This window comes from Meles meles, chromosome 10 (assembly GCF_922984935.1).
Source record: "Meles meles chromosome 10, mMelMel3.1 paternal haplotype, whole genome shotgun sequence".
Lineage (NCBI taxonomy): Eukaryota > Metazoa > Chordata > Mammalia > Carnivora > Mustelidae > Meles > Meles meles.
In genome coordinates this window covers 94,852,578-94,923,717 of record NC_060075.1, presented here as the reverse complement: position 1 = coordinate 94,923,717, position 71,140 = coordinate 94,852,578, and the positions used below count along the sequence as shown (strand labels likewise).

The 71,140-nt window shown below is 49.1% G+C and overlaps 1 protein-coding gene across 1 annotated transcript; it reads right to left on the bottom strand.

Annotated features, from left to right (window-relative positions):
- Window positions 1-36,984: 36,984 nt before the first annotated feature.
- Window positions 36,985-42,617, bottom strand: LOC123951394 (spermatogenesis-associated protein 31A6-like). The gene is made up of 4 exons (XM_046020071.1): window positions 42,432-42,617; window positions 42,003-42,060; window positions 41,384-41,444; window positions 36,985-41,134 (listed from the first exon to the last, which is right to left on the bottom strand). The coding sequence occupies exons 1-4, from the start codon at window positions 42,615-42,617 to the stop codon at window positions 36,985-36,987; spliced, it is 4,455 nt and encodes a 1,484-aa protein (XP_045876027.1).
- Window positions 42,618-71,140: the final 28,523 nt, after the last annotated feature.

Sequence of the window (71,140 nt, the reverse complement as noted above, 5' to 3'; positions counted from 1 at the left end):
AACTTGGGAGTCCTCCCAGATGAAGTATGTGCTATGAAGGTGGCTTCCTTCTGAGATCACTGTGCATCCACATAGCGTGGCCCTTCCTGTGGCACAGAAAACATGCTACTGTGTTGTATTCTCTTTGCACACTGTGGCTAACAAAGAGGAAACACAAGCTCACCCTTACACGTTCACACTTACATCTCCATTTCTGAGCATCACTACCATGAAATTGACAGTGAATTCCTGTTGGGCTGCAGATCTGTAACCATGCCATTCAAGATTTAAATAGAGGAGGATAGAGATGGAGTTCTGGCTAAAAGGATGGCAGTCCTTGCCTCTGGTTGTGAAGAAATTAGAGTTGACCCAGAAAGTGCTACATTCTACTTAAAGAAGGGATGTGATCCTAGGATCTTTGAGACCAGGGATTGGAATAGACTTTTCTGCAATGTATTCTGTAAAGATTTTCTGTTAGGAGTTGCAGTCCATGTGTTGTTTCTGATAGTGACACTCTTATATTGTAGCTTGATGGCAGCCAGAGACTGTCCATAACTCATGTTCCAGACACCCTTGATTGAGAGAATATGAGGGGAGGTCCCATTTTGCCCATGGGTAGTAGTTTCCTACACCACAAATCTGCAACATGATGGATGATGGGGGAGAGGGCTCTTCCTTTCCAGTGGCAGAGTGGGAAGACTCTGGGATCCATCCGCCTGACCCCAGATCCTGCACTTGAAAGGAAAAAAAGATGATAGTGAGATTGGCAACAACTCAGGCCTCAGGAATTCCCCCTCCATTTCTCTGTAGGCCTCAAGTTTCCCCCAACACATTTGTCTGAGGTTAAATTACATGTAGGTATCTTTGGCTGGGCAAGGCCCCATTACCAGGTGGGTATATCTTGTGGGTTATATACCACATAGACGGTCTTCTTGTTCAGGCCAAGACCACGAGCACATTTATGGTTCTCCTGAGGTAGCAGAGGATCTAGAATGTGTGGGCTTCAGAACGAGTATGATTCAGCCCTGAGCAATATTACGGGGCACCTGGCTTCCTGGACCCTCTGTGGCACTGGCATAGGCTTGGCCCAGGATACTTGCATAGTCATGTTGGAAAAGCTTAGATTTTTCCATCTTCCTCTGCCCTCTGTCAGCATGTGGGTTTCCCACCAACCATGTCTTTGCAGACAAATTGTGAGGTAGCCTGTGGCTTGGGACTCCATTGACATCCCAGCATCTCATTATAACCAGTGTCAAAGGTTTCTGTGGCCCTTACATTACCTCTGTTCCCAGAATATGCCCCATGAAGAGTCCCATGAGAGTCTGGGAGTACAAGAACGATTTCTGGGTGCTAAAGTGGGATTGCTGTGGGGCTGAGTGGAGGACAGAGTTGAAATGGGGCATCAGGTTCTGGGTTTGTGGCTGGGGGGCCTCCAAAGTTGGTGGTGGCCTCAGGGGGGCTACAATTTCTCCCGTTCTGAGCATTCTGCACAGCTCCAAATGGCACGGTTTCCTCCTGGGGGGCAGGTGGTCTCCTGGGGTGTGGCCCAGGGGTCCCTGATATGGGGGGCTTCAGGGCCAAGACTCTGTGGATGGAAGATGGGAACCCAACCAAGGGCTGGGGTTCGGGCCTAGGGGCCTGGCAGGGCCCACCTGCCACCGCTGAAGCCGGCTCCCTGGGGGGCTGAGTAGAGGGTGGGGTTGGCCAGCCTTCAGAGGTGATTTGGGCTGGGTCTGCACCTGGCGTTTAGAGGGCTTTGTCGCAGGTATCAGGTCATGACCACGCGAGACCCCAGGCCAGGCCCAGGTAGCTCCCCTGGAGGGGCGCTGGAAGCAAGTTCGCTGGGGGTTTCCAGCCAGTTCTCACGAGCATGTCGATTTCGGCAGAAAGCTCATGAGAACTGGCCAGCATTGGTCAGCGATTCTGTTCACTTGCTGGCCCCATGCTGGGAGCACTTTCTTGCTAGGTGCATGTTTGGGCTATTCGGGAATGAGCCAGGCTCACGCGGCTCCCATAGGACCCCCACAGAGGCGAGTTCCCCAGGGGCATAGTTGAGGGAGGGGGTGAGAGTGAGTGTCAGGCTTAGGGGTTTTGGCCCGAAGGGGGTGCTGAAAATGTGGGTGACTAGAGGGGGGCATGCAGGTCCGAGGGTTTTGCCCAGTTCCCAAGGGCACAGTTTGCTCCTGGGTGGCAGGCAGAGTCCTGGGTGGGGATCAGGGTCCCCTATCTGGAGGGCTTGGCATGGCCAGGCTTCCGGGGATGGAAGCCCAAACCCAACCCAGAGCTAGTATTAGGGCCTAGGGGCATGGCAGGTCCAGTATGTTGGCGCTGAGGTGGTATTAGGAGGGCTGAGTGGAGGGCAGCCATCAGACAGGGTGTCAGCCTCCACGTTAGTGGCCAGGGGGCCTGCCGATGGTGGTGGTTGTCTCAGGAGAATGCAGTTTCTCCTGTTCTGAGGGTTCTGCACAGCTCCAAAGGGCACGTTTTCCTCCTGGGTGGCAGGCGGACTCCTGAGGTGTGGCTCAGGGGTCCCCAATCTGGAGGGCTTGAGGGCTGGGCCTCTGGCAAAGGAAGCCTGGGAACCCAACCCAGTGTTGGGGATCAGGCCTACTGGCATGGCAAGCCTCACCTGCCATGCTGTATCAGTCTCCCGGGGTGCTGAATAATGGGCGGTGCTGGCTGGCGTTCAGAAGCGATCCCAGCTGCAGGTGCACCCAGTGTTTATAACGCTTTATCGCAGGCTTCGGGTGACGCCACACGGGACCCTGGGCCAGGCCCAGGCAGCTCCCCTGGTGGCCCCCACCCCAGAAGCAAGTTTTCCAGGGTTTTCTTACCAATTCTCATGAAATTTCTGCCCAAATCGACATGGGCAGAAAGCTCATGAAAACTGGCTGGCGCTGGGTGGTGATACTGGCTGCGCACCAGTACTGTACTGGGACCGCTTTCTTGCTAGGTGCGTGTTGGGGCCTGGTAGCTGGGCCCACGGGGCTCCCTGACGGCCCCACGGAACAAGCGCCTTGGGAGCAGATTTAAGGGAGGGGGTGAGACTGAGCATTAGCCTCCATGTTTTTTGCCAAATGGGGCAGCAAACACAAGGGTAGCCTGAAGGGGGCATGCAGGTTTCTCCAGCTCTAGTGTTTCACGCAGCTCCCAAGGGCACGGTTTCCTCCATAGTGGTAGGCAGAGTCCTGCAGAATGGCTAAGGGGTCCCCAATCTGGAGGGCTTGGGTGGCTAGGTCTCTGGGGATGGAAGTCCAAAATTCCAAACTAGAGCCAGGGTTTAGTCCTAGGGGCCTGGCAAGCCTGATCTACTGGCACTGAAGCAGGATCGCCAGGGGGCTGAGTGGAGGGCGGGCATCAGACAGGGTGTATGGCTGTGGGTTTGTGGCTGGGGGGGCTGCTGAAGGCCGCGGTGCCTCGGGTCATGCAGGATTTTCCGGCTCTGAAGGTGCTGCACAGCTCCAAAGTGCACAGTTTCCTCCTGGGTGGCAGGCGGACTCCTGGGGCGTGACTCAGGAGTCCATAATCTGGAGGGCTAGGAGGCCAGGCCTCTGGGGACTGAAGCCTGAGAACTCAACCCGGGTTAAGGTGAGGGTCTAGGGGTATGACAGGGCCCACCTGCCACCCTTGAAGTGAGCTCCCCTGGGGAGCTGGGTAGAGGGTGGGGTTGGCTGGCATTCCGAGTCTATCAGGACTGGGCTGCACATGGCATTTAGAGTGCTTTCTCCCAGGCATCGGGCTGCAACCATGCAGGACTCCAGGCCAGGCCCAGTTGCCTCCCCTGAAGGCCCCCAGCACCAGAAGCGAGTTGACTGGAGGTTTTTGGCCAATTCTTATGAGCTTTCTGCCCAAATCCACATCGATTTGGTGCGTGATGTAGCTGGGTGAGACCGTGAGCCTGGCCCATGCAGCTCCCTGTGGGCCCCATGGACTGAGCTTTCATGGGACAGAGTTGAGTTAGGGTGTGAACCTGAGCCTCAGGCCTTCACCTTTTTTTGGAAGATGGGGCTGCTGAAGGTGAGGGTGGTCTGAGGTGGGCATGCAGGTTTGTCCCACTCTGAGGGTTTCCTGCAGCTCAATGGCACAGCTTTCTCCTGGGCAGCAGGCAGAGATCTGCGGTATGGCTCAGGGGTCCTCAATCTGGAGGGCTTGAGAGCCAGGGCTATGGGGACAGAAGTCAGAACTGAACCCAGGGTTAGGTTTCAGGCCTAGCGGCATGGCAGGTCCCTCCTTCCCATGCTGAGGCGGCTCCCCAGGGGGCTGAGTAGAGGGCGGATTTGGCCGGCATCCGAGGTGATGGGGGCCACGCATGCACCTGCCCTTCAGAGCGTTGCCCGTAGGCTTCGGGAGATGGTATGTAGGACCCTGGAGCAATCCCAGGTGGCAGCCCCGAAGGCCCCTACCGACAGAAGCGAGTTCGCCGGGGTTTCAGGCCAATTCTCACGGGCCAATTCTCATCTCTTGATGTCAATTTGGGCAGAAAGCCCGTGAGAATTGGCCAGCGTTGGCTGGCCATTCAGGCTGTGCGCCAGCCCTGTGCTGAGAGCGCTTTCTCTCCAGGTGCATGTTGCAGCGGAGCGAGACAGCAAGCCTGGCCCACGTGGCTCCCATAGGCCCCATGCAGAGGCGAGCTCCCCGGGGGCAGAGTTGAGTTAGGGTGTGAGCCTGAGCCTCAGGCTCCAGCTTTTTTTTGCAGAAGGGGTGAGGGTGGTCTGAGGGGGGCATGCAGGTTTCTCCTGCTCTGTTTCCCGCAGCTCCCAAGGGCATGGTTTCCTTCTGGGCTGCAGAGGGAGATATGTGGTATGGTTCAGGGGTCCCCAGCATGAGGGCTTGAGGGCCAGGCCTCTGGGGATGGAGCATGAGAACCCAGGGTTATGTTTCGGGGCTAGGGGCATGGCAGGCCCCACCTGCTGGTGCTGAGGCGGGCTCCCTGGGGGGCTGAGTATGGGGTGGGTTTGGCTGGCATTCGGAGGTGCCCTGGGCAATGCATGCACGTGCCCTTTAGAGCGCTTTCCATAGGCAAAGGGCGACAGCAAGTGGGACACTGGGCTGGGCCCAGGTGGCTCCCCTGAAGGCCCCAACAGCCGGAGGTAACTTTGCCATGGATTTTGGCCAGTTCTCAGGAACTCTCTGCCCAAATTGATATCTATTTGGGCAGAGAGCTCCTGAGAACTGGCCGGCATTGGGCAGTGATTCGAACAGCACTGTCACCCGTGGACTAGAGCAGTTTTTCACTCGGGGCATGTCACGGCCATCTGGAAAATGGGCTGAGATTATGCGGCCCATCCAGAGGCCCCTGCACAGGGGAGCTTTCCCAGAGCAGAGTTGAGGGAGGGGTTTGTGGCTGGGCATCTGCCTCTGACTTTTTGGCCTGGTGTGGTGCTGAAAGTTGGGGAAAGTTGTGGCCTTAGTGGGGGCATGAAGTTTTCTCTTGCTCTGAGGGTTTTCCGCAGTTCTGAAAGCCATGGTTTCCTACTTGGTGGCAGGTAGACTCATGAGGTGTGACTCAGGGTTCCCCAATATGAGGGCTAGAGGTACAGGGCCTTGTGGAAAGACAACTGAAAACCCAACCGAGGCTTAGGTCCAGTGCCTAGGGTCATAGCAGCCCCAATCTGCTAGCGCTGAGGTGGGCTCCCCTCAGGGCTGAGTTGAGGGCATTTTTCCAGCACTGAGGCAGAATCCGGCTTATGGCCTGGGGCCACTGATGTTTGGGGTGGTCTTAGGGGGGGCATGCATGTTTCTCATGCTCTGAGGGTTTCACACAGCCCTTATGGGCACAGTTTCCTCCTGGGTGCAGGTGCCTCAGGTATCCCCACTTTGGAAGGCTTGGGGGCCAGTTCTCTGGGGAAGGAAACCTGAAAAGCCAATGTAGGGTTAGGGTTAGGGCCTAGGGGCATGGCAGACCCAATCTGCCAGTACTGAGGTGGGTTCTGTAATGGGCTGAGTTGAGAATGGGGGTCAAGTGGCACATCGGGCACTGGGATTCGTTGTCATGTGGGCCGTCTGCGGTGAGGGCAGCCTCAGGAATGCATGTGGGTCTCTAGCAGTCTGAGGGTTCTTGGCAGCTCTGAACGGAAGGGTTTCCTCCTGGCAGGTGGAGTCCTTAGGTGTGGCTCAGGGTTTCCCAGTCTGGAGGGGTTTTTGGCCAGTTCTCTGGGCACAGAAGTCTGAAAACACAAACTAGGGTTAGGGTTAGGCTTAGGGCCTTTGGGGCATTACGGGCCTGATCTGCCGGCGCTGAGGTGGGCTCCCCTTAGGTCTTAGTTGAGGGCATTCGTCCTGCACCTCAGCAGTATCCGGCTTTATGGCTGGCGGGCTGCTGATGGTTGGGGTTGCTTTAAGGGGTCATGCAGGTTTCTCCCCCTCTGAGGGTTGAGCACAGCTCCAAATGGCATGGGTTCCTACCACGTGGCAGGCAGAGTCTTCAGGTGTAGGTCATGGATCCTTAATACTCATGGCTTAGTGACCAGGCCCCTCAGAATGGAAGCCTGAAAACTCCAACTAGGGTTATAGTTAGGGCCTAGGAGCATGGCACAATGGATCTGAGACAGGGTCCCCTCAGGGCTGAGTTGAGGACATGCGTCCCCTGGCGTGGCAGAGTCTGGCTTTATGGCCAGGGGAGATATTATAGGGGCATGTCAGAGGCATCCCCCTCTGACAGTTCGGTGCAGCTCCAAACTGTAAGGTTTCCTCCTGTGTTGTGGATGGAGTCATGGCATGTCACTCAGGGTTCCTTAATCTGAGGGGCTTGAGGGCCAGGCCTCTTAGGATGGAAGCCTGAAAACCCAAACTAGGATTAGGGTTAGGGCCTAGGGGCATGGTAGGCCCAATCTGCTGGTGCTGGGGTGGGCCCCCCTCATGGCTGAAATGAGGGCATGCATCCGGTGCCACGGCAGAATCCGGCTCAGTGGACAGGGGCCGCCGATGATGGGGTTGGCTTTAGGGGGGCATGAAGGTTTCTCCCTCTCTGTGGGTTCAGCATAGGTCCAAACAGTACAGTTTCCTACCCCGTGGCTTGGAGTGTTGCTTAGGGGTCCTTTATCCATGGGCCTTGTGAGCCAGGTCCCTTGGAATGGAAGCCTGAAAACACAATCTAGGGGTAGGGTTAGGGCCTAGGGGCATTACAGGCCCGATCTCCTGGCGCTGAGCCAGGATCCCATCAGGGCTGAGTTGAGGTCATTTGTCCAGCACCGCCGCAGAATTTGGCTTTATAGTCGGCAGGCTGCTGATGGACTGGCTTTAGGGGGAAACCGTTTTCTCCCTGTTTGAGGGTTTGGCGCATCTCTGAACAGCACAGTTTCCTACTGCATGGCTGGCAAAGTCCTGGAGTGTCACTCAGGGGTCCTGTATCCTGGGGGCTTGGGAGCCAGGCCTCTCAGAATGGAAGCCTGAAAACCCAAACTAGAGTTAGAGTTAGGGCTTAGGGGCATGGCAGGCCTGATCTCCCGGCGCTGAGGCGGCCTTCCCTCAGGACTGAGTGGAGGGCATCTGTCCAGCACTGTGGCAGAATTCAGCTTTATGGCAGGGAGCCGCTGATGGTTAGGGTGGCATTAGGGGGGCATGCATGTTTCTCCTGCTCTGAGGGTTTTGCGCAGCTCTGATGGGCACGGTTTCCTCCTGGGTGGCAGCCAGAGACCTGGGGTGTGGCTCAGGTGTCCCCAATCTGGAGGGCTTGGGGCCAGTTCTCTGGGGATGGAAGCCGGAAAAGCCAATGTATGGTTAGGGCCTAAGGGCATGGCAAACCGAACCTGCTGGTGCTGAGGCAGGTTCCCTGATGGGCTGAGTCGAGAATGGGGGTCAAGTGGCATGTCAGGCTCTGGGTTTTGTTGTCATGTGGGCCGTCTGTGGTGAGGGTGGCCTCAGGAATGCATGCGGGTCTCTCGCGGTCTGAGGGTTCTGGGCAGCTCTGAATGGAAGGGTTTCCTCCTGGATGGCAGGTGGAGTCCTTAGGTGTGGCTCAGGGTTTCCCAGTCTGGAGGGGTTTTTGGCCAGTTCTCTGGGCACAGAAGCCTGAAAACACAAACTAGGGTTTGGGTTAGGGCTTAGGGGTATCCAGGCCCGATCTGCTGGCGCTGAGGTGAGAACCCTGGGGGCTGAGTTGAGCACAGTGGTCAGGAAGCACGTCAGTCTGTGAGTTTGTGACTGGGGGGGGGGTATTGAGGTTTGGGGTGTCTTCAGGGAGGCATGTGGGTTGTTCCATTCCTAGGGTTCTGCATAGCTTCAAATGGCACGGTTTCCTCCTGGGGGGCAGGCGGACTCGTGGGGTGTGGCCTAGACGTCCCAATCTGGAGGGACAGTGCCAGTGTGGCTTTAGACCTGGAGAGGGTTTGGGAGCTGCATTTAGAGTCTGTGGAAGGCTCGGCAGTGCCGATTCACGCCATTGGAGGGCGTGGTGAGCTGTGGTGCCCGAGAGCATGGTAGGGGTGCAATGCTGGTTGCCACCACTGGGGGCAGCGACAAGCTGCCATGGCAGACACACCAGAAGAGGAGCCTGTGCAGCCTGCTGGCTCTGAGGGCAGTGGGGAGGTGCTGGGTGAGACCCTGAAACGTGAGGCACTGCAGCTCGTTTTTACAGGACGGAGTGTTGAGCTGAAGGCTCTGTTTCCCCAGACTCAAGAGTGGTGGTAACAACCGCTGGAGCCAGGTCCCCCTCAGTCAGCACTGTGCCCCGTTGCCCCAGGTTGGATGGGAATGTGCTGTCACGATGGTTCAGGAGGGTCCTCCCAGTGGGGGTCTGGAGCCGGGGGAACCAAACTTGACCCATGGTGCCTTTGGAACCGAGGAGTTGAGTGTCTGTTTGGAAGAGTCTATTTGCTTCTCCGAAAAGGACAAGGGCATTGGCCGGCTTAAGAAGGAAGTGAATGACCACTGAAGAAACAAGCATGTGTCTCTCCTTCTCCCAGGAATCAGAGCAGGTGTGTAGACTTTAGGTGGGAGGCGCCTACATATCCACACCTGACAACCCTTCTTAGCTCTGGCTCCACAAGACCTGAAGTTTGGAAATCAGCATCAGAGTCAGTCATGCAGCTTGTCCCAGGATGACAGCATTCAGAGAAAACAGCAGGCCCATGGGGCACAGTGGCACATCCACGCCAGCATGGGAGGTAAAACTTCTCTTTCACCCCAAACATCCTGGGTGTTCTCTCATCTCCAGTGGAGCCAAAAAGTCACACGAATGCAGCTGTCAGCCATGGAGAGTGGGTGTTAGGATTCCTGAGTTTCCTTGCAGGGAGCACCTGGCAGAGGATCTCCTTTTCTTCTCTGCTCATTTCTGGATCCCAGAGGTATTTGGAATATCTCTTTCCTAGGCAATCCCTTGGATTCGAAAAGGAAGATGAGATGGACTCGGTGTGTGTTTGGGACCTAGAAATGCGTTCCTTCATCTAACAGTGTTGATTCCATGGGTCTTAGGCTGTGGTGGAATGGCCGGCATCTAGACTGAGGTGGCGGTTTGTGGTCAGAGAGAGGCTTGGAGGATGGCTTCTCCTTTGTCCAAGGCGATGTATCCTAATGGACTTGTCTTTTTTACCCAAAGAGTTCCAATGAGGGCAGAGGGAAAATTCAAAAGGATTCCAAGGAGCCTTGGATGATTGAAAAGGGAAGTTTGGGACACCTGGGTGGCTCAGTGGGTTAAAGCCTCTGCCTTCGGCTCAGGTCGTGATCTCAGGGTCCTGGGATCGAGCCCCATTTATTTATTTATAAATAAATAAATAAAATCTTAAAAAAAAGGGAAGCTTGACTTTCTAGTTTCACTCAGTGGACCATCTAGAGAGTTGGACATGCCATCCTTTCTCTGCACTTTCATGGGTGGTGAAGTCAGGAGTCCTTGGGAATTCCCTTGGATAGAGGCAATCTGATGGCTTCCCGGGGCATGGCATCAGGAACCCTGGGGTGAATTTCTGGGGCTGCTTGCCAGATTCTGGGTGAGTCATGTTATCACCCAGGTTTTCTCTTTCCTCATTAGGAAATTGTTGGCAGGGAATGTTCTGCTTAAAGTGGAACCCTCATGCACTGTCGGTGGGCATGCGGGTTGTTGCAGCCACTCTGGAAAAGAGCATGGTGGTTCCTCTGAAAGCTAAGAACTGAACAACCCTAGGATCCAGCAGTTGCCATCCTAGGTATTTCCCTAAAGGGCACAAAAATGCACATTCAATGGGGTACAAGCACTGTGATATGGACACCAGCATTATCAACCATAGCAAAACGATGGAGGGAGTCCCAATGTCCATTCACTGATAATATATATATGAATGTGATATATAATTTCCCACGTCTTTTTATTGGAACAGGAGCCAGGTTCAGAAAGAATGAAATCTTACCATTTGCAAGGATGTGGATGGCTCTAGAGTGGATTTAGCTAAGCAAAATCAGTAAGAAAAGACCAATAGCCTATAATTCGACTACTATGGAATTTCAGAAAGAAAACATGAACATAGTGAGGGGAGAAAGGTAGGTCAATGAGGAAAGAGACTCAAACTTAGAGCACCAACTGAGGGGGGCTAGAGAGCAGGGATGTGGAGGGGAAGGGTTCCATGGGTGATGGCTATTAGGGAGGGCACTCATTGTGATGAGCTCTGGGTGTTCTGTGCAGGCGAGGAATCATGAAATCCTACTCCTAAAGCAAAGGAATGAACACTGCATGGAAACAAATTGGAATGGAAATCAAGGAAGGAAAGAAGAAGACCATGTTCTACTTCATGAGGAGTGAGGTAAAAATGGAGTGATTTTCGCTTTCTTTTTCTCTCTCTTTTTTTAAAGATTTTATTTATTTATTTGACAGAGAGCAATCACAAGTAGGCAGAGAGGCAGGCAGAGAGAGTGAGAGGGAAGCAGGCTCCCTGCCAAGCAGAGAGCCTGATGCAGGACTCGATCCCAGGACCCTGAGATCATGACCTGAGCCAAAGGCAGCAGCTTAAACCTCAGCCACCCAGGCGCCCTCGCTTTCTTTTTCTCTTGATGATCATTTCAAATGCACTGTGGTACGATACACTAGATTCTGTTGGCATAAGAAGCCCTCAGAAGGCTACCAGGAAGATTCAGATGTCAGAGCATGTCCGTGTTCCATGGATATGTTCCTTCCGGTTTGCGCAGGTACAAAGGTAAGTGGAGAAAAATAGGGCAGAGGAGGAAAGGAGATGTGCACATTCAGGACGTCGCCTTCCCCCTTTCTCATGAAAGCCTCGGGCCAGTGTCAACCGAGAAGAAGGAGAGGGGGATCCTGGAGCTTTGCGGCAGACAGGGGAGTTCCAGGTCTGCCTAGAGGCTGACAGGGGTCCCTGAGGAGAACTGAGGTAGGGGTGTGGTAGGCTCGAACTGCTGCTGCGGAGGAGGTGGGTTCCCTGAGGAGCCGAGTTGAGGATGGTGGTCAGGCGGTGCATCAGGCTCCAGGGGGCTGCAGAATGTGGGGGAGTACTCATGGGGACACACAGATTCCTCCGGCTCTGATGGCCTCATGCGGGTCCAAACGGACTGGTTTCCTGCTGTGTGGCAGGCGGACTCCTATGGTGTGACTCCAGGGTTCCCAACCCAGAGAGCTTGCGGGACAGGCCCCTGTAGAAGGAAGCCTGAAAACACAACTTAGGGTTAGGGTTATGGCCTTGGGGAATGGCAGCTCTGACCTGTGGGTGCTGATGCGGGCTCCTCTTGGGGTTGAGTTAGGGAATGTGTCCTGCAGTGCGGCAGAATTGGGGTTTCTAGCCAGGGGGACCGCTGAGGGTGGGGGTGGTTTAGAAGGGTGCACTGGTTTCTTCCTCTCTGAGGGCACTGCAGAGCCCCAAATGGCATGGTTTCCCCCCAACATGGCAGTCAGATTCTTGGGTTGTCACAGAGGGGTCCTTAATCTGGGGAGTTTGGGGACCAGGCCTCTTGGGATGGGAGCCTGGAAAGAAACTAGAGTTATGGTAAGGGCCTCCAGGCATGGCAGGCTTGATCTGCTGGTACTGAGGTGGGCTCTCAGTGGGAGGGCATGGACATCAGGGTGGGCATCAGGCAGCACGTCAGACTCCGAATTTGTGTCCAGGGAGGCTACAGAAGCTGGGGGTGTCCTCAGAGTGGTGTGCAGGTTTCTCCCAGTCTGAGGGTTCTGTAGAGCTCCAAAGGGCATGGATTTCTCATGCGTGTGGGACACAGTCCTGGAGTGTCACTGAGGCGCTCTTAATCTATGCCGGTGTGAGTCTCAGAGGTGCCCATCAGCGTGCTTGGGGAACAGGCCTCTGGGCATGGAAGCCTGAGTACCCCACCTAGGGTTGGTGTTAGGGCCTAAGGGCATGGCAGGCCCAATGTGCCAGCGCTGATGCGGGCTGAGTCCAGGGCATGTGTCCGGAGGCATAGCAGATTCCGGTTTTATGGCCCCGGGGCTTCTCATGGTGGGGGTGGCTTTGGGGGGCTTGCAGGTTTCTCCCCATCTGAGGGTTCGGTGCAGCTCCAAACCACAAGATGTCCTCCCACGTGGTGGGTGGAGTCCTGTGGTGTCTCTCAGTAGTCCTTAATCTGGGGGACGTGGGGACCAAGTCTCTTTGGATGGAAGCCTGAAAACCCAAACTAGGATTATGGTAAGGGCCTAGGGGCATGGCAGGCCTGATTTGCAGTGCTGAGGCGGGCTCCCTGGTGGGCTGAGTTGAGGGCAAGCACCAGGCTGGGGGTTGGATTCTGGATTTGAGTCCAGGGGTCACAGATGCTGGGGGTGGCCTCAGGGGACATGCAGGTTTCCCCGCTCTGAGGAATCTGCCCAGCTCCCAATGGCACCACTTTGCCCTAGGAGGCTGGGGTGTGCCCGTGTGAGTCTCAGGTATCCCTAATCTGATGGGTGTGGGGGCCAGGCCTCAGGGTATGGAAGCCTGTATACCCCACCTAGTGTTTGGGTTAGGGTCTAGGGACATGGCAGGCCCAATATGACAGCACTGAAGTTGGCTCCCCTCAGGACTGAGTTTAGGACATCCATCTGGCCACCCTGAAGAATCACAGTTTGTGCCCAGGTGGCCACTGATGATGGGGTGGCTTTAGGGGGACATGCAGTTTTCTCCACCTCTGAGGGTTCAGCGCAGCTCCAAATGGCATGGTTTCCATCTGTGCAGAGGGCGGATGCCTGGGGTGTGGCTCAGGGGTCTTTAATCTGGGGGGTCTGGGGGCCAGGCCCCTCAGAATGGAAGCCTGAAAACCCAAAGTAGGGTTAGGAATAGGGCCTTGGGTCATTGCAGGCCAAATCTGCCAGCTCTGAGGCAGACTGCCATCAAGGCTGAATTGGGAGCATACCTCTGGCGTCACAAGTATATGGCTTTATAGCCAAGGGGGGCTGAGATGGTCAGGATAGCTTTATGGGTGCATGTAGGTCTCACCCCCTTTGAGGGCTCGACATAGCTCCCATCGGCATGAATTCCTACCACTGGCATGTGGAGTCATGGGGTGTCACTCAGACCTCCTATATGCGCAGGGCTTTGGGGCCTGGAGCCTAGGAATGGAAGCCTGAAAACCCAAACTAGGGATTAGTTAGAGCTTAGGGGCATGGTAGGCCAGATCTGCTGGGACCAAGGCAGTCACCCAGGGGCTGAGTAGCTGGAGGTGATGGACGCACATCACCTGGCTCGTAGAGGGCTTTCTCACAGAGTTCTAGCCACAACCACTCAGGACCCGACTCTAGATACAAGTAGTGTCAATGCAGACATGTGCCGCAGGGAGCGCGTTTGCCGGGGGATTTCCTACCAATACTCACCAGCTTTCTGCCCAAATCCATATTGTGAGAATTGCTTGGCGTTGGTGGCGATTTGGACCCCTCTGTCCCCTGTGGGCTACAATGATTTCTCCCTCGGTGCATGTCGCGGCCATACAGAAAATGGACCGAGAACACGCTGCCACCCGGGGGCCCCGGGGCAGGGGAGCTTTTCCAGAGCAGAGTTGAGGGAGGGGTTGTGGCAGGGCGTCCGCCTCTGGCTTTTTGGGCCACTGGGGCGCCGAAGGTTGGGGCTGGCCTCAGTGGGAGCACGAAGGTTTCTCTGGCTCTGAGGCTTTTCCGCAGCTCTGAAAAGCACCGTTTCTGCCTGGGTGGCAGGTGGACTTGTGGCGTGGGACTCAGGGTTCCCCAGTTGGAGGCCCCAAGGGACAGGACCCTGGAAACGGAAGGCTGAAGAAGCAGGCAAGGGTTCAGGCCCGGGCCTAGGGGCAGGGCAGGCCCCATCTGCCAGCGCCAGGGAGGGGACCCCCAGAGGTTGAGGAGCAGGAGGCCTTGGCTTCACCTGCGCCTGACTCACGGAGGGTTTTGTGGCAGCGTTCGAGCCGCAACCACTCGGGATCCCGGACCAGGCCCAGGGGGCAGCCCTGCAGACCTGAGATGCGCGAAACACATTCGCCAGGCATTTTCTAGCCAGTTCTCATGAGCTCTCTGCTCCACGCTCATTGGGGGGTATGCTTGAGATTCTCTCTCCTTCTCCTTCTGCTCTCCCCTCTTCCCTGTTCCCACGCACTCTGTCTCATGAATAAATAAATCTTAAAAAAATACACTTTAGGGGCGCCTGAGTGGCTCAGTGGGTTAAAGCCTCTGCCTTCAGCTCCGGTCATGATCCCAGGGTCCTGGGATCGAGCCCCGCATTGGGCTCTCTGCTCAGCAGGGAGCCTGCTTCCTCCTCTCTCTCTCTGTCTACTTGAAATCTCTGTCTGTCAAATAAATAAATAAAATATTAAAAAAAATACACTTTAGATGGTTGCCAGGGGCTAGGGGAAGGGAGGAATGGAGAATTACTGTTTAATGGGGAAAGCTTCAGTTTAGAAGATGAGAAAGTTCTGGGGATGCATGACGGTGATGGTTGCCCAGCCGTGTGATTGTCAGTGGTACACAACACCACGCTTACAAGTGGCCAAAGTGGTGAATTTTTTATTAGGACAATTTACCCACAATCAAAAATATACAGTTTAGGTTCCATTTAATTTAGGTAAGGATATTTAGGTAAGTCTTAAAAAATTGTCTTGTCATGGTAAGAGGGGAAGTATCAGTGAAAAAGCCGTTACTTGTTAGCTGGTAGCTCATTAGCTTATCTGTAATGCTAACAAGCAACAAAATGATAATACTCGTTGGGTAACAAATTGGCCTCACTTGAACTCCCTTAGAACTCTGTTACTTAGTATAACCTTATAAATTATGGCCTATTTGATTTTTTATCTCTGGACCTCTTTCTAGTTCAATAGATGTTGATTAAATTGAATTAGGAAGAACTAGTCAGTTGTCTAACACTGGGTAAAAGAACAAAATAGGTGAGAATTTGTGTTTAGGGGACCAGCGGACTTTAATACCCCAAACAAGCAGTTGCCAAGTGTGTGACCTGAAGTACATCTTGACATTGAGCTGATTCTAGGAACGACTGGTCTAAACCAGGGTTAAGATCAACATTAATTAAGAACGAATAAAGTTAAAAGTTAAGGAAGCATTTATCTATATAGAGAGCTTTTGTTCCAAATTAAATCTTGCTTTTCGAAATCAGATAATGGATTGCTAATGTGTGCTTATTCTTGGTTGTATTAACCAAAGTTCATATTTTTATCCCCATCCCACCCCAATACATGGATGCGACATTGTGGCCATTCCTGTTTTTCAGCTAAGCGGTTTTGGGGGGACCAAACCCAAGCATCACCATGTGGCACCTTGTTTCAAGGAGCCCAGGGGAGTAAGGGCCAAGGATAGTGGTGTTACTGACCCTAGGCCACGCAGGTGAGGACGGATGCTTGGACTCCTTGGTCCCACTAGCCATCTCATGTCACGACTAGTGTGATGGCCTCCCTCCCACACCCGGGGAGCTCGCTCACAGAGACCTGCCTTGGTAAATGTTTGCTGGATGAGTGCATGGGTGGAATATACATTCCCTTGCGGTAGGACGCTTCTCCTGAGCTCCCTGCTCTGCCCCCCTTTGAGGCCCTCGTCTCGGCTCAGGGCTTCTTGAAGCTCCTCCAGAGCAGGAATTCCTTCTGCATTTCCGTCTCCTCTAGGAAAGGCACTCCTCCTTGCACATCCTTCAGCCATCCCCACAGTGCAAGTGGTGCTGTCTCCGCCCCAGACTGCATACACGTCTGGCTCTGGCCACAGTAAGTCCCACGAGCTGATAATTAAGAGATTCTACCCACAGTCTCTTGAAGACAATCAGGCAGATTTGACTGCTTTCTGGCCCCTCTCACACAGAGGACCTGCTCTTAACCCTAAAGCACGTACCTTCCCGGAGGCCCTTTCCACTCTTCAGGTGCTGGTTTTTAATCTATGATTCGATGCCATTAATTTGAGAGTGAATTTAAGATTCCAAAAACTTTCCTTGAGATATTTGCCCTCTTTATTAGCTGAAGGGATACTGTCGTTTTCCTGGTTTTGTGCCACTCCTGTAAAAAGCAACCAGGCGCTTTATGAGACAGAGCCGTTAGGTCACAGTTTCTGTAGGTCTGAAGTCTGGTGCACCTGGCTGGGTCCTCTGGGTAAGCTGTTGGCCGAGTTGCACTTTTTCCCCTCCTGGGTGTCTGGAGATCCCTGGGATCCTCCTCAGGTCCTGTGATTCACTGGGGGGACTCACAGGACTGATGCGTAGTCATAAAACTATGATGTATCCAGGGTACAAAGTGAAAGGAGTAAAGGAAAAAGGTAGATGGGATGAAGTCCACAGGAAACCAGGCATGAACCTCCAGGAGTCTTCTCCAAGCGGAGACATATGGAACGTGCTAAGTTCCCTCCAGAACAAGTGAGAGCTGTCCTCGCCAAGTGTTGTCAACCACGGAAGCTCATTAGAGACTCAGCAGCCTGGGTATTTATCGGAGGCTGGTCACACAGGCTCCCTCCTTGCAAGACCCCAACCAGGATGAGGGGTACTGAGTATAAATGAGCTGTTCGCACAAACATTAGGCACAGTGAGCCGCTCGCATTATTAGGGTCTTGGGACTGCACCAGCCTTGAGATTTGAATCGGTCTAGGTGATTTAGGAGTCTGACCACTGTGAAGAGGAAGATTCAGGTGGTCTCGGGCTCAGCTGTACCCAAGAGGGAGGTCTGCCCCCCGCCTTCCCTGGGTCAGCAACTGGCATGTTTTTCCCAGCACAGATGGATGGGTTTAGAAGCCCAGGGAAGCGCTCAGACTTGTCTGGCTCCGGTGGAGGGGCCATCTGAGAACTCCCATCTGTGGTTGTTGGAAGAGTCCTTGCCACCGGGTGGTCCCACCTGCCCCACACTAGGCACTGAGGGTCCTGGGCTATGGGCAGAGCCATGTAAGGACCTTGCAGCCACCCTAATGGGCTGCCGTGGACTAAGAAGGGAGGAATGCTGGAGGGCCATATTTTCAAATCTCCTAGTCTTCATCTGTCTTTATGATCCTGTGCTTTCTTTTATATTTATCTGCTTTACTCTGCCTATACATTGCGTCTTTCTACTCCTGTCCTCCCCTTCTCTGCAAGAGAGAGGACCTGGATGACCACAGGCCTTACAACTCAACAGGAGGCCCACCGTCCATCAGTATCACCTGGGATCCTGACAGAGATAATGGAGTTTCAACCAGATCCTGGCCTCCTGGATCCCAGATCTGCATTTTAAAAAAAATTATTTATTTATTTATTTGACAGACAGAGATTGCAAGTAGGCAGAGAGGCAGAAAGACAGAGAGGGGCAAGCATGGTCCTCTCTGAGTAGAGACCCCGATGCAGGGCTTGATCCCAGGACCCTGAGATCACGACCTAAGCTGAAGGCTGAGGCTTAACCCAGTGTGCCACCCAGGTGTCCCGCAGATCTGCATTTTAACAAGATTCCCAGAGGATCCCAGAAGCGCCAACTGAAAGACCCATGCCCCATCGGCAGGAGAAGTGGTTCTGCTCCTTTAGTGACCTTACCTGCCTGGATCTCAGATTACAGCCTGCCGGCAGACACAGCTTATCCCGGAACCTGTTACCCTGAGCACGTGATCCTCCCTTTAATGAGAACTTAGGACCCTCACTCCATTGTCTGTTGGATGAAGGGCACTCTCTTTCTCCCCAGTAGTCACCAGCCTAGTGGAACAAAGCCCAGAGTGTCTTCTCATTGCTTCTATCAATAATGACCAAGTGCTTAAAGTTAGTACCATCTTTGGGAACTAGATTATTTCCTGAACCTGTACATTTTGCATTAATTAGGGTTTTATTCTTAACTCCTGAAACTCAAGTTCAAAGATTATGTATCTCTTAGGAATTCAAGATTGGGTTGTTACCTGGAACATACTGACAACTTAGAATTTAAGTGGCATTTTCTTCCTCTGCAGAATGTTTGCACGAGAAAGGCATAGTCTAAGGATAGACTAGTAAATGGATTTGGAGAAAGAAAAACAACAAAAGAAATTATTTGAAATAAACATAGGATCTAGTATAATAATTCTATTGAATAGATTTCTTTTGCCTTGAGAAAATGTGTATCAGTTGGTCCTTGAGTGAAAATAAAAAAGAAATAGCAAAGAATTTGGAAGGCAGCTATGCTCACTGCTATACAACCAATGCGAAATAGCAAAGAATTTGAAACTTTGTTCTACTTTGGATAATTTAGAACCTGAACCAAGCAGAAAGTGTTGACTGATTAGCGTGGCTAAGTAACATCACATGGAAAGACAGGACAACATTGTAGTGGCTCTACAAGAGTGACAGAGGTAACTCAAAAGGTTTAGGGTAGAAGAAATGACAGGAAAATGCTGGGAGCAATGCAGATGGGATGGGGCTGTCAGTTACTTCTGCGATGGTTCGTGTGTTTGAGGGAAGGGGCTGGTGCACCTACAGGAAAATAATTTCTTGTGAAATCCAGATCACAGGCACATGTGTGTTTGTTGTTCAGGATATGTTTGAAACACAGCATCCCCAGAAAAAAAAAAACCCAAAATATTGAATTCAGATTTAAATGAACCATGGTTACTTGGTGTAAGTAGAAAAATCACGAGATCCGTACGTGATTTCAGAATAAAGAGGGATAAGAACCATGTGAAATCATAATAAGAACAACTTGAATCAGAAATAAGGAAGCGTGTGTGCAAGGAAGTAGGGACTCTGCTAAATAGGCAGCTTGGCCAGGAGCTGAAGGGAAACTCACGTGACACAGACCCTGTGAGTTCAGTCGCTAAGTCCGTTCTGCTTTATTTCAGGTCTGGGTGCACACGTTTCCTATTCAGTTGATGACCTGACAGAACCAAGCCCCACCTTGCGCAGGCAGTTGCAAAAAGGGTGTGCAGGGTCTGCAAGGTCAGACTGGGGTCTGGGTCAATGCCAGGCTCACCAGGTCCAAGTGTGGCCCTGAGACCAGTCGGTTTATAGCAGAATGGGAGCAGCACTTGATGATTCCATTATCGGTCACTTCTGTGTACTCAGCCTTGCAGGGACATGAGTATCTCCTGCTTAACCTTCCCGCTCCTCATGTACAGCAAATCAATCACCACGGCAGCCCCCCTCTACTCTTCTTTGTGGATGGTGACTGTTGTGGATGGCAATTGGATTTTCTACATGTCTTCCCTTCCTGGGCTCTGAGGGCCATTAGGTCAGGAACTGATCTCCAGGGAGGCCCAGGCCTATTATAGTTTCTTGATAAAGGGCTGTTGGGTTGAATTAAGGTAAAGTTGCTGTTCTCAAATAGGCCTCAGCCAGATGGGTATTTAATGATATGGAACGATATGGAAACCTTAGCCACCCATGGGATGCGGCTTATGCAGTGGGAGGCTTTTGGTGCCAAATATGAGAGTGAGAATTTAACACTGCTTCCCCATAAAAGGATGATGTCTGTTGAGTCTAAGGTGGTCTCCTGTGTGCCCTTAACTGCAGGTCTCAGTGACAGCAGATAAATGCTGGATTCCATCCTGGAAAAGTGTCCTCCTCCCTCCATCCTTCCCTCCCTCCCTTTCTATCTTCCTTCCTTCCTTCCCTGTCAATGACAATCCTCCCCAACCCGAAACCTTCACTCTGTACTGAAATTGCTAGGACACTCCCTGCTCGCTCATGTCTCGCACGCTACTCTCTTGTGTCTCGCTCACTACTCTCATCTCTCGCTCACTACTCTCTTTCACTCCACTCATTCATCTCATGACTATTTCATATCGGCTCTGGAGTCCGGGTCTCTGGCTTGTTTCTCTGTCTATCCTTTGTACCTACTTCATTAAAAGTAGAATTTTTTTTTAAATTCCTTGAAAGAGCACAAAATAAAAATAAAAAGATCCTTTTTCTGTTAAGCAGAAAAAATGAACAATTGAGAAATTAAGTTCTTACAGAAAAGTTTCTGCAGCAGCACAGTCATGGAAAGGAAATGTCATTGAGCTGAGTCTTGGGGAGGCGGAAGGCAGGGAAGCTCAGGGAATCTCCAGCAGAGTCTCCTGGAGAGTCTTCCTAGCCCCTAGCTTGAGCATCAGAGGATGTTGTACCAACAGTTGGTCTCAGATGGAGTGACCATCAACTCTACACTTTCTACAACTTGCAGATACTGTAAATATACAGAATGCACAAGTGTGGTGTGTACTTATACATTCTGTATATGTACAGTATCTCTGCAAGTTGGAGAAATTGTGCCCACCTACAGTTAGAACAGTTTTCCGCCTTTGATGCAGGGCACATTTTGTAAATTTGTATAGACAAAGGCAGCAATGAAATAAATTATAGTATTTTGCAGAAGAGGAAGACAGGTTTTCAGTATTTAAAAAATGTTAATGTAGCTAGTCTTAAAACTCCAAGATGATGAGAATTTCTGATTAGCAATCCTCAAATTTCCAGACAGTACTGTTGGGGCATCAGTTGAGAAGCTGGAGGTCCTCTAAATACATTCAGATTTCTCACGCTGAGAGGACTGCTGGTGTGTTCCAGGGCTCTGCTAGCTTGTTCTGTAAAGGGGCAGATGACAAATGTTTCAGTGTTGTAGACCATACAGTCTCTGTTGTAGCTCCTCCGTTGTGTGAAAGCAGCCACAGGCATTGTGTAAGTGAACGAGTGTGGCTGTGTTCTAATAAAACTTTATTTATGAGAACATGCACTGGCTGCATTTAGCTCTGGGCTACATGTTGCTTGATCCCTGGTTTAGTCCATTTTGTATCTGTCTAAGGCGTGAGGAAGGGATCCATGCTCATGGATTTTTCCAGATGGCTGCCTAGTTGTGATGGTATCATTTACTGAGCAGTGTTACGCAGGAAACAGGATTAACATGGATGTAAAACAGACACCTCCTCGGCAATCTGAAGGAGACCAGTGTTTTTCACATTTCTGTCATGAGGTCTTATGGGTAACTTGTCTTCATAATGGGTCGTCTTACTTAGGTAAAAAGTAGTCTTTCCCTTTATTGTTTGTTCTTCTCCAGATTCAGTTTTAAACTTCTATTTCTGCCTTATTTCAGAACCTGTCTCAGAGACAATCAATCTGGGATTTCCTTTACTTTTGAGAATTTGGAGGGTTTTTTAAAAGCACTTATCCCACCTGACCTTAAAAGATGAATGTGATGGGGCGCCTGGGTGGCTCAGTGGATTAAAGCCTCTGCCTTTGGCTCGGGTCTGGTCCTAGGATCCAGCCCTGCATCGGGCTCCCTGCTGGGCAGGGAGCCTGCTTTCCTTCCTCTCTCTCTGCCTGCCTCTCTGCCTAATTGTGATCTCCACCTGTCAAATAAATAAAATCTTAAAAAAAAAAAAGATGAATGTGTTAAGGCCAACTTTCCAAGCCTCTAAACTTACATTTTCAAGTTATGAAGTGCCTTAAGATAGAGGGGGAAATAGTACAAGAGGCATAAAAATTAGAAATGAAGATAAATTATCATTATATGTTCTTGGAGAACTGTAGAAAATCTCCTGGGAAATAATTTAAAAAAATAAAATAACTCAGTGATGTATCTCCTCATGAAAGTAATTTCTAAAATTAATTAATTTCTCTTTGTACCTATAAGTAATCAGTTGGACTTCATTTATAATACAATCACAAACAATAAAATTGACAAGAAATGCTCCCCAAAATACTTAAGACACCATTAAGGGGCATCAAAGAAAAGTGAGATTAATCCTTGTCCTTGGGTATCAAGACTTGGTAGTGTAATGATGTATGATGTATGCTCATCCTTAACTAACCCTGAAATAAAATAAAATGAAGTCTTTCTTTCCTTCTCTTTCTTCCTTTCTTTCTCTATTTCTTTCAATTTTATTTATTTGACACAGAGAGAGAGAGAGAGAGAGAGAGAGAGTGACAGACAGTGATAGAGGGAACACAAGCAGGGGGATTGGGAGAGGGAGAAGCAGGCTTCCCATTGAGCAGGTAGCCTGATGCAGGCCTCCATCCCAGGACCCTGGGATCCTGACTTGAGCTGAGCTGAAGGCAGACGCTTAACCACTGAGCCACCCAGGCACCCCTAAAATGAGGTCTTTCTAACTTTCATTTTAAAATGTTTGCATGTGGGCGCCTGGGTGGCTCAGTGGGTTAAAGCCTCTGCCTTCGGCTCAGGTCATGATCCCAGGGTCCTGGGATCGAGCCCTGCATTGGACTCTCTGCTCAGCAGGTAGCCTGCTTCCTCCTCTCTCTCTCTGCCTGCCTCTCTGCCTACTTGTGATCTCTGTCTGTCAAATAAATAAAATCTTTAAAAAAAAATAAAATGTTTGCATGCAGAAGTAGCCACAGCAATTGGTAAAAAGAATAGTATTAAAGGGAATTATTCCTATTAAGTTAGTAAAATGCCTTACAAAGCTTAAATGTAGCGGTTTGAAACTACTTAATATTGTTTATATTAGCATATTAATGCACAGATTAGTGAAGAAAGAGAATAGGGTTCATTAATAAATATATTTACAGAATTAGCATAAAATAAATGTGGCATTTCAAATTAGTGACAAAAAATGGATTATTCAGTAAATGATACTGGGACAAGCTGGAAAAAAAATAAAGTTGGATCCATATTTTATACCTTAAATAGATAAAATTTAAAATAAATCAGCCACAGAGAAAGGGCTAGATGCAATTAGAAAATGTTTTGTATGGATTATTGGAAAAAGCATGCTAAGGAACATGGGAAACCCAGATGCTACAAAAAAAAAGATTGATAAATCAGATTAATTTAAAAATGATGTGTGGAAAAAAATTGCTGTGAGAGGACACCAAACATAAATTGGGGAAAATTTAAATATATATGACAAAGAGCAAGTTTTCTTCATTTATAAAGCATTCTTGTAAATAAATGGGTATGATTTAAAAAATCATTTAAAAATGGGTAAAGATAGGGATGCCTGGGTGGCTCAGTTGGTTAAGCGTCTTCCTTCAGTTCAGGTTATGACCCCAGGGTCCTGGGATCGAGTCAAACACCGGGCTCCTTGTTCTGCAGGGAGACTGCTTCTCCCTTTGCCTGCTCTGCCTGTTCTGCCTGCTGCTCTCTGTTCTTCGACTCACTCTCTGACAAATAAATAAATAAACAATCTTGAAAAAAATTGGGTAAAGATAGAAATAGGCAGTAAACAAAATGAAACAGAAGGTTTTATAAATGCATGAAAAGTTGTTCACTCTCACAAAACCTTGGAGGGCAATTTCCATAAAATTAAGTAAAGGGGGTCCCAAAAGCCTGCCGCATAGCTCTGAAGATGACAGTCCAGAAGGATCAGCACCTTGAGTCCCCTCAGTGCACCGTCTACACCGAGTCGAAACTCCACTCCTGGGAACGAATCCCACAGGGACACGTGAGCGGCACAGAATATGCCTGTGAGGACAGTGTCACTTCCTCACAGTCACGGTCCAGTTCTCTGCCGCTGGTGAGCGCACAGATAAAGCATGCTACAGTGCAGTATTGCATAGAGTGCCTTCCTTTGAAAAGAGGGAGGTGAATCTATTTATTGATAACGAGCTTTAGGAAACGCTATTTTAAAGCGAAGAAAAGTGATGTGCACACTGTGCCCCCATCCGACATCCCCGAGATGAGCGTGCACATATGCATGCATGTGCGCACACGCAGTGATTCTGGAAAGACACACAACAAATTAGTAATAGCATTTCTCACTCTGCGGGAGGGGCTGGGGGCTAAAAATACACACAATTGTTATTGTTAAACTACATGTATATATTGCTATTCAATTAAACACTGGGTTTGAAAGGATTTAAAAAACAAAGAAAATACAAAATGGTTAATTTTTATTGTGGTAAAAGCACATAACATTAAATTTACTATCTTAATGGGTTTTAGGTGTTTAGTTAAGTATAATTACTGAAACTAATTATATTAATATATTAAGTATATTCATGTTGTCGAGCAACACATCTCTAGAAGGTTCTCATCTTGTAAAATGGAAGGAGGTCTGAACACACTGAACACCACATTCCCCTTCCTCCTCCCCCCAGCCCTCGGAAACCACATTTTATTAACTGTGTCTGGGACTTTAACTGCTTCAGGTGCTTCATGTAAGTGGAATCCTGTAGCATGAGTCTAGCTGTGGCTGGCTTACTTCTCTCAGCATAAGGTCTTTGAGGTTCATCCATGTTGTAACGAGGGACAGGACTTCTTTCCTTGTAATGGCTGCATAATATCCCATTGTCTTGATACACCATCTTTTCTTTATCTGTTGCGATGATCTGAATGTTTGTGTCCCAACTGAAGTCACTGCTCTAACCCAAACCCCCAACGGTGATTATGGTATTAGCAGGTGGGACCTTTGGGAGCTGCTTAGGTCATGGGAGTGGAAGCCTCTAGAAAAGGCTCAAGAAAAGGCAAAGAGGCTCAGACACACGCCTACCCCCTTCTGCCCAATGAGGACACAGTGAAAGTGTGTGTCCCAGAGGAGCATCCTCACTGGTCACATTGGCACACTAGCCCCAGACTTCCGGCTTCCGGAACTGTGAGTGGTAAGTTTCTGTCATTTAGAAGGCACTCAGTCTACGGTGTTTTGTTCTACCAGCCTGAATGGACTGAGATATCCCTTCATCCATTAATGGCCCCTTGAGTAACTTCTACCTCTTGGCTAATGTGAATAATAATGCATTGAACATGGGTGTGCACCTGTCTCTTGGAGATCCTGCTTCGAAGTTTTTTTGACGTATCCCCAGAAGTGTAATTGCTGGATATGGTGATTCTATTTTAAGTTTTTGAGGAAGCTCCAAACTCCTTTCCTCAGGGACTGCACCATTTTGCATTCCCACCAACAGTGCACAAGGGTTCTAATTTCTCGTCTACACAGTGTGTTTCTGTGGCTCTCTTACCCTTGAGCTTTGTAAGGACAGTCAATCCCCATGGACCCTGAGCGGCCCCACATGTCCTTGCTGGGTATGCCAGGATCGCAAGACCCTGGCTGTGGTTAATGGAGGCCATTCTCAGGGTGTATCAGAATAGCAAACCTGAGAGCTGAGGGGCTGCCTCCCCCAGACCCAGTCCAGGTTTTCTGTTCACCCTACGTGGATCCCCCAAGCTCTGTGCTCTTGTCCTCTAAAGCGGTAGGACCCTTTGCATCTCTGTGGTTCTCAAGAAGGCATGATGCACTGACCCCATATTCACAAAGCCACGTCTTCTCTGTTGGGCGAATGGCTTCCAAAATGGTATCATTCCTGGCTATTTTCCTGGATGACTGTGACTTCCATGAAGCCAGTCTCTCCCTGATGGCATTTGGAAACTTCCAGTTACTGACTTCTCTCTTTCATGGTGCTCTGTGTTGGCCTTTCTCCCCAGATTACACCCTTGACATAAATTGTGTAGATTCTAAGATCTACAGGCTAATGGCTACAAGGCATATCATTCATGCTGTTTTTATTACACATAAAAAATAGAAATATGCTCACTATTTATTTGAGATTGTCAGCTGAAATGAGGATTTAGGCTTGAGTGTCCTTCATATAAATAGAATCTTAAGTGATCTCCACTGTGACTATATTCCTAATATAGACTTTTTGATGATACAGATAAGAATAAATACTATTCCAAATGAAGGAAAATTTCTTTAGGTGACTTTAATCTTGCATATAAAAGGGCAAGCTGCCTCTGGAATTATGGTACAGAGGCCTGTGTATATGGAGATGAGTGTGTTTGTCTGTCCCGTTCCTGTCCACCAGCTGAGCTCCACACCCGAGACACCAGATCTCCTGCCAGTCATAGTCCCTGTGACGCTGTGCTGTGCTCAGAACTCTTCTTACTTTCTTATTGGCATAATCTTTTTTCTCATGCCCTTGAGGAGAAATCAGTTAAAACTATCAAAAAGAGCCCAGTTTTGAAAAAGAGTCCAAGGTCAGACCCCTTTTCCAGGAGGAGCGGTGAGCAAGAAAGGAGAAGGGCAGGAAATGTCCCAGAACTTTGCCTCACGTCACGTCTGTGACCAAAAGAGAGAAGTTTAAAATCCTCCCATTTGATGTGCATTATGCAAAGGTACTTTATTTGGATTTGATTCCATCTTCTATTGTATATTTTTTAATGGTCTTAATCATTCAAACCCAAGTGACTTATCTTCCTTTCAGAGCTTTGATCACTGTAACGATTCAATAACCTTCTTTCTTAAAAGAAGAAGAGAAAATTTTCAGGACCATGGAAAGAGACCCCCGGGGCGCTCAGTGCCTTCTGCAGCAAGAGCTTTATTAGTGGAAATTCCCACTGAGGGAAGAGTCAGACCCAGCACAAGCTCCTATTTCTTGGGAGAAAACTTGAAGTTTAGCAGAAAAGTGTCTTAAAATGGAAGGCGAAGTTATTGTGGTAGTGCCTTTTTCTGTATGCCCCCAAATAATACCAAGTGAAATGCTCAATGCCTTCATCACCTTGTCGAAGATTTTCTACCCTTAAATTAAATACATCCGCTAATCGATTAGTAAGGAGGCACACAGTGATCTCCTGGCTCTCTTGGAAAACCTGCCTCTCAGACACTCCTGGGCACCTTGAGGTGGGAAGGAATTAAGTCTATCCCTGAAAGATTTTCCTAGGTACTCTTACTAAGTACCTCGGGCTCAGCACAACAGAAATTTATTCTTGCATGACCTTGGAGGCTAGAAGTACAAACTCAATTTGTTGTCAGGGCCCTGCTCCCCCCGAGGGTCTAGGGGAGAACCTTCCGTGTCCTTCTAATACTTTTATGTTGTTGGTGATTCCTGAGGCCCCTGGCTTATAGATGGATCACTGCGATGTCTGCATCAGTCATCACGTGGCATCTTCCCTGTGTCTTCTTGTTGTCTCCCCTCTGCTCTCGTCTCTTATAAACCGCCCAGTGGTACTGGATTAGGACCCATCCCAGTGACCTAATCTTAGCTTGACTCTTGCAAAGACCAGACAACAAACAAGGTCACATTCACAGGTCCCAGAGCTGGGATTCCAATACATCCCAACATGACAATGGCCAGGAAGGACAAAGGCTGCTGTAGTCAAGTGATAGTTATTGGACAGGAGGAGAGAGACTTTCTCATTTTGTCTCTTGTGAGCATTTTTTATAAGGGAGGAAGAACATAATCTGGAATTGATAGAGAACTGAAAAAAATGCTTTTGGAAAACGTGGGAAGATGAGCAAACAGCACCCCAAGTGCAACGTGCAGTGGGTTCCAGAGAGGGAAGCGGGTGTGTGATCGTAGGTGATGCCAGGGGGCTGGCATCTGACATTTAGTGAGCGTTTACTATGAGCCAGGCGTGGTTTCAAGCATTCCATGTGCTTTATGTCATTTTGTCTTGTTCAGCCGGTGTCTTCATGTTGCAGAATGAGAAACTGAAGCTCCGAGGTACACAATGGTCAGTTTCAGGTCTACCCTGGAATAAGGTTAGATATGGTCAGCATCGTCCTTTATTTTCCTTTTTGTCCTTGTTCTTGTTACCTGCTTTGAGATTGCTTCCTGGCACATGCAGAAGAAACCCTTACAGAACAGGGAGGAAGGAGGCACAAGAGGATGGCTGTGCCCTTGGTGAGTTGAGGCAGATCTGGGTCCCCCAAGGCTTGGGTTTTGCAGGTGAAGGTGCACCCAAGGACAGTGGTTGGGAGATGTCTGGGGACTTGGTGCCCTCGGGATCCTCTGTGGCATTCCAGAATAATGTGGTTTGACTGCCGTCCTAGCCCCTCCTGGGCTCAGTTCCTAGAACTCTGCCATCTTGTTCAGAGTACCCCCGTGGTGCCTCTGCTGATGGCTTCTCTCTGGTGGGGGTGAGATGCAGAGCAGGCATGGCGGTTCCCTCCAGGTTTGGGCGCCAGCAAAGAGAGCTGGTCAGCGTTGGGAAAACACATCGCCTGCCTCATCCCAAGCTGCGGACTTGCTCAGCATCTCAGGGAAACTTGGTTCAGGGAAATGCAAGACAGTGAAGATGGCCATCCTAGAAGTCTTTGGTTTTTTGTGGTCCTTGTCTAGACACAGTGTCTCTGAGCTCACTTCTCTCTCTGCCCTTCTAGCTTTCATATCCTTTCTATCTGAAGCCGCTGTCATAGGAGATCCTCCTCTCCAACCCTTATACCTCTTGTTCTCTGGATCACTCCAAACTTGGAACCTGGTCTGAGGAATGACTGTGGGCTACACCTGAATCAGAAGAATCAAGAGATTAGGAAAGGGGATGCAGGGGAGAGGCAGCTGGAAGTTCCCAGCTCCATCACTACATGCAGAGCCTCAGACGCCTGCCACTTGACTGCCAGCCTCCTCCTAGCTCTCCGGGTGGGGGACTGGACAGCACCCCAGAGCCAAGGCTCTCCATTCAGCAATTCTGTGTCATTTTCAACTCTCATTTTAAGTTTCTCCTTCACACTTTGTTGCTGAATGTGCTTCGGACTTGCTTTCTGCTTCTTACTCCTGATTTTAGCACTGTGACTTCAAAGTTATGCTTTTTTTTAATTAGACATTTTATGTTGTTTGCTGAAGGTGGATTTTATTACCTCAGTCCTGTGTAGCCTATCGGGCAGCCTCTGGAGATGATCCCACTTCTGCTTTGCAGTCCCCAAGAACCCCAGTGGGGACAGGCTCACAGACAACCTTCTGGGAGAGGTTGCTACCCATTCTCAGGGTGGGGGCCAGTTTCAGTCAGACCTGGCTGCTCAGCTGTATGCTCTGCCCCTGTGCAAGTCATAAGGTGGTGGGAGGGGGAGCCTCTGCTTTTATCCCAATGAAGTCATGGATTGTAACATCCTGCATTTCACTGCTGTATGTGGATTAATGAGTCAGAGTTCATTACCCTGTAGATAAATGTGATTGTGCTGGCTACAGCTAGGTTAAGAGACTGGGCATTCTGAGTGCCTGGGGGGCACAGGCAGTGAAGTGTCTGCCTTCAGCTCAGGTCATCATCCCGGGGTCCTGGGATCGAAGTCAGTCTCAGGCTTCCTGCTCAGTGGGGAGGCTGCTTCTCACTCTCTCCTGTCCCTGCTCATGTTCTCACTCTCAGTGTATGCACATGCATTCTCTCTCAAGTAAATAATGGTGGGTATATTCCCATTGTGTGAGGACAGGTGAGAAATTGTGCCAAGCATCCTGCCACTCTGTGACTCCAAACGAGACATGATGGCAGGTGGGTCCCATGCCACTGCCGTGATGTTGGGGGTGGGCACGGTGGCTGACACACAGGGTGACCAGGAGATCGGCACTGGGGGCGGGGTTGGGTGGGGTTCCCCATCACCCCAGGGAGTTTATGTGAAGGATTTGGGTTTCTCACTGGATCACAAATCTGGCTGGATCTCATTCACGTTAATGAAAGTGCACTTTTTGTTTAAATATTTATTGTGGTAAAACAGACACAACATAGAAGTTAACTTTGTAACTATTTTCAAGCAGACGGGTCAATTCCATTAGAATGTTCACACTGTGATCTCTCCAGAATCCTTGCTGTCTTCCCGAACTGAAACTCAGTGCCCTCTAGATACTAATTCCCCATCCCTGTCTTTCTCCAGACCCAGGCAACTGCCGTTCCACTTTCTGTCTCCATGAATTTGACTCATCCGGGCACTCATCTAGGTGTCGTTGTACCATTTTTGTCCTTCCGTGATGGGCAGATCTCACATAGCATAATGTCCTCCACGTCCATCCATGCTGGGGTGTGTGTCGAATTCTGAAGAGTGTTCTACGGCATGTATATGCCAGTTCTGCTCGTCCTGTGAAGGATCCATGGACTTTTCCACCTTTTGGCTGTAGGGGATAAAGTTGCTGTGAATTTGGGTGAACAAATATCTCTTTGAGACCTTGCTTTCAGTTCTTTTGGGTATATACCAACAAGCGCAATTCCTGGATTCTGTGGTAATTCTGTTTTTGAGTTTTTGAAGTGCTGTCTGCTTTGCTGCATTACATTCCCACCAGGGCACCACGGCTCCAACTCACTCTCATCAACACATCTTAGTTCCCATTGGAAACATAGCCAAAGGGTGTGACTGGTGTCTCACTGTAGTTTTGATTTGCGTTTCCCTGATGACTTCTGATGTTGAGCATCTTTTCATATGCTCATTGGGCATTTATTTGTATGTTTTCTTTGGATAAATGTGTATTGAAGAACTTTGTGCATTTTAAAATCAAGGTGTTTGATTTTTTTTGTTGTTGGGATGTACAAAGTTCTTTATATATTCCGGATATGAACCCCTAATCAGATAGACGATTTGCAGATATTTTCTGTCATTAATGGGTTTTCATTTCGCCCTGCTGATGGCATTCTTTCATGCACAACAATTTTAAATTTTGATGTATTTGAATTTATCTATTTTACCTTATGTTGTCTGTGCTTTTAGTGTCCTATCCAAGAAATCATCACCAAATTTAACATGATAAAGCTTTGTCCTGTTTTTCTTCCCTAAGAGTTTTTATAGCCCTAGGTCTTATGCTGAGGACTTTGATTCATTTTGAGTTAATTTTTGTATACAGTATAAGGTGAAGGTCCATTTTCATTCCTTTGCATACTATTATCCAATTTTCCTAGACTCCATTGTTGGAAAACTGTCCTTTCCTTGTTTAGTAATCCTGGCACCCATGTTGAAAACTATTTGTAGATCCCTTTGCAAAGCATTAACATCTTAAAAATAACAAGTTTTCCCAAACATGAACATGGAGTAGCCTTCCAGTCAAAAGTGTATTCTTTCATTTCTTTTCAGCAGCATTTCATAGTTTCCAGTGTACAACTCTATGACCTCTTGGCTAAGATTATCCCATAATAAAAGTGTTGCTGTTTTCCTGGAATCTTTAGGATTTTCTACGTATAAGAACATGCTATCTGCAAACAGAAATATTTTTACTTATTTCTTTCCAATTTGGATCCCTTTCATGCCTTTTGGTTCTGGCTTGTACTTCCAGTATTATGTTTAGTAGAAGTGAGAAAATCTGGCATCCCCGAATTATTCCTGATCTTAGAGGAAGAGCTTGTAACCTTTCCCTGTGGGGTATGATGCTCACTGTGGGTTTCTCATATACTGCTCTTATTATGTTGACATAGTTTTTTCTATTCCTAGTCTGTTGAGTGATTTTATCATGAAAACGTGCTGAATGTGGTCAAGTGCTTTTTCTGCATCAGTTGAGATGATCATGTGACTGACCCTTCCTTTTGTAATGTGACCTATGACACTGATTGTTTCTTGTATATTGAATCATTCTTGCATTCCAGGAATTAATCCCACTTGGTAATGGTGCATACTCCTTTTCATATGCTACCAAATTCAGTTTGCTAGTATTTTGTTGACGATTCTTGCACTGGTCTTAATCAGGGATGTTAGTCAGTAGTTGTCTTTTCTTGTAGTTTCTCTGGATTATGGAGTAATGCTGGTTTCATTGAATGAGTCAGGGATTTCTCTCTCTTCTTATTTCTGGAAATGTTTAAGAGGATTGGTGTTGGTTCTTCTTTAAATATTTGGTAGAAATCACCAGTGAGGCCATCAAGTCCAGTGTTTTTCTTTTTAAGGAGATCTGATGACTCATTCAGTAGCCTTACTCGTTATGGATCTGTTCATATTTTCTATTTCTTTCTGGGTTAGTCTTGGTTAAATTTCATATTTCTAGAAATCCATTTCATCTCAGTTATTCAGTTTGTTACTATACAGTGTTCACAGTATTCTCTTATAATCCTTCCCCATCTATAAAATCTGTAGTAATGACCAACTTTCATTGTTGCCTTTAGCTGTTCGAGTATTCTCTTTTTTGACTTAGTCAGTGTTGGTAATGGCTTGTCAATTTTTGATTTTTGAAGACTCAACTCTTCGTTTTGTGTATTTTGTTTCTATTCTCTATTTTGCTTATCTTGTTTTATCTTATTTTTATTCTCTATTTTGCTGTCTCCATTTTGCTAATCTGTATTATTTTCTTCCTTCTGCTAGCTTTTGACTTAATTTTTACTTCTTTTTTTTTCTCGTTCCTTATGGTTAAAGTTAGGTTGCTGACTTTGAGATATTTCTTCTTTTTCAATGTAAGCATTGATAGTTATAAATTTCCCTATTAGCACTTCTTTTGCTACTTCTTTTGCAAAACCCATAAGTTTTGCTAGGTTATGGTTTCATCCCCATTTGTCTCAATAAATTTTTACATTTCCTTTGTGATTTATTCCTTGACTCATTTGTTGTTTAAGGTAATATTCAATTTCCACATATTTGTAGATTTTCCAGTTTTCCTTCTGAAACCTTTCTGGTTTCATTTCATTTTGATTAGAAAAGATATTTTGCCTGATCCCCATCTTTCTAAAATTTTTAAGACTTGTTTTATGGGCAAATATCTGGTCTATACTAGAGAATGTTCCATGTCTTTTCGAGAAAGATGTGTATTCTACTGTTGTTGGATGGAGTATTTTGTAAATCTCTGTTGTGACCAATTGGCTTATAGTCTTGTTCAGGTCCCCTACTTTTTACTGATCTTCTGTCTGATTATTCTGTTATTGAAAATGTGGTATTGAAGTCTCCTTCTTTTATTCTAGATCAATCTATTTCTCCCTTCAGTTCTGTCAGTTTGATATGTAGGTGCTCTGATGGTGGTTGCACATTTACTTATAATTCTTATATCCTCTTGGTGAACTGACCTCTTATTATATAATGTTCTTCTTAATTGCTTGAAACACTTCTTGCCGTAGTCTGTTTTATCTGATATTAGTATACCCAACCCTGGTCTTTTGGTTACTAGTTGCATGGAATATCTTGTTCTATCCTTTTTACTTCCAAATCTATGTTTGTGTCCTTACATCTAAAATGAGTATGTTATAGATAGAATAAAGTTGGATCCTGGGCTGTTTTGTTTTGTTTTAGTTTTAGTTTTTTGGTATCATTCCACCAATACAGGCCTTTTGATTGGGGAACTTAATTCACTTACATTTAAAGTGGTTACTGGTAGGGTGACCTACTATTGGCATTTTGTTATTTGTTGTCTTTATGTCTTAAATGTTTTGTTCCTCCTTTGTCTTCTTTTGTATTTAATTTTATTCCTCATTTTGATTTATACATTTTGATTTAATTTTCGTTTCCTTTTCTGTAAATTCCATAAATATTTTCTTTGTCATTTCTATGGGGATTGCATATAATAGCTTAAAGTTATAGTAACCTGTTTTTACCTGATATTTTTTTATTGCACACAAAACACCTTCTTTTAGCTCTTCTACCCACACCTTATTATTTATTTATTTATTCACCCACACTTTACCTTATTTATATCACAAATTACATCTTTATATATTTTGTACTTAGTAACATAGAGTTATAATTATTATATATACTTAAGTATATATTCATGGCTATTTGTTGTAAATCTTGTAGAAGAATTAAAAGTGGAGTTATGTATGTCAGTAATTTCTCAATAAAAGTGGAAAGGAGTAACAATTAAAAATTACAATAATACTTTGCTAGTATTTATATTTGTCCATGTACTTGTCTCTCCTGGAGAATCTGATATTTCCATAAGGCTTTGAGTGGCCATCTAGCATCTTTAATTCCAACTTGACTCTCTTTAGCCTTTCTTGAATGGCAGATCTAGTGGTAATGGACATTCTCAGTTTCTGTTGTTGATCTGGGAATGTCTTTCTTTCTCCCTCATTTTTGCAGGACATTTGCCTAATGTTGAATTCTCCCTGACCTGCCTTTTTACCTGAGGAACCCACTGATAGTTTTATAGAGGCTGCCCCGTATGTGATGGGTCACTCTCTTCTTGGTGTGGGTCTGTTTGTGTTTATCCTACTTGGCATTTGTTAAGTTTGTATTGCTATATCCATGACTTTCCTCAGACTTGTGAAATGCGTGTCCATTATTTCTTGCAGTAACTTCTCTGCTTTTTCTCTTTTCTTCCCTGCATGTCACATAATGTCTATATTGGTCGGCTTGATGTTCTCCCATCATAAGTCTCCCAGGCTCTGTTCACTGTTCTTCCTTTTTTTCTCATTTTACTCTTCAGTCTCAATAGTTTCAAATGACCTGTCTTCAAGTTCGCTGAGTCTTTCTGTTGCGTCTGCTATTGAACCCCTTAAATGATTTTTTCAATTCAGATTTGTATTTTTCACCTTCAAAATTTCCATTTGTTTCTAATAATTCCAAATTCTTTGTAGATATTCTTGTTTTGCTCATATATTTTCTGAATTTCCTTTAGTTCTTTTGTCCATGTTTTCCTTTAGCCTTTAGAGCATATTTAAGGCAATTGTTTTAAAGCCTTTCTCTAGTAAGTCCAAAGCCAGTGTATCTTTAGGGATGGTTTCTGGAGATGTATTTTGTTCCTTTGAATGAGCCACATTTTACTTCTTCTTTGTATGCCTTGTGATCTTTGGTTGAAAACTGGATATTTTTAAAACAGCCCCCTCTCCCAGGCTTTGAATGCTGGCTTCATGCAAGGGAGACTGTCACTAATCAGCTTGGTATGCATTTTTCTCATGCCTGTGTAGTCCGTACAACTGTGCATGTGCTCTCTTCCCAGGTCTCCCATTGGTATGGCTGCTTTTAATGTCTTCCTCTCTGTTAGGCTCACATCCTTGGTCATTTTAGGGACATGAGCTGTTCTATTGTATTTCTCAATCAGTGATCACTTGCTCCAGATGTCTGTGTCTGTAATTACCTTTAGGACGGTTTTCACAAGTCACAGCTGCTGCTTCCAGTTATTTACCCCCTTCTGAGCTGTGAGCCACTTTTGGTTGTCTGAACTCTGTGTTGGGGGTCCCAAGACCAGTCCCTCAGGTATCCCCTTGACAGGTTAGAAATCAAAGGGCTGCAGATAAGTCCACTCTGTTCGCTCTGGTTTGCAGAGGGGACTAGCTTGTGGCCACCATTTTGCTCAAGCTGTTCTGCCCAGCACGGTCACAGAATTTCCTGCCCTGCCACATGTGGCTCATTCTTGACCGGGCACTCACTTGGTGGCTGTCACTCTTTGGTTGTTCCCATAGTTCCCATATGTTATTTTGGTCAGTCTCTAGTTGTGTGTTTGGTGTTTCTGTGGAGGGAACAGGCCTGGAGATTTCTTATGTGTCATCTTGCTGATGTGTAGCAAAGCTCCTCCATCACAGGGGGAAGCATGGTCCGAAGTGGTGTGGCACAAGCTTCCGGGGGAGATCCTCCTTATGGGAGTTGGCAGTGTAGGATGCCTGCCCTCAGGGCGCCCTCCCTTCTCCCCCGTTCACACCGGGGCGTTCATGGCCCCTGCCATGGTGTTTGTCACAGCCCAAAAGCAACAGCTGCCGGGCATCTCTCAGTGCAGGATGGGCTTGGTCTCCAGGTGTTTCTGAGAAGGCCTTGCTGTCTACAACGAGGATGATAGTAATGGTAACATGATAAGCAGAAACTTAGCCCCTGCCTTGTGAGTCCTGGTGGAAGTGTCTGTGTAGGGTCTTGCTGAGGGGTCTCTGTGGAGTCTCTGTATGGGTCTCCATCAGAGGTCTCTGTGTGGGGTCGCTGTGTGCATCTCAGTCAGAGGTCTCTATGCACCATCTCTGTGTGGGTCTCTGTCAGAGTGGTGTGTGGGGGGCCCCGGATGATGATGTTGGGCTGGGAGTGGGACACACGGTGGGGGGGCCCGCCTAGACTGCACACTCCGTCTGGACACGTCCCTTCCAGCAGGGGTGGGACAAGCCCATCTGAGGGCCTCCTGCCCCTCCAGGCTCTGGGGTAACCAAGACCGGGAGTCAGGCCAGACCCTTGGCCTCTGAGTCCCCACCAGCCCCCTGGGAGCCATCCTTGGGCCACACACGTACATAAAGGTCACAGACCACAAGTCCGTCCCAGGGCCCGGAGTTCTACAAGCTTATCAAATTGTGCAGTATCTTCTCTGTCTGAAGGCCTTGCTGCCTCTGGGCATCTGGCCATCGGTGTGGGAGCTCAGGTGGCTTCTGGAGAACCCCAACCCCACCCCTGGGCTTGGCAGCTGGAGTGTCCCTGCGGGGACAGTCCCAGGGCCTCTAACTTCTCCCCTCTGGGCCCGTAAGTGGCAGTGGGACACCAAGGGTCATTAGTCATCACACCAGGCATGGGCACACACTGTCACTTGGCCTCCTTCCTGACCTCCCACCCTAAGCGCAGGGTCCCCTGCCCACAGCCACACCCCTCCAACCCCCAGAAGTGGAAGGGGGTGCTGGTGAGCAGGCCCCTTCAGTGCCCTGGGGCTGGGCAGGCTGGTCCCTGGGGGTCTCTGTGGCACCCCACACACCCTCAGCGCCGGGAGCGAGCTCGTCCCTTGCTGCTTCGAGTGTGAGAAGAGGGGCTGATGGAGCTAAGATGGGATTCCCTGGGGTGAGAAGGCTCCTGGGGTGGCTGTCCTCTACTCCCCGCAGAAAACTGTGGGGGGAAGGATTTCTCATCTCTGCCCTCAGGGCCAGCCTTGTGTCTCCCAACTGCGGGCCCCACTCTGACCTAGGACTCCATCTTCCTGGAGCCTGAGCGGGATTTCTGCCTCAGCAGACCCTCCCTACAGCCACACAAGTTCCAGGTGGAGGGAAAGCAAGATAGGTTGGGCAGAGCGAGGTCCCAGTCTGGGTCTTGGTCACCTTGTCGTGGAACCTGAAGGAGATGAGGAAGGAGGCAGGGGTGGACCCCGTGGACACCTGTCCTCCAAGGCCCTATTCATTCCGGAAGCCAAAGCAGGCCCTCAGGGAGAGCGGATCCTGATCCCTCTCACCAACCGCAACAGGGCACACAGAGGCCAGCACCACTCATGAGGGGAAAAAACATGTATTTTGGGGAAGCAAAGTAATCATGGCACAGAGAAGCCATTAGCCCATAGAAGATGTGCTAATGTGAGAAAAAAAAGTTCTTCTCTGCACTGTTTGTGTTTCTTCTTGGAGGAAAGTTGTCCTCCCAGGAAAGGTGTGAGAAGCACACAGTGGCTGGCCGGGTGCAATGTATCTTTGGAGGAGGCAGTGCCTGGGGCAGTGGGGCTGCAGGGTACAGCCTGAAGGGCCCGGCACCAGGGACCTGTAGTGGCAGGGTCTGCCTGGGCACCCCAGTACCCTGGTGGGGAAGGGCCACCCAATACACTCAGTCTTGTTGGCATAGCTGTGGCCCCTGGGGGTGCCCTGTGGGCTGGCTATCTCCCTCATCACTCTCCTCTGCTCTTGGTAGGAGAGGACCCTGTGGTAGCAGACATTGGGGTCTGCCGAAGCCTGGAGATCCTTTTGGCACCAGCTGACCTCCGGGGCTGTGAGTCTCTGGTGAGGCACCATTTTCTCCTCTAGGATCCGCCCCACAGCGGTCACGACCACCTGAGCCTTGGCAGAAGTGCTGTCCATGGCCGACCTGCCCGTAGCTTGTCCCCGGCCCTGGGATGATGAAGCCCGGCCCTGGGATGATGAAGCCTTGCCCTTTTGAAGGGAATCTTCCAGTAGTTTGCCTCTACTGGGAAGGAACCACTGAAGCAAGTGCTTCATCCTTCTCCTGAAGTACTTTTCTGGAGGCGCCTCCTCCTTCTTCAGCAAGATCTCACAGGCCTTGCTTCCCGAGGCCTCTGCTGACTCCTGGCCCCGGACGGGGCTTCTCACCTCACTGATCTGCAGGACCTTCAGTTCTGACAACCTATTGGCAGGCTCTCTCGAGGGGGACTTGCTAGAGCTCTCTCTCTCCTCGGAGGGGACACAAGACCTGCTCAGGCTCTTACATTGGTGCCGCAGTCCCGGGGGTCCCGGCTGCCTGTGGGGGCTCTGGCCACAGGTTCTTTGCCCACATGGCACCCAGGAAGTAGATGTGTCTTCACTGGACCCTCTCTGGAAGCCAGACAGACATCCCTGAGAAGCCAAGACGTCGGCAGCGAGGAACACATTGGACTGGCAGTCTTGAAGCAGACTCTCAGTGGCACAGTCTTGAAGGAGGACCCCAGTCTCACAGTCTTGAAGGAGCACAATGGGGCTGGCGGCCCGAGGCCGGTTCTCTGACTCCATCAACTTCCGGGGCTCTGATCCTATGCACCATGCCTCAAGGCGTAGCTCTTCAGGGTCTCGGGCGACCAACTTTGTAGGTGGCGTGGGGCTGTCGCTTTCCCCTGAAGACCCTGATCTTCTCAGCTCTCCACGGAGGCCTTGGTTGTTGGCCAGCACACGGGGTTCTAAGGTGACTCCCCAAGCAGGGGCCTCCTCGACCTCCCCCACATCTCCGGGCTCTTCGGCACTCAAATCCTGGGGCTCTAAGTTGAGCTCTAGCACGGTCACATCCCGTGAGGCCCGACCCCACTTTGGCTCCTTCGTGGCCGTTGCTGGACTTGGACTTGCCTCCAAGGTGCTGTTCATAAAAGTCCTTGAGGCAGTCTCACTGTGCCAGATTCTGCCCACCAAGCTGTATGTGAAGGTCCTAAAAGGTTGCCTGTCCCCCTGTCCAGCAGGAGGGCCACCCCCACGTGAGATCCCTTCCAGAGCCTGCTGCATTTCCTCACAGGTAAGCTGGGGATCACCGAGGGGATGCCCCCAGGTGGGGTAAGAATCTTTCATCACCTCTCCTTGATAAGGCTGAAGAGGATTTCCCTTGAACTTGGCCCCTGAGCTGGCCTTGGATATGCAGGTGGCTGAGCAGGGAGGGGAGGACCGGGAGAGGAGGATGCCCTTCTTCAACTTGAAGAGGTTTATAGGCTTGAGAACCTTGAGGGGGAGGCCCCACCGGTGCTTGACCCTGAGCCTTATGATATGTGCTTCTAACATCCGCTGAGTGTATGGACTGAGGATGGAAAAATCATGGAAGGTGGTCATGCAGCGTTCCCAACACTTGGAAAGTGCTGGCTTTCCAGGTTTCCTGTGAGGGCTTGGCTTTCTGGGAAGGTCTGAGGCGTGGTGGGCAGCGAGCCTGGAAAGGACCTGACCCTCTCTGGACTGCCCCAACTTCCTGAAATGGGCTCTCAGGTCTTTTTCTGGATGTTTCTCATCTGCACTGCTTGTGGAGGGCTTCAAATCTGTGTCTGACTCCTCATGATTTCTTCCTGGTGCCTTCCCTGGAGACCTTCTTGCATCCCTTTGTAGATCATTCTGGATCCTCCCTGCACTGGACCTTAAATTCTTGCCCAGGCTTTTTCCTGGCACAGTCTTTCCTGGGTACCTGGACCTGGTCTTCCGCGTGGCCTGGCAGGTTCCATCCGGAGACTCAGACTCGGACGTGGGACTGTGCCAGCTGCATGACTGGGGTACCTTCTGGAACTCTTGGCGAGGCTGTATCTTCAGGGATAGCTGGATCCTGTGGGGCAGGCCCCTTTCTTGCTTCGCGAGCCTCTTCCAAAGGTGCCGCTCCAGCAGTTCCCGGAGCTCAGAGTTGATCAAGTCCCCACGAAGGACAGAGACTGACCCATGGCCCTTGGGGGCCTGGCCACCCTGCAGAAGGTCAGGAGGACCTTGGCTAAAGACTTCCTGAGATCTTGTCACCACAGCAGGTACCTCGCCACTTTCTAGTTGCTTTTTCAGAAAGTGACATTCCGGGTTCTGAACGGCAGTTGACATGTAAGACGATGTCTTCTGGGCTACAGGGCAAGAAACCTTGCAGCTCCACATCTCTGGTGGCAGAGAAGGGGGTCCCACTGGGACAGAGGGTGCAAGGTGTGCCTGGGTCTGGGTCTGAGCTAGAGGCAGGACCTGGGGCTGGTGCAGAGGGAGGGGCTCGGGCGGGGGCTGGTCCAGAGGGAGGGGCTGGGGTGAGGGCTGATCCAGAGGGAGGGGCAGGGGCTGGGGCTGATTCAGAGGGAGGGGCGGGGGCTGAGTTAGAGGCAGGGGCAGGGACTGGGACAAGCTCAGGGTCAAGGGTTGGGGCAAGGCCGAAGGGTCCTGTAAGTCCTGGGTCAGGGAGAGGCGTGGAGCCAGGCTAGCCTGAATCTGGAGTGGCAAGGCATGAGAGAGCTCATTGAATATGATGGACGGGAGCTCCAGTGGGGGATCGGTCACCCTGACAGTGGCCACCAGGGACTCGCTGTGCAGAAAGGGGAGACCCCAGAAAAGCTGGCTGCATTTCTGCTCCAAACTGTCCCCTGGAATCTTGAGATGTGGGGGCATCTCAGGACCGAGCAGCTGTTTCGCTTTGCCCCTCATGCTCCAGAAGGACGGGCAGCCCATGGTGTCCTGCCCATCACCTGGGGACTTGAACATTCTCCCGAAAGAGGTCAGCTGGTATTCTGACCTTTCCTTCTTTTCCTTCTCCTTCCAAAACTTCTGTTCTGTTCTCTTGGTGATCAGTATCCCCAAAAGCTTCTGGACATCCGGGTTATTCAGAGGGGGGATCCTAGTCTCTCCCTGTCTGTGTGTGGGGTCTCCCCAGAACAAGGCCTCTGGTGGGCCGTTGGACAGAGGTGCTTTATGGGACTCCAAGTGTGTTGAGGTGGACAGGTTCCAGGCATTGGCAGCCGCCTGCCACCAGGACAGGGCCGAAATTGGGCAGCATGAGCGGCCCAGGCCCGAGAAGGCTGGGATAGGAGAAGCTGTCCTGTCAGGGGACCAAGGCGTGTGTGGAGCCGAGCTCTGTGGAATGGGGCATGGAGGGGGTACCCTCAAATCACATTGAGGGAGAGTCAAAGGAGAATCCCGCCGCTCTGGGGCCAAGGAGGCTGTCAGAGGCCCAGGGGAGGCCTCCGAAGGAGGGAGACATGGCGGGGAAGGGGGAAGAGCAAGGGGCTGGTGTGAAAAGCCATCTGGGGGGAGGAAAGGCCCTGCTGGCCAGGAAGTACTCAGGGAGGAGTGTGAGCCCACAGAAATTGAGGAGGTCATTGGTCCTGCTGGCAGGGTGGAGGCCTGAGGCTGAGGGGAACCCGTCAGCAGATCGTGGGCAGGTGATGAGGCCACGGCAGGAGCAGCGTCTTCCACAGGCTCCCTGCATGGCTGACCGGCTCTAGGTGGCGTGCCTCGGTGCACCCGCCCAGGGGCTGCTTGGTGAAAGCCATCCTGGTCAGAGAGCCTTGCCAGGTAGCTGAGAGAGACAGGATGTATGAATTGCCTCTGCAGCAGCCGGGACCAGGAGCGATCCCCATGGCCCTGCACACCCACACCCATGTCACAATGCTCCTTCTGTCCCTCAGCCCAGGGCTTTGGTCACAGTCTGTCCTCACGGCTCCTCCCAGCTTCCCCGAACAGCCTCAGAGGCTGTTCCCCGCAGCCCAGGGGTCACACCATAGACTCAGGGAGGCCCAACCAGGGGAGAAGGGGGCAGATTCTTTACCTTTGTAGAAGGGAGAACAGGTCCTGAACCTCTTCCAGATCACGTAGGCAATCTCTGAAAACTGGAAACAGGAGACCAGGTCACAGCAGAAGGCAGGGTCTAGGGGTCTTACAGGAGGCTGGGTACAATGTCCCTTTAGGGGAGACCTTTGGGGGATTGGACTCAGGAGCCCCAAACAGCACTGTCCAAGGCCACGTGCCCGAACCGTGATTATAGGGGTCATGATGGGGATCATGTCTTTGTCTTTTCCAAAGTGCTTCCTTGTTCATGACCTTACTGGGGGACGAAGAACTGTGTGGCCTCACAGCAGAATCTGAGTGGAGTTGAACAGCTTGTCCACAGTGGGAGCGGGAGGTCCTGACCCCAGTCCAGGCTCCGGGGCCCCTGCTGGGCGACACCGGTTTCCAGCCCCTCGGGGCTTTGTTCTGGTGCAGAATCTGGGAAGCCTCCGGGTTCCGCTCTCCCTCCTCGCTTCCACCAACCCCCCACCCAGGGCTCTGTTTCCTGAGGGATGGGCTCAGGCCCTGGTGTCCTGGAGACAGTGGGGCTGGGCCCTCAGAGCTGGGGGGGGGGGGCACAGTGTAACTGGGGCATGCAGGGGTGAGTGGTGGATGCTCACCTTTCAGAGACTGGTTTTTCTTCCTTCTGTTGCTCCTTCTCCGTGGCTCTGCTTGGTCCTGAGATAAGAGAACATGGGGAGACTGGGACCCCCGCCCCAGCAGCAGGTGACCCAGTGCTCAGGGGCCTGACCTTTGCTAGAGAGGCAGCTCTTAACCTCCGGTCCTCGGTCACTAGTCACTGTGTTTGGGACACTGTCCTGGACCCCTCCACCACAACCGGACTCCAGCCGGAGATCTTTGGGAAGAAATCGTGTCCCTCTAACCCCTGCCTTGTCTGGCTTGTCCTGGATGGACGGTGGTCTACTCTCTCCTGACAATTCTATTCTTTCCCATCTCAGGAGCCTCTCCAGTGACTCAGAAAAGTGGAAAGAATAATAGAAAATAAGATAGAATCACACTCTGCTGGGTCTGGGCCAAGGGTTCCTTACTTTCCTGCTCTTCCCGTGTTTCTTGCCTGGTGGCGAGGATGCATCAGGCTGGAAATAGGAAAGTAAGAGGAAGAAGAGCCCCAGTCCCCATATGAAGGCAAGGGTGGCATTAACTGCCCAGGTAGTGGGACTGGAGCTCAGCCAACCATCAGTAAAGAATTCCTGAGGGAAGAGATAATTCTCCATCTCTTTCCTCTGGAAAGTTTAGTCCCATTGCACTGGTATCCTCAGGCTACTGAGCCCAAAGTTAGTGTCCGATCGCACTGCTGCCCTTAGGCAACTGAGCTCTGAGAGTTAGTGACCGATCACACTGCTGCCCTCAGGCAACTGAGCCCTGGGTGTGGAGGTGCAGACACAAGCCCCACGTCCACATCACAGAGCTCTGGTCTGGTCACAAAGGGCCCTTGAGGGCAGGTAAGGGACACAAGTAGCCAGACCACATCCTCTCTCCACGGCAAGTCCTGTAGCTCCGTCATCCCTCCACCCTCCCAGGCGTGACACTCCTACCCACTCACCATGCTAGAGACAGACCTTTGTCAATTTGCCTTTCATCCTGCATGGAGCTCAGAGAACACCTGTTCCCCTTGGTATCTCCGGTTGTGCTCCATCAGTTTCACAGCTTTTAAAAATCTGCAGTTGTCCTTGGAATTTTGGTCAATTCCCAGGAACTTTTGTCTTCTGCCAGCGGCTCCAATCTCCCCACATAATATGTTCTCGCCTTGCATCACCCTAGTACAAATGAAACTCAAATTTCTTTTGTGCTTCTTTAGCCATGTGCATTTTGAAAACATCTTAAGATGTTTGTGTAGGGGCAGGCCAGGCCAGCTAGATGGAGACATCCAATCAGTGGGGCGCGCATATATTTACTGAGGTGAGTTGCAATCCCATTGGCCACCTGTGTGTGGGCCGGGCTCAACCACCTCTATAAAGGCTGGTCTGCGAGGTTGCAGAGGGGTGGGTAACAGGAGGACTCAGAGTAGGGGGTAGCAGGAACCATTGGGAGCCATTAGGGTAGTGGTAGGAGTGGTAGTGTCAGGTTGTGGAGAGTGACAGCGCCCTTTTCATCATCCGGAGCGTCGGGAGCAGTATTGCTGTGCAGCCTCGCGGACCCTGAGCAGCGGCGCCGCTGGGAGCAGCCTTGTCAGGAGCCAGGGGCGAGGCCTCATCAGGAGCGGCTTTGTTGGCAGTGGCGCCGCCGCTCGCTCTGTCACGAGTCCGGGGAGCAGCCTCACCACCCTGAGCAGCGGGAGCGGCCTCGTCCCGGGGAGTGGCCTCGCAGCCCCCAGCAGCAGCGCCGCGGGGAGCAGCCTAGTCAGGAGCAGCCTCCCCGCTGTCACGAGTCCAGGGAGCGGCCTCACAGCCCTGAGCAGCGGCGCCGCTGCGAGCCCTGAGCAGCGGCACCAGGCACCACCGGGAGCAGTCTCGTCAGGAGCAGCCTCGTTCCGGGGAGCGGCCCGTGGTACAGTGAGGGTGAGGCAGGGAGCCTCCAGGAGGGACCCCAGGGCAAGGAGGCGGTGGCCCCCAGCAAGGCTCAGGCACCTACCGGTCAGTTTGATTTCTAATGCATGGTGCGAAATAAAGCTTTGCTTGATTTTCGCTTTGTGTCAGTCTCGTTCCTTTGATCACGGACCCTAACAGTTTGTTTTCAATTAATCTTCACTAACTTTAGCTAGAGGGACTTAGAAAATTAATGATTATTCCAAATTTACAAAGCTAAGTAGGTGCAAAATAAGTAGGTGAAATAGTTAAACCTCCCAGGTATGTTTCTCAGTCAGTTCTAGTCTAGTTCTAGGGTAGGATTGGGTGGTTGTCGTTTTTCACTGACTTTCGTCCCAGGGCTTGATGGTTCTAAGGAATCTCTCGTACTGCGGACATGCCCTCCATTTCCTCCACGGTGGATTAACTGTCTCATTTTTCTGCGTAGTCAGGATCGTTAAACACCTTACCTCTCATTTTATGTGTTTATTCAAAGGCATGAGGAGCCCAAGGTGGCCAAGCAGCCATCTTCAGTTCCACTTTAATGGAATCACAGTATGTCTCCTGGTGGTAGCATTCTTCCCTTTGAACAAGGGTCTCTAGATCTGCAGGGCGTGAGGTCACAGAAACAAGGAGCAAAGATTTCCTAGTGACGTCACTAGGGTAATACAGGTGTCCCTCCATTTCTAGTGCTAGCTTCCCGGACCCGTGAATCCTGACTATGGGAGAAAGAGCATCACACATGGACGCATTGATTTAGAGTATACCCAGCCTCCCGAAGAACGTTGCCCCCAGACACATTCTGCCTGCAAGTGATTGCCACCCAGCCAGCTCTGTAACCGAGTCGTCAAAAGGCCATTTCGTTGTTCTCGCAAGCCAGTTGCTTCGGATGGTGGAAAGCATGGTACGACCCTGAATTCCACCATCATAGGCTCACTGCTGCCCTTCATCTGCTATGAAACACGTTCCTTGACCAGGGGCAACATGGCGTGGTACACCATGCCAATGGGTAAAGCGTTCCATAAGTCCAAGGATAGTAGATTTAGCAGAGGCCCTGTTTGCAAGGAAGGAAACTACACATTCAGAGCAGGTGTCTATTACAGACGTGGAACTGAGATTTGTGCTTCTGCTGAGGCTCAGGGATCCGTGGTGTCTGCTGGGCCCTGGACCCCAGCTACTAACCACCTTTCAGATTCCTCGGTGCATCTGTTACTGTCTGAAAGAAAAGGACACTGCGCCTTTCTGTTTTCGTTTCTTTTACTTTCTTCCACCTGGCCTCGTTCCACAAATCATCGGCCATGGGATTCGTGAGCTTTCTCTCAGTCTATAAATCACAAGCTCCCCTTCCATCCTCCATGGTGGTGGTTAGCCAGGGCGTCACTGTCCCCTTGATTTTGCATGGGAAGAGTGGAAGTCCACGAAGAGTAAAAAGATTTACGCAAGGACGCCATAGGACAGGCGGGAAATCTGGGTTAGAGCTTCTCAACAGATACTGTTTTCTTCCCTGGTCTGTCACTGCCTCACTAAGATTACATGTATGTCACAAGTGGGCAGAAGGTTCTTATAACCCTCGTTTGCAGCAGCCACTACTGCGTCCTGGGAGTGGTGGCCAGGAGCTGAGGTGGGGTGCTGCCCCAGTGACGGGGGGCAGGGAGCCCGAGGGAAGCCGTGCTAAGCGTTCTCACTGCCCATGATCTTCCCTGTTACTACTCTGGGCTGTGGTAGGACTCTGTGGGCAGATCATGTCGTCTCCAGGGCTCTCCCAGTGGGTCCAGCTGAGAAGCCGGGATCCCAGAACAAAGACCCCCAGCGGTCCCATAAACTGTTGGCGGCACAGAGCAGGGCAGGTAAGCCCAGTGATGGGACAGGCGGAGCCCACACAGGAGCAGCAGAAGATGTCAGCGCCTCCTCTGTGCTGAAGTGAACCTTTGAGAAACAGCATCGAATGGAAAACACCACCCTTGTATCAGGACACCCAGCGCACTTATGTCACTTTCAGTGCACAGCGTTCTCAAAAACACAAACTAAAAGGCTTCAAGCCACGAGAACGCAACGGAAGAATTACGTCTTTCAATATTTCCACAATATTTGAAATGGGTTTGTAGAGTGAAAAAAAGTAATCAAAGTATTTTTATATTTGTATATTTATCTGTAGGTTCTTCTTATTATTCGTGTTACCTTTTTGTTAGCACAGCCGGCGCCGACACGCGCACGCCTGCATCCAGCGTTCTCCGCCTCCAACGCTCACCTGATCTACCCCAAAACACTACGAATGGGATCAGTTTCACGAGTGAATTAAAGTACAGTAATTATCAACCACTAAAATTTCGGTGGATTTTTATTAACAATGGATAAGCTAATCTGGGGAGAACTCTATCTTTTCAATACTGTTTCCATCCATTAACATGTATGCAATGTTATATGAGTAAGAAGTTTTCTAAAAATCAGGTTTTAGAAGATTTCTAATAGTATTACGACAATACTGGTGCACAAACACACAGATCAGTGAAACAAAACAGAAATTCCGATGTCAAACCCTAGTCTGTATCCTGTCATCTTTACATACTCAATGCTGATATGCATCCGACCTGTCCCTTACACTGCGTATTTCATTCCACGGCGTGGGTGCGGTATCCGTCCATTGGCACTGCTCCCCACTGCTGCAGTGTAACCACGCGATGCTGCTACCTTTGGGCCACCATCACCCTGATATGCTTCTATCGGCCTCTGGCGTGAAAATAGGAAAAGGAAAATGGATACATCTCTTCCAGGATATTTAAAGAGGTATTTAGATTTCCTCAAGAAACAGTGAAAAACTTTGAAAACAAGACATGAAAGCCTTATTCTGAATCCCCACTCAACTGATGGACTCAGATTTCAGCTCACGGGCTGAATGCAGAGGCAGTTCACCGTAGGAGAACCTCGAGTCTGTTAACAGGATGAAGGAAAACCCCACGACCAACTCACCAACTGATGCAGAAAAAGCACCAGACAGAATCAAAACCCGTCATGGTATAAACACAGTACACACCAGGACCAGGGGGAACTTCCTCAACCCAATAAAAGGCATTTATGGAAAACACGCTGCTAATATCATAGTCAGTGGATGCAGCCTGAAAAGCTTCCCCTCTCGCCATTCCTAGTCAACACCGTGTGGGAGGTGCTAGCCAGAACAGTCAGGCAAGAAAAATAAAGTAAAAGACATCCAAAATGGAAAGGAAGAGGTAACACTATCTCTACGCATAGATTACAGGAGCTTACATACAGAATATTCCATGATACAAGGTCGAAACACAAAATCAGGGGTGCCTGGCTGGCTCAGTTGGCAGGATCCAACTGTTATGAGTTCGAGCCCCATGCTGGGTATAGCGAATACATTAAAAATAAAATCTTAAAAAAATAAAAAATAAAAAACCCTATAAAATCAGTTGTATTTCTATAAACAGTTGTATTTCTATAAAGCAGTTAACAATCTCTAAAGCAAGTCAATTTATAACAACATCAAAAAGAATAAAATACTTAGGAATAAATTTAACCAAAGAGATCTCAGACCTGATAGTGAAAAAAACAAAACACTGCTGAAAGAAAGTAAAGAAGATCTAAATAAATGGAAATATTTCTGTGTTCATGGATTCAAGGACTTAATATCATTAAGATGGAAATACTTCTTAAAGCAACCTACAGATTTATTTAATACAATCCTGATTCAGTACAATCCCTACCCAAATTTCAATGGCATTTTTCTTACAGAAATGGAAAAGCTGATCCTAAACTTCAAAAGGAATCTCCAGGGACCGCAAATAACCAAAAACAATCTCAAAGTTGGAGAACTCATATGCCTTGATTTCAAAATTTACTGTAAAGCAAAGGAACTGAGACGCTGTGATACTGGCATAAGGCTAGACATACAGATGACGGAACAGACAGGAGAGTCCTGAAAGCTAGAGAGCCTGTCTCTCTGTAGCCAACAGACCAGGAACACCCAATGGAAGACAACAGTGCCTTCAGCAGACGGTCCAGGGACAACTGGAAACCACATGCAGAAGAACGAAACTGGACACACACAACAATTAAGTCCAAATGGATCAGACGGGGCACTTCCGGGGCTCAATCGGTTACACATTTGCCTTCGGCTCAGGTCATGATCCCAGGGTCCGGGATCAAGCCCTGTACTGGGCTCCCTGCTTGTGGAAGTCCGCTTCTGCCTCTCCCTCTGGGCTCTCTTTCTCTTTCTCTCAAATAAAATCTATAAAAACAAAACAAACAAAACACCAAAATGGATCAGGGCCCTACACCAAAGCTAGAACTACAAAACTCTCAGAAGAAAATACAGTGGTGTATCTTCACGACTCTGGATTTGACAACAGATTTCTCAGCGAGGACACCAGAAGCACTAGCAACAAAAGACTAGACAAACTGGCCTTCATCAAATTACAGACTTCAGTGCACCAAAGGACACAAATCAAAGAAATGACAAGACAACCTCTAGAACTGTGGGGGGAACACTTGCAAGTCAGTATCTGGTAAGGGTCTAGTATCCAGGACATGGAAAGAACTCTTGTAACGTCACAATAAAAAGACAAACAGCCCAGTCTGAAAATGGGCCAGAGACTTCTGAAGTCTCTTCCCCAAAGACACACAAAGAGCTGCACACACAAGAAAAAGGCTCGACGTCGTCGGTCTTCTGGGAAGGGCAATCACAACCACATGCTTCAGACCTACCGGCGCGGCAAAAATCAAAAACAACTGAGTGTCGGTGAGGCTGTGCGGAAACCGGCGCCATCTGTGCTGCGGGCGGGGCAGGGGGTGCAGAATGGTGCAGCCGCTGTGGAAAGCCGTCTGGCAGGTGCTCAGTAAGTTAAGCACAGACCCACAATTTGATCCAGCAACTGTATAGCTAAGAACACACACGGAAGACTGAATACAGGGATTCAAACAAGTGCTTGCATGCGAGCTCATGGCCACCCTCCAGCAGCCAGAGCGCGGTGGCAATCTAGCCCCATCAGCACAGGAGCCATGCAGCATGTCCCCACAACGGACTGCGACTCGCGTGACGAGGAACGCAGGACTGGTGCACGCTGTGCACCGGAGGAACGATGAAAACACGGGAAGTGGAGGAAGCCAGACACAAAAGGTCACAGACGGTATGATACTGTTGATCAGAAATCTCCAGAACGGGTGAAACCACAGAGATGGAAAGCGGACTGGTGGTTGCTGGGGGCTACAGGCAGGGGGAAATGGGGAAGGACTGCTTAGCGGCAGGGGCCTGCTGGGAGAAAACCAGACAGCTGATGGCCACGTAACACGGAGCTTGTGCCAAACGCCGAACTGCACTCTTTAAAATGGCTAATTTTATCTTGTGTGAGCTTCACCTCAGTAAACGAGAAATCTCAGCAGTCGTGCTTTCTAAAACCAGTAGATTGCTTTTCCTGTCAAAGGAGCTGTTTAGGGGCACCTGGGTGGCTCGGTCGGTTAAGCATCTGCCTTCAGCTCAGGTCACGATCTCGGGGTCCTTGGACTGAGCCCCACGTTGGGCTCCCTGCTTCTCCCTCCCGCTCTGCTCCTCCCCACGGCTTGTGCTTTCTTTTTTTCTCAAATAAATAAAAATCTTTAAACAAAAAAACTGTACACTTGTAAGTCAATTACACCTCAATACACAGTAGGTTTTAAAAAGCTGAGTCTTGATTATTGCTTAAAGACCAGGGTGGGCACGTAACGCTCATCTGCTTCCCGGGTATGTGAGTGCCCGTTATGCAAGTAGCGCAGGTGTTCGACAGGAGAAGTGCACGTAACAAACCGCCCCGCCTGAGTACTGCCATGCTCGGTGAGCACGCTGGCTTACCAGCTCCAGGAGAGGACAGATAGTCCCCGTGTTCACATTCAGCCCTTCCACGACGATGAAACATCGGGTGACCCGAGCCTTGCGAAGATTCTTTAAAAGGAAAAAAAAAAGACATTTTATTTAATTTTCTTTTTAAGGATTTTATTTATTTATTTGACAGAGATCACAAGCAGGTAGGGAGGCAGGCAGAGAGAATGTGGGGGGGGGGGGAGCAGGCTCCCTGCTGAGCAGAGAGCCCGATGCGGGGCTCAATCCCAGGACCCTGGGATCACGATCCGAGCTGAAGGCAGAGGCTTTAACCCACTGAGCCACCCAGGCGCCCCCAAAAAGACATTTTAAATCTCAGTAACTGCAAACGCAGAATCTGTTAGATGCTCCCTAGCACTCCACCCGACAAAATCTGTTCATCTGAATAAGTAAACCAATAGATAATCTGGGTGAGTTTTAAGTTCAAGGTTTTATACCCTGTTATTTTGAGACAACAGTGCTTTCTTTTTTCATGTTTTCCAGTTCACGCAATCCATGAGGTGACCGCACACATGTACACACACATGCAATTTAGGTGCTCTGAGAATGCCGAAGCCAAACAAAACCCCCCAAACCCAGAATGACTGAGATAGCCCAAGGGAAATTTCCGGGGAGATGGGCACATTTTAGGTCACAACGGTGCCATGATACCTGGATTATCCACTGGTCAAAATGTATGGCCAGGATTTGTTCACTCTGACATCTACCAAGTTTGTCTAAAACAGAGCTACAGTGACGATGGCAATCATCACAGACGGGGCGGGAGTGTGACAGAGGCTCTGATGACACAAGAAGGGCGGGAGGCTTCTTATACCACTGTATTTCCTTTGAATATGCCCGGGATTTTCCATGGTAAAAAGCTGAACAGACAAACCCTGTTCTCCTTCATCTACCCAACAGCAGATAAAATCCTTCCTAACCACCGGGTCAAGTAAAACTCAACCATGACCTCATCCAGGCACGCGTGAGGCAGTGGCGGAGGCTACTTTAGAAGACACAGAACCTTCCTGCACCCCGCTGACGGCAGGTCACTAGTAATAAGCCGCCCACCCTGGAGAATCTGTAGATGCTTCAGGCGTGCAAGGCTTAAAAAATACTGAGATCCTTGGGTAGAACTGGCACCATCTTCCTATGCAAAGGTTTCTTGCCTCTATGCTTCTAACGAGGGACATGCCAGGACCCACGGCTGTGACATTCAGAGCACGTGGAATGCACGCCCCCGAGCGGGCTCAACCACCTGCATGCCACTCTTGACTCAGACCCAAACGCCATGGGTTTGCTGGGGGTCACGGGGGAGGACATGAAGAGAGGCGTGCCTCCCCCTACCTTTCCAAAATGAAGTATTTTTATTACAACTTAAAAAATACTCAATGTAGGAATCTCGGGAAATGGGAAAGTGCACAAAATTTTTAACAGATTAGGTAGTTACAAGACCCATTGATAGTGGCTGTCTTTCTTATAAACTGTTCAAATCAGGATTTTACTGCCACAGTGTTAGAACCTGAGTTTAAAAAATTATTTTAACTAATAATTACTGAAAACATGATTTTGGAGATACACTACTCTGCTGTGCATACACCATAGAGTAACTACTGCGCCAGCGCTGGGTGTTGGTAGTTTCCCTTCTCTCACTTTTTTACATCACACTGTGACCACGTCTGACTCTCTTCTGCAGATAGCGCCCCAGACACAGGTATAAGCGCTAGCGTGTTGCAGCATCACCTCCGCAGACTGGGGAGTACACGCCGCTCCCCGACGCGCACACTGACCTCCTTTTCCAGGAAGCTGCCCATGCCACCTTCCCCCAAAGCTGCCGAAAGTAATTACGGTGACGGTGAGGTGATTACAGGCAGACCTGCCTCTCCAACACGGAGTGTGTTCAATAAGCAGGAACGTCCTCACTTCATATCCACAAGTGATCCACAGGTGAGTTTTCATGACAAATTACCATTTCATACACAATTTAGCTGGTTAGCAAGCACAGAAGAACTGTGTAATTTTCTTCAAAAGAATCGTACCTCTGGTCTTCCATCTCTTGTTCCTGCAGCAGGTGCTCCAGGTCGGCCATGTCATTGTGCTTGAACAACTTAATGTCACTCCATGAAGCCTGCAATCCTCTCTGAATGGCAAAGCAGGCAGCTCTGTCTCTGCAAGGAAGAGAGACCCACCAGGCTGGGGTTTTAAAAGGTCTTGTCAACATTCTCGGGAAAGGAGCGCTCGCGTTCTGGGGCTGCTCACTGCACACTTGCTAACATGCAGATCAGCAGGAACATCTGACGGCGCACATGCCACTGTGCAGGTCCTTTTCACAGAGCGACCACGCTCACTCCGCACGGAGCACACCCCTGACTCATTTCACCCTCTCAGAAGTCAATGTGCACATCTGTTCACCACAGCAATTTCTTCGTTCTGAGAGACACACACAACGCTGGTGATCTCACCCTCGGTGGCATCTCGGACTGGACTGGCGCAGACTCTGCCCTTATTTTGCCGTAAGAAGTGATACCGACTGCGGACTCTGCTTGTGGCGGCTGAAACTCCAGTAAGATCTTTTAAACCGAGTTGGTCAGGGAGGGAGGATATCTCTGAATTAAGCTGCATTATTTTAAAGTATATGCAAGGCTTCTGCCGCGAAGATGAAATAGTCCTATTTTCCCTGTTTTTCTAAGTACAAGCCCAAATCCCAGACACTACATATAAAACAGACATAAGAAGACTCTGAGAAGTGCGGAAAAATGCCAGGCCGGCTGACGACCTATGACATGACGTCTCGTGGGCTTCCCTGACTTGGACCTGACGAAGCTGACCCACTCCAAGTGCCCAGGGGAGCAGACAAAAAAGCTCATAGAACCTGCCCTCTGTCGCCGAAGGGACAGGAAAGGGGCGGTCCGGCAAGCAGAAATGACTCGATTGCAGCCAAACCACAGAAAAACGTGGGCTCATCCCCCCACACCAGCGAGGGCTAAGGGAGCCCAGATTCGGACCGCTGCAAAGCTAAGAGGCGTGCCAACAGCCACCCCGGTGGCCTCAGAGAAGGGAGGCAGGACTGGACCCCAAAAGCCAGTAACAGGGGCCCACCTGGCGGCATCAGTGAAGACCACGTGGAGAGCTCCAGCCTCCGCTCCCCCGCAGGGAGGGACAGCCTCCTTTTCTTGGCTTGGTCTGTGCCAGAGGAGGCTTAGGGGAGAGCGGAACTCTCATTAACACCGATGGAAATGAAAACACCCCCACCCAGCTGTCAGTGGAGGCGGAAGGGAGACCCTGGCCTTGTACCTCCACCTGGCAGTCATGAGGCAGTAGTGAATGCCCCCACCCCTAATGGAAGAGTGACAGAGAAAGCCGACTAAAACCCAAGGTTTAAATAAAGCATAAACTCTGATAGCAGAGTATGAAAATGTCCTGATGTCGAGTATCACTTGTCATACCAAAAATCAAAAGATATCAAACAGAACGAAAGAAAACAATCAACAAATGCCAGTGTTGAGTTGACAGATGTCCGGATTATCTGAGAATCATTTTAGAGCAGTCATGATAAAAATACTTCAGTGAGCACTTATGAACACGCTTGGAACAAGGGAAAAACAGGAAGCCCCAGGAAAGAAACAGGAGACAAAGAATCCCATGGGGAAGCTAGAACTGAAAAACACAATGGCCAAAAGGAAAAAAAAAAAGAAAGAAAAGAAGGAAAAGTACAGTGGACGGGCTCAGCAACAGGCTGAGCGGGACGGAGAGAAGAACAGAAGTGGCAGACAAAACAGAAGGTAGGCAACGGAAACCAGAGGAAAACACGCGACAATGAAAGAACAGAGCCTCAGGGACCCGCGGAACTACAACAAGAGCTGCCACATTGGCCTCAGCAGAGGGCTGGAGGATGGAGATAGCGGGGCTGAAAAGTGCTCAAAGAAATAAGGATGGAAGATGCCTCCAATTTGGTAAGAAGCTGAGCGAAATTCATACAGGTAAACCCAAACAAATAAACGCCAAGATTATAGTAAAGCTTCTGAAAACTAATGATGATGAAGAAATCTTGAAAGCAGCCCTAAAATGACACCTTACATAGAAGAGAAAAAACAATTTGAGATATCAATCAGAAACCAGGGAGGTCAGGAAAAATTGTTATATTCCAAATGCTTGGAAGAAGAGAACTCGCAAACAAGAATTCTGTAACAAGTAGAAAGATCCCTTAGGGAACAGGGGAAACGAAGGCAAAGGAAGCAAAACCAAGAGAAGATGACCCCAGCAAACCACGGGGAAAGGAATGGCTAAAGAAAGCTCTCCACAGAGAAAAAAATAAGTAAAGAAAATGAAAGAATCTTAGATTATCAGAGAGGAAGAAAGAACAGAGTAAAATTTTGAACAAACACACTAGGTTTTTCTTACCTTCCCAAGTTTTCTAAATTACTTTGGATGATTTAAATAAAAGTTATAACACTGTGATATGGTTTACAATGTGTGTGCAGGAAGTACTGAAAACAATTATAAACAAGGAGAGTAGAGAAGTGTAAGGAAGGTAAAGGTTTCTCTACCTGAAGTGGTAAAATGATGAGACCAGCAGACGGTGATAACTTACGTGTATACATAATGTCATATTGAAAACAACTGACTAAAAACAAACAGGACTATGCAATGAGAAACACTCAAAAACACCATGGATAAGTCAAACTAGAATCCCAAAATATGTTCACTTAACCCCCAGAAAGGCAGGAAAAAGAAAACAGAAAAACAAAAAAGAGGTAACAAATATGAAACAAAAAATAAAGTGCCCTCACATGTCTAGTAATTACTTTAAATGTAAATGGCCAATATACACAATTTAAAGACAAAGACTGGCAGAATGGATCAAACATGTCCCAACAATATCCTGCCTATGAGAAAACATACAACAAGGTATATAATAACGTGGTAGTGGCTGTATGTGTGATACGCACGGAAAATACAGCATGCAGACATTCATCAGGAGAAAGCAGAATACCTATGCTGTTACCCGATGAAGTAGACTCTGGAACAAAGAAAATTACCAGAGACAGAGAAGAGCACTATACAGTGATAACCAGGATCAATTAACCAAGAAAATATGCAAACGAAAGAGCTACAAAAGGCTGAGAAGCCAAAACTGAGGTAAGAGAAAGGAACACAGACAAATCACAACTACAGTAACCGTAGAACTACCAGACGGAAAACCAGCAAGGCCAGACCAGACCTCAACACCACCATGAACTAAGACGATCCACGTGTCGCTTATGCAACACATCACCGAGCAATGGCCAAATAGTCTTCTTTAAGTGACCAGGGAACATATTCTCACACAGACCCCATTGGGAGCCATGACGCAACCTGCAACAAGTTTAAAATCTCCCAACACTTGGAAATTAAACACACTTCTAAGTAATTTGTGGGTCAAAGAGAGTCTAAAGGAAAATAAAATATACGAAACTCAGTGAAAATAAACAGACCAAGGTGTGTGGGACAAGGCTAGAGGAGCACACAAGTAGTGCACAGCACTAACAAATTAGAAAAAAGAAAAAGTCTCAAATCAACAATCAAAATTACCAACTAAAGAATCTAGAAAAAGAAGAGCAAAAAGAAGCCAAAGAAGAGCAGAAGGCAGGAAACAGGAGCAGAAAGTGACAGAATTGGAAACAAAAATATAACAGAGAACAATCATTGAAACAAACAGCTGATTCTTTGCAAAGATAAATAAAATTGAACTGTAGCAAAACTAACTAGCAAGAGAGGAGCCAGAATACCAGACAGGAATGAAACGTGTTATCACATTTAGAAGAAAAAGGAAGTATTATAAAGAACACAACATAAGTTTGACAACTGAGAAGAACGAATTCCTTGAAAAACACAAACCATCTTAACTCATTAATATGACACTGATAATCTGACCAGCCTTTAAAGTACTAAGGAAACTGAATTCAGAATTAAATTCTTCCAAAAAATAAATCCCCAGGCCTGGTTGGCTTTACTGGAGAAATCTACTAAACATTTAAGGAGTTAACATTAATTTTACACTATTTCTCCAGAAAACATAAGGAGGAATCCTAAGGGATTTTAGTCTCCTAATGGGAGACTAAAAGACTCCTAAAAGGAGACTAGTCTCCTAATGATAAGACCTAAATCCAAAAAATGCAAACATCGTTAGCCATCAGGGGAATATAAATTAAAATCACAATAAAATCTCTCTATATGCTTATCAGAATGGCTAAAATTTAAAAAAAATGACAATACCAAATGCTTCTGAGGATGTCGAGAAACTACTTCACTTAAACACTATGGGAATGCAAAATGGTACAGCCACTCTGGAAAACAGGCAATGCCATGAGACCCACAAGCCGCACTCCTTGGCCTATACCCACAGAAATGAAAACCTAGCTTTAGAGAAAACCTATGCATAAATGCTCACAGCAGATTTTGTTCTAGCCCCAATTGGGAAAGAGCGCAGACATCCTATGTCAGTGAGTGGTTCAACCAACTGTGCTGCTTCTGGACCATGAAGTACGACTCAGTAATCAAAAGGAACGAATTCGCGATCCACACAACGTGGGCGAACCTCCAGAGAATTCATGCCGAGGGAAAAAGTGACTCCCAAACATTACTCAGTGCACGACTACACTTGTATTCACAATCTTGAAATGACAACATCACAAAAAGGGAGACTGGATGTGGCTGCCAGGGGATAAGGAGTGGGTAGGGCGGGAGGACCACGGGTATGGCAACGCGAGGGGCCCTTGTGGTGATGGAAATGTTCTGGATTCTGACTTAATCCGTGTCCACATCCCAGCTATGAAGCAAGCACTGGGGAGACAGGGCAAAGGGCCCACAGAATCTCCGCACTGTTTGTGGTGAACGGGGACAGACCCACACGTGAGCAAGCATGCCACCGAGACTCCTGCCGGCAAAACTCCCCGACCATGTGCTGAGAGTCAGAGACTAAGCCCTGCGCGTCACCGTCCATGCCTAATGAATTCATCCAGTGATTTACTAAATACCAGTATCACCTCCAGTGCTCCCACCTCCCACCTCCGGATGAGTTCTGGGCGGAACGTTTAAAGTGATGTGTCAAAGCACGGCGAGTGGGAGCGAGTGCGGCCGAGGCCTCCCAGCTGGGACCACAAACAGGGCAACCCCGTACTCGGGCCCCGACGAGGACACACACGAGCTCCACGCGGCTACATGCCGGTGCACCGGGCTGCCGGGGGCTGGGGGGGCAGGACGGGCCGCGCACCCCCAGCCCCGGCTCCCCAAAGCGCAACAGGGCCGGCGCTGCAGCGTGTGCCTGAGCTTGCCACAATGGCAGGACCCCGCGGGGAGAGGCGAGAGGCCAGGGCGGGGGCCATGGGAAGCTGGGCTCTGAGCCTTGGCACTTGGCCCCCTCTTCTACGTGCCAGTCTCTGTTAGTTTATCGACCGAGCTGGTGTCTTCCGAGCACAACTGAGCGGAGATGTGCTCCCAGGCAATGAACTAGTAAGAACAGAAGCAGAGCCCAGTGAGCGTGAGGCGGGATGAGCAGGGGACGGCAGGGCTGTGGTGTGTGTGTGCACACGTGCGTGTGGGAGGCCTGACAAGCAGGGGACTGTGATAGGCAGTGTGAGCACCCGTATGATCACGGGTTCCATGGGAGACCAAAGCCCTCTGGCTGTGAGACTCTCCTGCATGTGGCAGGGTCTCGGCTTGGTCCGCGAGGTGAGGGAGGGCAGCCCTGCAGAGACACCACCGTGCGGGGTGAGTGGCACGAGCCGGCATCGGTGGGGCGGGGTGGGAAGACGATTCTAGGCACAGGGACTGGTGTGTCCAAAGGCCCAAAAGTGAGAGGAAACTAGTGTATAGGCCCAATGAGGCTACAGCATGAGCACCTGAAGGAAAAGGGACAAAACGAGTCTGGAAAGGTGGTCTAGAATGCGGAAGACTGCAGTAAGGACTTGGATCTTTATTTCAGGAATGATGGGAGCTCTTACGCATGACATCAGATGAGCATTTTTAACAAAGATTATTCTGGTTATGCTGTTAAAAAGGAAAAGAGGAAACAAAAGTAAATCTGAGACCTAAAATTCAAAGTCACTTCATGATCCACTCAAAGGACAGTGGAGAAAGCCGCGGAGCAAGGTCAGCAGAGAGCAGGACTAGGGGCGGGGCGGTGGGCAACAGAGGGCTCCAATGAGCGACTGCGTGGGTGGCGACCATGGACCGTCAGGGACACTATGCTGCCATAGAGCTACAGAGGGAAGTAAGTCTGGCTTTCCCGACATCAATAAATAAAACCGATCAATTAAAAAAAATGCTTTCAGCATCCTTCTAGTGATGGTCTCATCAATGCCACATCAATTACTTCGTGGAAATTCCTCTTTAAACAGAAAGTCCGTATTACCTATGGCAGATAGCCTCTAACAAAGGCTTTCTCCAGGAAGGTCACCATCACCTCCAGAGGAACTCTGACGGGCAACACAGGTAAAGTTACTCACACAAACACGATGTCGCCTCTCTCGGAGTAAGCGGGGATCGTGCTGGCTACGGTGGCAAACCCGTAGGAGTAGATGATGGCTTCTTCCGTCCTCATGAATGTTGCCAGGCGGTCCTCCAAATCCAAGTGCACATCTACAATAAGATGTTCAGTGGTTAAAACATCTTCTCATTCTTTTTCTTTAAGTACAGACCAAAGAAATTAACATAAGCAGTTTAGTTAGTAATACTGTCACTTTATGGCCAAATGAAACCGTCTTTGAGTTGTAAACGATATGAGATCTGCTGAGATGACTCTCGGCCAGAACGACTCCCCAAGCCCGTGCACGGCATGAGCTACTCTGCCGCCCCTACGAGGTATCCGTGGGGCCGCGCCAACCCGGCTCTTGCTTCTCCGCCACGCTAGCTCGGCCACGCAAGGCCCAGCGACTTCACCTGCTTTAACTTCCCTCAACCAACCACACGGAGGCTTTACTAACGTGTGACACGGTATTAAAGCCTTTTCCCATTTAGCAGAAGGTACCACACCAGACATTGAGACAACTGGAAACCAACTTTTAAAAGGAAAAGACAAGACGAGTAGAAGAGCCCACGCTGCAGACGACGCGCTCCCCCTTCGGACAGCGGCGCCCACACGTGGCGTGCACCTGCTCCTGCTCCGCGGCGCTCACTCTCTGTCTGACTCTCCGCGTGAGTGCATGGGGACTCGAGATGCGCGGCACAAGGAGAAATGCCGTCGTTTACAAGAGCTGCTTGAGAAGAACGCTGGTGTAACAGCGGGAATCGACTGTGCCCCCTAACCTGGGACTGCCCATGGCGGTGGCTCACGGCTGCTCACCCTCCCAGGCTCCTGCGCCGGGTTACACACGCCAGCGGGCAGGCGACACACCCTGGTGGTGGCTAGAAGAAACACTGCAGGGACCAGCTCTGAACCTGAAAACTTCGAAGTGGTCCTAAAACGAAGCATTACCCAGAGAGAAGAGGACTTTCAAAACTTCCTCTAGCTCTTTTCACCACAGCAGGACCCACACCCGGACAACAGTCAGAGTCTGCCACACTCCCTGTCTAGGGTCAGGGAAGCGGACGCCTGAGGCGAGCTCTGGCTTGCTTGCTGGGTATGGCTGCTCGGTTTTCGCGCTCTGCACTGCAGGTCTCTTGCCATCGAGATGGAGTTAGCTCAGGGTACCTGCCTGCTGCCATCGGCCACTCGGCGGTGAGTTCCCACCTGCGCCCTCCATTCACAAGCAAGCACGCTCGTCTCCGGCTGGGAATCACGGGGCACGTGTCTGAGAGTAGAGTGACCGAGCTGCTTCAGGCAGGCAGGCCATAGGCGTGACCTGGCTCCTCGTATCTTCCTACGGGCGTGGAGTTCTGGAGTTTTCCCATGCCAGCTGCTCCCTGCCTCCCAGTCGTGCCCCTCTGTCAGGTGGCACACACCCAGTCCCCCTCCCTGACCCTGTACTTACCAGACTACCTGGCTTTACCTGACAGCCACGGCATGTCTGATTAACAAATGAACGGAGAACATTACTGGACCACCCTCATCTAAACACTTTTTAAAATATATTTTTAAAACTCCATTCTTTTATCAGCCTGACTGGAATGGGATAAATGTTCATTTTCACAATTCCTCCAAGACATGTGTACATGAAAGACCAAACATGCCTCTTCCTGTTGGCAGTTAAAATGTACACCAACACAGCCTATTACAAAAAGCACATGAAGTGCCGTTTGACGTCCATTCCCGAGAGGTCACGGTCACTGCACGAATGACATCGACATTAGCTAAGTGTGGGACTTCACAGTAACGAAGTTAATGACTGTATCCCATGTGATCCAAATGGTATCAAACAGGTGCTTAGGTCTTGAGCATCAGACCTGTGACATCACCAACACAGAGGACATGACCCTGACCCTGACGGCCCGCCCTCTGCCACGCACTGCCAGTGAAAGGTTTTGGAGAAAATTGGATGAGAACGAGGGAAGCGGCCACATGCTAGAGAACCGGGCCTCCCCCACACCTTCTCCTCAGCGTGCCCTCTGCAGCGTGCCTACAGGCAAGCCCTCGTCACTCCCACTTCTGATCAGAATGAGGGCAAGCCCCCCTCTGAACATGACAATGTGGCCTCTAAATCAGGATTATCTACCCCAAATCTCCATGATTTAGTTAGCAGACGAGCCCCAGAACTGCTCTCATCCACAATTTCCATTTCAAAAACGAAACACCTGCTATGGACAAGAACTATTTTTGCTAAATACAAAGAAGACTTTAAATCATTCTGTAAACTCCGCTTTACATGACTCGTTTTTTCACTGACGAGTGATGAGAAAGTCAAACAATGTTGGCTTAATTTCAGGGCGTTATCATTAGTTACGCAGTGGATGAAAACTGCAAGTTGGAAACGTTCCCACCGTCATACATACTTGTAACTGCTCTTACATCACTGCCAAAAAGTGGTTAAGAAGAACCTACAGTACGTCAGGGACTTACCGATTCTTGCCTTTCCCAAAAGTCTAACAAAGACCGGCCTCTTCTTCCTCGTACCCGGAGACACGGGGCTTTAGCTGACGGCGGCCTCACAGAACAGGTTTGGGACAGGTGGTGCACAGCACTGTGACTTCTGACGTGTGACAGCTACCCTGAGCAATGACTAAACTCTCAGCCCAAGGGAGGGGGAGGCAGCCAGCAGGGAAAGCGCCAGGCCGTGCTCTCCTGCTCCTGACGTCGGTCTTCCGTGCAGACGAATCGTTTCGCCGACTGCTCCACGGATCCGCTTGGAGTGCAGGCAGAGCACCACACCCTCGGAGTCACCGCCAGGAACACACAGCGCAGGGCAGAGGCCACGGGGGGAGGTGTCCAGAAAGCCCTCCCAGCACTCACGGCCCTTTCTTGCACCTGCTCCCTAACCAGAACCTAACAGAAGGGATTTGAGGCTGGGTACAGGATGTCTGGCACCCACAGCAGGGCCTGGCCACGGCAGTCATCGCAGTGGGATTCAAATCTGGCCCCTGCCTCACCAGGTGTGGACGAGGGCAGGCCGGACACTGCTGTGTGCCTCTCAGTTCCTTCCTCTGTAAAGAGGGAACAGTCAGACTCGCCTCAAAGGGCTGTTACCAGAACCACGAATCAATGCCTGCGAAACACTCACAGTAACACCCAGCATGGAAAAACCAATACACCGTTTAAGTGTTTGTACAGGTAAATCTATATTTGTAGGATAAAAGGCTTTCTTTTAAAAGGAAAAAAGCAGTTACACCATTTTCTGATTAAGTTGTCCAAACCCCATGTATTTAAGAACCTCATGTTATAGTAATTTTTTAATTCACCTTTCCTTTTATATATCTCCTCTTTTATTCTGCTAAGAAGTATTTCGGCCTTCTTGGTTGTCTTCCAAAAAGACTACAAAACAGTCAACTTCAGAACAGTTTAGAAACAACTAACTACATTTTTTCTTAAGGCTTCCATATTTTGTGTTACATACTGTTTTCTTTTTAATCCCTGGAGACAAGGCCAACTTTTCTTAGAAGTACGAATAATACACTTATGCACTCATCAGAACATAAGTACAGGGCTGAGTGTTTCCCAAAACGTTTCTACGTGCAGCATCTTATGTGACTCTTGCCAAAACGTTTTAAGCTGTGCAAACAAGAAGCGTCCCCTCCTACCCTGCAAAAGCAACCCCGTGACGGTTAGTAGATAGAAGTGGCAGGTCAAATAAATAAAATGGAAAAAAAAAAAAAAAAAAAAGTGGCAGGTCTAGGAATGTTATGACCAAATGTTACTCCTAATAAAAGACGCAGGCATGACTCAGTCGACTGCTCTGAATTAAAGAAAGAATATATTCTGAAAAATAAACTGAACAATTTACTTGTTCACTAATGGCTCACTCTTCACTAATGGCTCACAATTAAATGCCACCATCCTTCACCACAATATCCTGCCACTGACTGTATTCTGACTTAGTTTAAGGACAAAGAGTCAAGCAGGCACCGTGGATGCAAAGCAGATACCGGGAAACCGGTGATAACCTCCAGCAAAAGAGATCTGAGTGCATTCAAGGAAAACCGAGAAGTTGGACAAGACAAAGTGTCCAAGTACGCAGCCCAAGCCCTAGAGGAAGTCCTCTCTACGACCTGACAAATCCTGGTGCTGTTCTCAAACACACGCTCTGACAATAAAATAAGAAGCTGGGAAACTCCTAATCACGTGGTCCTGACGAAATGACAGAGACCTTGAAGAGTTCTACTTGCCAAAGGCAGAACATTCAGCCTAAGAAACTAGATGAATTTTAACTCAACCGTCATTTGACTTTTTTCTGTATTAATCATCTAATGTCCTCTAATACATTACTATGAAATAATAAAAAGGAGAACATTTTAATAAAGAAATTTAATTTTACTAGTGATTTACATTCATTTTTGGAAAGCTGAGAAAAGAGCTAAACAAGGGGGGCGCCTGGATGGCTCGGTGGGTTGAGCCGCTGCCTTTGGCTTGGGTCGTGATCTCGGGGTCCTGGGATCGAGTCCCGCATCGGGCTCTCTGCTCGGCGGCGAGCCTGCTTCCCTCTCTCTCTCTCTGCCTGCCTCTCTGTCTGCTTGTGATCTCTCAGTCAAATAAATAAATAGAATCTTAAAAAAAAATTAAAAAAAAAAAAGAGCTAAACAAGGAAGTCTCATCTTTGAAAGTAGATGCCTGAATGTGTTACTCCCAGGGGGAAAAAAAGATGACAGTAAAAAAATAAGCTTTTGGGAGGCCCCTGGATGGCTCGGTTGGTTGAGCATCCGACTTCTGATCTCGGCTCAGGTCATGAACTCAGGGTTGTGAGACTGAGTCCCGCGTCAGGCTCTGCGCTCAGCAAGGAGTCTGCTCAGGACCCCTAAAAATCCAAACCCAATTTAAATTTCAAACTCTTTCCAACAGCAAAGTACAGAACACATGCAGGCTATGCTGCCATTTTTGTAAAAATAGCGGGAAAACTAAGTATGGAAGTAGTTTGCATTCGCTGAGAAACGTCCCTGGAGGAATTAGTAAGGAACTACTCCTAGTAGTAGCTCCTTAGTAGCTGCCTTTTGCGGGGCGGGGTGGGGGGGGCTGCGATAATGGTGGGGGAGGAGACAACTTTCACTCTCTGTGAACCTTCCGAAGCTCACATCATGGGCTGAATTATTCAGTCAAAAATACTAACTTAGAAACCATGAACTTGGGGCACCTGCGTGGCTCAGTCGTTAATCGTCTGCCCTCGGCTCAGGTCATGACCCTAGGGTCCTGGGATCGAGCCCCGCATCGGGCTCCCTGCTCAGCAGGAAGCCTGCTTCTCCCTCTCCCACTCCCCCTGCTTGTGTTCCCTCTCTTGCTGTCTCTCTCTGTCAAAGGAATAAATAAAAATATTTTAAAAAAAGAAAGAAACCGTGAGCTAAAGATCCTGCATCTGGAAGCGCACGGCAAGCCGCTACCGCAGACTCCGGCCCGGGGAGCCACACACAGAGCTGACTGGGCTATCTTACCAGCTCTGGGAAAATTGGTTTCGAAGAGTTGAAACCTTTCTTTTTTATGACTTGATTCAGCAATAAATCTGCTATTTTCTCAAATTAAATCCCAAGCAGAAGCCAAGGCCACACATGCAAATAAAATCCCCTGGAAAGAAATGCTTTTAAGAAATTTTTTTTAACCCCAGCAAGCAAATCATAGAAATTCTTGTTGATGAGATTACAACAAACAACCCATAAAAAATGTCTTGCCTAGCTCTCTAATACTACTTATCTAGGAAATAATTCCTTACCAATAACAACCACGCAGACAACCGTGTCTGCACTAAAGAGGGGACTGACCGGCCCTCTGCAAGTCTTTGGCCCTGCCATCAGGGCTGGCATCACAGTACTTGGCTCCTCGTTATAAGGCTGAAATTCATGAGCTGTGTGACCGTGAGGAAGTCACGTAACCTCTCTGAACTTTCCACGCCGCTTCTGAAGGACTGGGATGCCGGAACACGAGATATCTCAGACCCGTTCCAGCTTAAAATATTGGGACACCTACTCTGTTGTCTTTCCAATACCAATAATTTAACACTAGGCTAGCTACGAAATGAAGAAAGCTTCTTCCTTCAGTAAAAACACCTTCACTGTTTAAGTGAGACACACACACACACACACACACACACACAGGCTTAGACGTGGAAACTCGGACAGAAGACAGAAGCGATTTACCTGGCTCTATTTTCCCCACATGCTGCCGTGTGGAAGCCAGGATGTTGCGTCCACTACTACATCACGTGAACAATCTAACAACATTTTCCCTGAGGATTCTGAGTTAGGGACTTCGTAGTATCCTAAGACACAGCTGGTCACCAATGACCCTCTTCTTCCAGAAAGAGCCACATCATCGATCCTTCGCCACCTCCCACAGCTTAGTGTCTCCCACACCTCAAGTTCTGATGCCGCCTCTCTCCCTGGACTGAACTCATCCTTCCCCGATGGAACTGCATTTCTCAACGCCAGCCGCAACCACCCACAGGCAGGAACCTGGCGGAGGGAGGCTTAAGCCTCAGTCACTGCAGCCTCTGCTCTCCAGCCGGGAGGAGTCCAGGCCTTTCCCCGCTGGCCGCGGGTCTCCCTGCCAGCGGCGCTCACAGCTCTACCGAGGAGCCACGTAACCGCGGCCAGGATGGGTTCACAGGCACAGAGGCAAGGAGGCCCTGCCGACAACAGCTCTCTGGGGCCCTGAGGTTCACCCCAGCTCGGAGATCTGAGGACGGGAAGAAGGTGGACATGGGCTAGACGCGGACACACAGCACCACGCTGAGAGCGGGCTGTGGAGGAAAGTCTGCAAGGCACACATGATTTGGGCTCACTGAGACGCGCGCCAGAGTGCAGCCAGAGCAGGGAACAACGCGAAGAGGTATTCACAGGACGGGAAAACCCCGGCAGCTCCGAAGCAGATGACATGATACTCCAAGGCCCAAATACTCAGAAAAATACAAAATAAAACAATGTTGCCCAGCAGGGCTGTGGGGAGCTGGGCCCCATATCCCAACTCAGGGGAGCGGAGACGGGTGCACCACCAGGTAGGGAAGCCCCACGGGATGAGACAGGTGTGTGTCCGGACCTACTGCGGGCCTCAGAGACTCACGCAGCTGCACAAGGGGCCAGTCATCACCAGATCTTGTGTGGTGGTGGGGAGTGGGCGCGGCTGAGGGACCCAACGTGAGCAAAGCGGCTAAGGACACAACGGAGGCCGACACAGCAGGTGGAAGGAGGAAGCGAGAGGCACATCCCGCCCTCCCCACCCCGTCTGCACCCCACGGGATCTCTTCCTTACCCCTAATGCCAGCTAATGTCTGTCTCACTGCTAGTTCGTCTGCCCCAGAAGAGCTGCTCTTCTGATCCACTGTATGTGATCAGCACTCCTGGGACACGACGGGCACCCAAACAGATCTTCAAAACAGTAAGTGTGAATAAGTAAGAATCAGAAAGAAGTCTGGAGCACAAAATTAAAAACATACATTCACAAAACATTAAGATGTATTTCCAAAGGTAGTGTGACAATTAGCACTGGGAAACCACACGGAAGCAGACTTGGAGTGCTGGAGGGGAAGCTGGGGGGAGGAGGCTTGGCGGGGAGGCTGGGGAGGAGGCTGGGGGGAGGCTAGAGGGGAGGCTGGAGGGGACGCTGGTGGGGAGCAGCACAGCTCAGTGCCAGTCACAAGAAGATTCCAGGCCCCTCCCAGAGGAAGTGATCTTCAACTGCAGCCCCCAACCAGGAGAGAGAGGCACAGTGTCTCCTACAAGAGACCCACCAGCCCTGCGGCGCAGCCAGGGAGAAGCCCTCACCGCCCTGCACTCTTGTTTGCCCCCAACAAACCTTCATTAAACAACCCTGTCAACAGCTTCCTCCCTCAGAAAACGGCATTCCACTCCCTTGTCTGTTGGATTTGCCTACGGTTTCGCCCTAACTTGCTGGTCCCAAATTGTCCTTTCCCAAACCCATTTTTATTGGTAAAATAACTATTTTTTTCCCATTTTATTTATTTTTTTCAGCATAACAGTATTCATTGTTTTTGCACAACACCCAGTGCTCCATGCAAAACGTGCCCTCCCTATTACCCACCACCTGTTCCCCCAACCTCCCACCCCTGACCCTTCAAAACCCTCAGGTTGTTTTTCAGAGTCCATAGTCTCTTATGGTTCACCTCCCCTCCCCAATGTCCATAGCCCCCTCCCCCTCTCCCAATCCCACCTCCCCCCAGCAACCCCCAGTTTGTTTTGTGAGATTAAGAGTCATTTATGGTTTGTCTCCCTCCCAATCCCATCTTGTTTCATTTATTCTTCTCCTATCCCCCTAACCCCCCATGTTGCTTCTCCATGTCCTCATATCAGGGAGATCATATGATAGTTGTCTTTCTCCGATTGACTTATTTCACTAAGCATGATACGCTCTAGTTCCACCCACGTCGTCGCAAATGGCAAGATTTCATTTCTTTTGATGGCTGCATAGTATTCCATTGTGTATATATACCACATCTTCTTTATCCATTCATCTGTTGATGGACATCTAGGTTCTTTCCATAGTTTGGCTATTGTAGACATTGCTGCTATAAACATTTGGGTACATGTGCCCCTTCGGATCACTATGTCTGTATCTTTAGGGTAAATACCCAGTAGTGCAGTTGCTGGGTCATAGGGTAGTTCTATTTTCAACATTTTGAGGAACCTCCATGCTGTTTTCCAGAGTGGTTGCACCAGCTTGCATTCCCACCAACAGTGGAGGAGGGTTCCCCTTTCTCCGCATCCTCCCCAGCATCTGTCATTTCCTAACTTGTTAATTTTAGCCATTCTGACTGGTGTGAGGTGATATCTCATGGTGGTTTTGATTTGTATTTCCCTGATGCCGAGTGACGTGGAGCACTTTTTCATGTGTCTGTTGGCCATCTGGATGTCTTCTTTGCAGAAATGTCTGTTCATGTCCTCTGCCCATTTCTTGATTGGATTGTTTGTTCTTTGGGTGTTGAGTTTGCTAAGTTCCTTATAGATTTTGGATACTAGCCCTTTATCTGATATGTCGTTTGCAAATATCTTCTCCCATTCTGTCAGTTGTCTTTTGGTTTTGTTAACTGTTTCCTTTGCTGTGCAAAAGCTTTTGATCTTGATGAAATCCCAATAGTTCATTTTTGCCCTTGCTTCCCTTGCCTTTGCTGTTGTTCCTAGGAAGATGTTGCTACGGCTGAGGTCGAAGAGGTTGCTGCCTGCATTCTCCTCAAGGATTTTGATGGATTCCTTTCTCACATTGAGGTCCTTCATCCATTTGGAGTCTATTTTCGTGTGTGGTGTAAGGAAGTGGTCCAATTTCATTTTTCTGCATGTGGCTGTCCAATTTTCCCAGCACCATTTATGGAAGAGGCTGTCTTTTTTCCATTGGACGTTCTTTCCTGCTTTGTCGAAGATTAGTTGACCATAGAGTTGAGGGTCGATTTCTGGGCTCTCTATTCTGTTCCACTGATCTATGTGTCTGTTTTTGTGCCAGTACCATGCTGTCTTGATGATGACAGCTTTGTAATAGAGCTTGAAGTCCGGAATTGTGCTGCCACCAACTTTGGCTTTCTTTTTCAATATTCCTTTGGCTATTCGAGGTCTTTTCTGGTTCCATATAAATTTTAGGATTATTTGTTCCATTTCTTTGAAAAAAATGGATGGTATTTTGATAGGGATTGCATTAAATGTGTAGATTGCTTTAGGTAGCATGGACATTTTCACAATATCTATTCTTCCAATCCAGGAGCATGGAACATTTTTCCATTTCTTTGTGTCTTCCTCAATTTCTTTCATGAGTACTTTATAATATTCTGTGTATAGATTCTTAGCTTCTTTGGTTAGGTTTATTCCTAGGTATCTTATAGTTTTGGGTGCAATTGTAAATGGGATTGACTCCTTCATTTCTCTTTCTTCAGTCTTGTTGTTGGTGTACAGAAATGCAACTGATTTCTGTGCATTGATTTTATATCCTGACACTTGACTGAATTCCTGTACAAGTTCTAGCAGTTTTGGAGTGGAGTCTTTTGGGTTTTCCACATATAGTATCATATCATCTGTGAAGAGTGATAGTTTGACTTCTTCTTTACCAATTTGGATGCCTTTAATTTCTTTTTGTTGTCTGATTGCTGAGGCTAGGACTTCTAGTACTATGTTGAATAGCAGTGGTGATAATGGACATCCCTGCCATGTTCCTGACCTTAACGGAAAAGCTTTCAGTTTTTCTCCATTGAGAATGATATTTGCAGTGGGTTTTTCATAGATGGCTTTGATAATATTGAGGTATGTGCCCTCTATCCCCACACTTTGAAGAGTTTTGATCAGGAAGGGATGCTGTACTTTGTCAAATGCTTTTTCAGCATCTATTGAGAGTATCATATGGTTCTTGTTCTTTCTTTTATTAATGTGTTGTATCACATTGATTGATTTGTGGATGTTGAACCAACCCTGCAGCCCTGGAATAAATCCCACTTGATCGTGGTGAATAATCCTTTTAATGTACTGTTGAATCCTATTGGCTAGTATTTTGGCGAGAATTTTTGCGTCTGTGTTCATCAAGGATATTGGTCTGTAGTTCTCTTTTTTGATGGGATCCTTGTCTGGTTTTGGGATCAAGGTGATGCTGGCCTCATAGAATGAGTTTGGAAGTTTTCCTTCCATTTCTATTTTTTGGAACAGTTTCAGGAGAATAGGAATGAGTTCTTCTTTAAATGTTTGGTAGAATTCCCGTGGGAAGCCGTCTGGCCCTGGGCTTTTGTTTGTTTGGAGATTTTTGATGACTGTTTCAATCTCCTTACTGGTTATGGGCCTGTTCAGGTTTTCTATTTCTTCCTGGTTCAGTTGTGGTAGTTTATATGTTTCTAGGAATGCATCCATTTCTTCCAGATTGTCCAATTTGTTGGCGTAGAGTTGCTCATAGTATGTTCTTATAATTGTCTGTATTTCTTTGGTGTTCGTTGTGATCTCTCCTCTTTCATTCATGATTTTATTGATTTGGGTCCTTTCTCTTTTCTTTTTGATGAGTCTGGCCAGGGGTTTGGTAAAATAACTATTTTTAAGGCTAACAATACATGCATAATAAAAATAAAATGCATCACTTCAGTAATCCAGACATATAGGACGTCAAGCAATGTCTGGAAGTTCAGTGGAAGCATCTCAGGGGTAGCCGAGTGGGGGGCTGGGGGGAGGATGAAAGGGGACAAGGCATACAACACTGACCAGAGTGGGGCAGAGGACAGGGTCGGCACCTGTGTCCGCAAGGCCCCACACGGAGAAACTCAGATGGAGCCTCCACCGTGTCAGAAGATGCGCCTCAGGCAAGCTGAGTGAGAAGCGGGACCGAGCAAGCACCGCCCGTGGCGGAAACACAAGCCCGCACGTGCACGTCACACACGTCTGGACCTAAAGGCATGTGGTTGACGCAACCCGAGCAGCTGCTCAGGCCAGTTCCCGCGGAAACAGTAAGAAGGACAACTGGTAACGGATGACAACCACAACTCACTCAGTCTGAAGAACTCACCGAAGACAGCGAGTTTGGGACTAGAAATCTCTGCTCAAGAAAACCAAAAGCGCGACCCACGCAGACCCATTGGAGGGTGGTGGAGGGTCAGTCACGCGTCCTCCGGGCTGCGCAGCCCCTGCCCGACTGAAAGCCGAAGGCAGCCCCCACCATGCGATGGGGCTGGGGGTAACGTACCCATAGGGAGCCAGGGTGGGCGGGGTGGGGCAGGGCGCAGCCACTCTGCGCCCAGTCCAGGCGAGCCCTGCCCTGGCTCTTCGGGAGCACAGGGCACGGGGGCACGGTCACGGGGCGGTCATCTAAAGTGGGGCCTCTGCGGGCCAGTGATCCCGACCAGTTAGCTATGGTGTCTTCTTCAGGGAAGATCGGAACGAGCCTCCCGCCTTCTGGTCAGGGCATATGTCAACCTCCAAGGGGCCCAGCCCACGGAGCCCTGGTGAGGCCACTACACGGGCCAGAGACGGAGTCTGTGTTGTCAGCATGTCTACCGCACGATGACTGAGAGGAGGGCAAGGCTGATTATATCTGATGCCTGACCTGGACCAGCAACAGGAAGGGAAAAGAAACAAAACTCACATTTCAACATGCAGGTCAAGAATCCCAAACATTAGCAACACAAACCAGCAATGTGTAAGAACCAATCAAATAGCCTTATTCCAGGAATTTAAGAATTATTCATGAATACGAAGACCTACCAGTGGCCTCTGGTAAACAGAACAGAATGAACAAAACCCGTCAGCCTGCAGGCCCTTTTAATGGGACATAAGACGCCTCCAAGGTCTAACAATCTGATGCTACCAAGACCAGGATGCAGGGAGGGACGACTCCTGGCAAACGGACAGGTTGTCCGTGAGAAGTCACAGACCAGAGAGCAAGCTGCACGTGGGCAGGCAGTGAGCGGTTCAGCCACTGCTCCTGGAAAACGACCCCCCCCACCCTGGGGAACAGTTCCCGGTGAGCACGAGGGCAGCTGGAAATCTGGTAAGCAGCAGCCACTCGCTCAGATCCCCTCCTACTCTGCAGAAAGACAGACTTCCTCCCTGGAAAAGCCCGAGTGTAACTGTGAGTCCTATGGATAGCTGCGGCACAGCGCCGCGCTGAAAACAGGAATCGAGCACAAATCCACATGATGAAGAATGGGACGCTGAGCCCTCCTCCTGGAAACAAAGGAGGAAACCTGCAAAACCTCGAATCACGGAGGGATTGTAAAACCAACACAAAAGCACAAGCAACAAAAGGACAAAACAGACAACTGGACTTCATCACAATTATTAACATTTGTGCTTCCGAGCACACTGTCAGAGAAGCGACAAACCCACAGAATGGGGAAAACATCTGCATGTTGTAGTTTTGATAAGG

What these genes read in the sequence shown, in the direction of transcription:
- LOC123951394 (XM_046020071.1), bottom strand. Translation starts at nt 42,617, where the DNA reads ATGGAGAATTATCTCTTCCCTCAGGAATTCTTTACTGATGGTTGGCTG. An exon ending in AACACGGGAAGAGCAGGAAA is followed by an intron (nt 42,061 to 42,431) that starts GTAAGGAACCCT and finishes CTCTTATCTCAG; the next exon opens with GACCAAGCAGAGCCACGGAG. An exon ending in CTGTTCTCCCTTCTACAAAG is followed by an intron (nt 41,135 to 41,383) that starts GTAAAGAATCTG and finishes TGTCTCTCTCAG; the next exon opens with CTACCTGGCAAGGCTCTCTG.